Consider the following 70,376-nt stretch of genomic DNA (forward strand, 5'->3'; position numbering starts at 1 on the left):
TGTTGCAGTTTTAAGTTTATCTGGTTTTTGGTATTATTCTTGTTGGTTTCTTTATTTTCTTTTTTTTTGTTGTTGTTGTTGTTGTCTTTTAATTTTTTTGAGTATTGTTTATCAGGGTTTATTTTGGGAACATGGGTATTTATATGGTGGTTTTTAAAACTATTTATTTATTTGGGTAGTTAATTTCTTAGTTTTTAGTGGTTAAGATGTTTTTCCATTTTGTTAATTAGTTCAGGTTTTAAAGTTACTTTTACAGAGGATTGTTTATTCGTTAAGTTAGCGTAGAGGTAGAATTTTGTTGGTTTTTTCTTTTTTAGTAATGTCGTTCAGGGTGAGCGGCACTGGCTTGAGTTGAGTAGATTGGTTTGACTTTTTTTTAGTACTTTTTGTAATTTGCTGTGTGTGTTTCTATAGGATTTTCTTTTATTTTGGTTCCATTTTTCTGTCGTGATGAGAATTGTTATTGAAAAGAGTGTTCTTGGTTTTTTCGCTGACACTTGTTTGGCTGTTGGAGGTATCTTGATGTTTTTGGAAGATATTGGTGAGAATTTGATGCTGTTTGTTTTGTCATTTCATTTAGGAATTGGATTTTAAATATGCAATTATGACTCTAACTATAGTGAAACAAAAGAAATAGATGTGTAGCAATGGGAATGAGCAAATTTTATTTTTATATATTCGGTCAATTTTTAAAATTTAACATGTAACATAAGTCATTATATGTTACAATAAGTTACTCTAATTTTAATAGAGTATTGTGTATGTTTTTAGATATATGAATAGAGAATATAAATGTAAATACAAGCCAAGCAAAAATACAAATATATAAATGTATTGCAACTATATGCAGATCTATAAAAACTTATTAATAAATTGTAAATGTAAAATAACATAAATTGATACAATATATAATACACGTAATACTGCATATATTTTATGAAAAATATTATAGGAAATGGATATAAAATAGATATAAATGCGGGTGTGATATATCTATCTACTTATATCTATCATTTGTTGTATATTATGATAAATATAAATATAAAAAAAATTTAGGTAGTTTAAAATAATGGATGGTTTTGTTTTTTCTTTGCCAAAGCAGGGGTTTTAGTGTAAAAATTACAAATACAAATAATATAAAGGTAGAAATATAAGTATAGAAATATATCATAAACACATTAAAGATTTATATAAAAATTAGAAATATAAGGAAAAATAAGTTGTAGCAGTAGATATGGTAAATAATTTAAAAAATAATTCCCGTATATTTTTTGAATAAGGTGCCTATTCTTTGTAGTTATTAATATAATGCATCAACATAAACTATAAATATATATAAAATATCAACTATCTATAAGAAGGAATAAAAGCTCTGTGTCACATGCAGCAGTAGAAAATTTCAGGCTCCCAGGGAATAAATCGTTTTCTTTAAAGCATTTTCGTTTTGGAGTTTTATTTTTACTCCCGGGTAGCCTGAAAGTTTCTACTGCTGCTTTTTTATTCTGAAGGTGGAAAGGTAAACCAAGATCAGAAATAGAAGAAAGGCAAAGGGAAGGGAAGGAAAGGAAAGGAAATGAAAGGAAGCAGGAGAGCAAGGGGGAAGGGAAGTGGTGAAAAAAAAAACAGAGTGAAAAAAGTAAAAAGAGTTGGAGGAAAAAAGAGAGGGCATCCGGGAGGAGCGGTGCTGCCTCAGGTCCTTCCCCGCCCTGGGGCGAAGGACCCGTTTGATGCCCAGGAGGGACTGCAGCTCCCGGTGGCGGGGGACGGAGCCGTGGCTGTCAGCCCGAGACTACAACTCCCGGCAGGCCCTGTTGCCGGCGCGGCGTGTGACGCAGCGGCTGACGCGGCACGTGAGTGGCTGCCAGCCCGAGACTCCAACTCCCGGCAGGCCCTGCTGCCGGCGCGGCGTGTGACGCAACGGCCGACGCGGCCCGGCATTTTTCTCTAAATCGGCAGTAAATACAGCTGAGTAAAATTAGCTTGGTTTTCTTCCTTCTTTTGTAACTGAACTGTTTTTATTAAAAATTCTATTTGAATATGTAGAAAAAGTGGGGATGTCCTGTAATATATCATAGCTTTTCTTGTTTACAGGGTGCTCAGAAAGCATGCGTCCCTTAGAGTCCCACAGAAAGGTTCTCAGTGCGCTCTCTATCAAGGTATGTATTTACAAATAAGTGATCCCTTTAGATATTTGCCTGTGTACCTTTTCCTGTAATTCAGAGCTTGCGTTCTGTGGGTTGTATGATAAAGCTGTAAAACATGTAAGAATGGTTTTGCAAGTCTGAATCGTTGAAGGCAGCAATAAGTGGATTTAGAGCCTGTTCTTGAGCAGACAAAGGGAAAAAGTGTGACTCTGATGCTGAACTTGTCATTTTTCATTTGACTTGTCTTGAATGATTTAGGAATAGAGAGAACTAGAAAAAGAGAGAAATAGAATCGATTATTGAGCAGTCCTCAAATGCTCACCATAATTCAGTGTAGAGCCAAAGGGAAGGGTGATGGAACAGAGCTCTGTGCTTTGGAAGGAAATAAATTTAAACCTGATCTCCGCACAGAGTCTCACTAACTTCTGTGGTTTTAAAATACAAAATACGTTTAGGAAGTGTTGGAAGTTAGTATTTTGGGAAAGAAACGGCAGTTCCACAGAACATTCCATTTCACAGAGGCTCTAGGAAGGATTCATGTTGTAACTGCTGTCACTGCAATCAGTTGGTGGTTCAGCCTTGAAACGTGCACTTGGCCTTCTATAAAGCGCTGTTTTGTTTGCCTTTCATTGCTATGAGTCTTGATAAATTGGAGAAGAGCCCAAGAGAAATTTTTCATCCCTTGATATAAAAGGTAGGAAGTGACTTTTTTTGGTTTGGTTCTTTTTCTTTATTATTTCCTGGAAATAAAAGTAATTAAGTATAGGTACTACTGGTTTGTTTCTTCCAGTAGCAGATGATAACAATAGCAGTAGTAATAGTAAAAATAATAATAGAAATAATAATAATAGCAATGTAATACTACCTAAACTGTCTTTATCCATTGGACTGGCCATTTCAAATCAAAACTTCTAAACACAAATCAAACCATCATCCTTGTAGAATCTTTCACAGCAGCGGGCTAAAGATCCTGGTTTTGTTGACAGGATTTATTGGTTCTGGAAGAGCAAGAGGGAAGTACAAGCCTAACTACTTCTAGCTCACAGACCCGTCCAGTGAACCCAGCTTTGTGTTTTGGTGGGCTTTTGATGACTTTGAAATCAATTGCTCATTCCAGTAAAAAAAATTCATGTTTTTTTGAACGTGACAGCAGAAATAACTTTAAGCACCAACTTAATAATAATAGATCACCAGTTTAAGTTAAAAATTCATGCTATACTAACAAAGTTCAAAGGTAAATTATTACCTATTAGGAGATGGTATAAAGTGTATGTTCTAATGTGTAATGCAAAGATACATACATACCAGATAGTCCTTAGAGGAAACAAATTTTTATGACTGCTGTTTGATTGTTTACCATACGATATTTGGTTTTATTTCCCAGGGATCGGTGAATTTTAACTTTGGAGTCCTCTATGCTAAGGATGCTCAGCTTACAGATGATGAAATGTTCAGTAATGGTGAGTTTTTCACGTTCTCTTTAATTGCTGTGCTGATCTGAATAAGAAAAAAACAAAAGCAAGAGGGAAAAAAAAGGATGGTTTATTATTTTTTACGCTGTTATGTTTGTTTCCTCAGTATTTGCTGCAGCTCTGCTTACCCAAGCTTTGTGTTCCTTCTGTCCCACTGGGAGTTGCCCAGTTTGGTTGCATCTGGTGAAATTCACCCTGAGACCTTACACAACTAGCTCAAACTACGTGAGAGCCATTTGCAGTTCTCTCCAGACACCTGGAGAATGGGTGACGTTTCTGAGGGTCTGGCAAGTGTACTTCTATCAAAACTCAGTCTGTGAAGTTTCTGGGGAAAACCCTTCTGTGTCCTGAAGGGTTCAAACTCCTGTGAGGATCCATTTATCAGGTGCTCACCTGGATGGTTCCAGCTCTTAAAGTGAACACTTGTACTCTTACCCTGTAGTTTACATCTATTGTATTTTTGTTTTTTTCAAGATTTTTTGTCTTTGCAAAATATTGTGCATTTCACTCTTTGGAACCTCTCAGATGGTTCTTTGGTGCAGCACCACCCCATGGGACACTTGGCTGCTGTCCTGAAGGGGATGGTCACTAGAATTGTAAATTCTGGAGAGTTTATAAGTCTTCTGTCCCCAGGGAGGTACCATGCTTTGTTTACTTTTGTTCTGTTTGTTAGGCGCTGCTTCTCGTTGCAAGTATGAATTTCAAACTGCCCTGTTCTTATTTTAACTGTTTTCCTGGTTCTCTCCGTCCGACAGGGAAAGACTCTCATATCCTCGTCGTCGGGCTCGGTGCTGTCCAAGAAGATACAGAGACTAAAAAAATCATAAGCAGCAAAATATGACTGCAGGGAAAAGAAGCTGGAGAGAACAGAATGTGATATTGTTATCCTTACCCTGTATTAGAAACATCCGCTGTGCCTTGATGCTGGCAGCTGCCAGGGGCTTGTTAGCTCTTTGTAGGCAGGTGTAGGTGTTCACTTGTAGGTTTTTTCTCTGGACAAGTCAATTCAAACTTTGCTAAGCTTATATATGCAAATTACTCTCTAGCACAGTCCAGCATGACATTTTTGAATGTTGTAAAAATACCATGTTACTTGGAAATTGCTAATGATGAGAAGCTTTAGGGGAAAATAAGATGTCAGTGTTGGGAGATGTGAGAAGAATTTTGAGGGGATGTTAGACTGAAATAAAGCACACTTGAAGCTGGACTGGCATGCTGGCAGATCCCCTATTAAACAGTAGTGCTGAGATTAGCCTGGGGGTTGCCCATTGTTTCTGTAGAAATAAATGTTTTCTGGTCTTCAGAAGTAAGCTGCTTTGAAAAGCTGGAAGGCGCAGCATAGTGACAATCCGTGTGCTTCGCATTAAAAATAGATTTCAGAAGGGTCCTAGGCTTTTGTCTTTTCCTAGAAGTCGATGTAATCCTGTCGAGGAGTTTTTAATTCTGTGCTGCCATGTCATCAATCAGGGCCCTGTCGTACTAATCATCATACAGATGCAAAACAAAAAATCAGACCCCGTCCCAAGCACTTAGAGCCCAGAATACGATTTCCTCAGGCTGCCATTTGTGTGCCATCGGTACTCACCATGGAAGCGAGCTGGGGATTGTTGCACCCGTTGGGAACAAACCGCTTCTTGTCACACAGAAATGGAATTGGGACGACGCCTCGGCCAGCCCCTCTGTGCCATCGTCTCCTGAATCTGCAGCAGAGCAGTTCCAGTCCATCCGGGCACGTGCAATCCAGTTCCTGATGATCTGAGCACACGGAGCAGTGCTCAGCTGCTGTGGGGGGCTCAGGGAAGGCAGAGTGTGCATTGTCATCTTCCTGAACCTACAGACAAATCAAAGTGAGAAGCCACAGGGTGGAAATCAGTTGCATATATGCTAAACAAAACTTGCAGGTTGTTTTTAAGAATTGTTTTTGCTTGTTCTTTGTTGTGCTTCTGTGCTTAGAAAACCTCCCTTTAAAATCAGTTCAGTTCATCAGTTGAACCTTTGTTTGCAGACCCTCAGTGAGCAGAATTTGTTGCAGACTCAGTGCACGCTGTGCCGGCCTCCCGGGAGTGTGAGGAGCTCATGTGTGCTACTTTTTGCTTTAGGACACTCTGAGGTATTTATTCCTTTTGGGATACGTGATGAGAATTCCCAAGAGAGGTAGTTATAAGGTATGACATTGGGAAAAAGCCTGTGTGGTTGGAATGTTGTTGCTGTCAAAAGTTAATTTTTCCTTCATTCTTAGCCAGTAGTTAGCTTTTTGCTTTATTTTTGTGGTATCAGTATTTTATTGTTTAAAAAATTCCTTCAAAATAACTTCAGTGGTCGCCCACCAGTACCTTGTTCAGATTTGCCTATTTGCTTGTAGCTGAAATGTTCACATCTTGATTATCATTCTATTTAAGAAACTGCTGCCCAGCCAACTAATAACTGAATATCCATCTGTCTAGGACACGGGGAGAGGATTTAGGTAATGTCTTTGTTTCCAGAAAAAAGTTCCAGTGTACTTTCTAAACAGAGGAGAAGGGGGTGAAGACTCTGGGCTCTGATGCCGTTGGGGCACCCCAAGGTCCCCAGGAGAGGGAGCCCCACTGCGGTGCAGGAGCAGGTGTGTTCTCATCTAATATTGAACAAATTATAAATATGAAAATTATAAACATGAAAATATTTTTAAAATACTTAAATAAAGCAGGTTTTCTTTATTGGTCAATAGGCAGGGTTTTGATTGTAAAAATTATAAATACAAATAATATAAAGGTAGAAATCTAAGTTTAGAAATATATAATAAATACATACAGATAAATATAAAAATTAAAAATATAAGAAAAAATTAGTTGTAGCAGTAGATATTATACATAATTTAAATACTAATTTAAATCTATTTTAAAATTGTATATATATATCATAATTAATGTAATACATCCAAAGAAACGATAAATTAAAATATGAATGTATAATTATACAAAGTATAAATAAAAAATATTTCAATATCCTTTAAAAGAAGGGGTTTTTTTATATATTTGGTTAGAGACGGGGTTTTTATTTGGAATAATGGAAGTATTATAGAAGTATAAAACTAAATATAGAATTATACAGTCAATATAGAAAGATATTTATAAAAACACGAGCGAACGACACCTCCTTCGGCCGAATGGAATGAGCTCAGCCGAACCAAGGCGAGACCGGCCGAACCTGACGGCCTCGAGCGAACCGAGGCCAGGCTTGCGAGGCTGCCTGAACCGAGCCGAGCTCAGCCGAACCGAGCCCGCTGCTCTCGTGCGCGCTAATTAGCGCGAGTGCGGTCACAGCCTAATAAGCTCCTGTGCCACGCCGCGCTCCAGATCGTGTCCGTGGGATGGCCGGGCCGCCCGCGGGACGCGGCAGCAGGAGAGCCCCGAGCCGGGCGAGTTTAACGCGAGGCGCCGCCGCTTGCCCGCCCTCAGGGAGCCGAGCTCAGCCGAACGCGCAGAGAGCGGCTCCGAGTTGGGCCGAAGCGAGCCGGGCCGCGCCGAGCGCAGAGAGCGGCTCCGAGTTCGGCCGAAGCGAGCCGAGCCGCGCCGAGCGCAGAGAGCGGCTCCGAGTTCGGCCGAAGCGAGCCGAGCCGCACCGAGCGCACTGAGCGGCTCCGAGTTCGGCCGAAGCGAGCCGAGCTGTGCCGAAGGGTCGAGTCTGGCCGAATGCAGATGACAGTGGCCGAGTTTAGCCGATTACAGCCGAATTTAGCCGAGCAGCTGTGAGCCTTGAGGTGAGCGTGCATCGTTGCCGGCCTGGGATTGAGTGAAATGCACTAAGGAAACCAGCTTTGGGGAGGGAGGCAGGGAAATCCTCTCCTAACGTTTACCAATTCTTCCGTCAAACTCATCACGGCAGCACAGCGTGAAGACTGAAAGTGTAAGAAGATGTGGAGAGAAACAGAGAATCTGACAGGAGCATCGAACGCACAAGTGCACGAATTTTGCTTTTTTGCTTGGATGGAAACTCAGAAGTTGTAAGGAATTTGGGAAGCTTTTGTTCTAGCTAATAAAAGAAGTTAGTTTAAATTAAAAAAAAAAAAAAGTGGTTTCTTTTTTCTTCACTATTATATTCTTTGCTGGTATATGGTGTGTTGTTTTATTTCTTGGTGTTATTAGCTCTGTGTAAATTGTTTTTTGAGTGAAGCTAACTTTGCATCGGTTGTTTTGTATTTGAGGTAGGATCAATTTCAATAGATTTCTTTCACAGACTTCTGATAGGTATTACTGGGATTTTGGTTTTGTTTACTGTATGCATAAACATAGAGATTTGGTAGGGCCAGCTGGGCTGCTGGAGTTTTGGGTGTGAATTTATTAGATGGCTTTTGTTAAACACAGAATAATTATAGAAGGTAACAGCAAATTACTCAATTACCCAATTTATCCAGCTATGTAACCTTACCACAAAGTTTTATATCTTGCCAGTTTTCTGTTCTTCTGCTCCAGGTAGTTGTTGCAAAAAAGAAAGTACTGCTATTCTTCTGAAGAACTTTCTTCTATGACAAGCCCTTTACTGCCCTTGAATGTGAGTCAGAGGAGCCAAACAGCTGCAGCTGCTCTGAGGGCTTGGTGGGATTGCCCCCTCCCTTTTCCTGGGTGCCATGGGAACGAGAGGCGGGGCACAATCAGGGGTTATTAACCCCAGCCGTGGCTGAGGGGCTTCATACCCTCTCTGGGATGTGCTGGGGCAAGAGCTCTCCTCATTTCAGGGAAGAGGCTCTTTCAGCTCATCTCAGCTTGTTTTCAGCAAGTGTTTCTGGGCATCTGAAGCACAGAGGCTTGGAAGATTCTGTGAAGAAAACAGCATAGAACACAGGGAATGTTTAGGTTTGTGATTTTGGGTTTTGTGTTTAGGGGTGGTAAAGTGCCTTTGTAATTTTTGGTTTTGCTCTGTTTTTTTTTTTTTTTTTTGTTGGATTTTTTTTTTGGTGGAAATTTTGGTTTCTTAGGTTTTCTTTTTGGGGTTTTTGGTTGGTTTTCGTTGCTTTCTTTGATTTTTTGGTGGTTTCTGTATTTTTTTTTTATTTTTTTGTGGGGATTTAGGTGTTTTGGGTTTTTTATTTTTGTTTTCTGATTTAGTTTTTTTTTTTTTGTTTTGTTTTGTTTTGTTTTTTGGTTTTTTTGTTTTTTTTTTTTTTTTTTTTTTGTTAAATTGAGGAGTGAGACTCCCTGAAATTCCAAGCTGTGTCAAGCACAACAAATTCTCAGCAGATTCATCATGTCTTCAGAGGGATCTGCCCAGTGTCCAAGATGATGTTTGAGACTCAGGCTTCTGATGAGTTGAGGATTGTGACTGGGAGAGGGAGGGTGATCAGGTATCCAGTTAGGAGTTATTGTGGAAGGGGGGAGGTTTGCAGGCAGCAGGGTGAGAAAGGGTGTTTATTTGTTTATTTGAGGGCCCTCCCACACAAGGCTGTTCAGAAGCCTAGCAGAGGCATTCCCATACAGCACACAAGGTCAGCCACTGCACTCACAGCAATGCCATTTAACTTTGCCTTTCTCTTACCCAGGTGCCACCCCTAATGAAGGCCACAGCCTTGGAATCAGGATGAAGCTGGAGCCTGAGGCAGCCAGGCATACTCAGGAAAAAGCAAGTAGCTGCCTTGGTGGGATTTGGCCCACATAACTCTGGACTCACACTTTGGTTTTGGTTTTCTTTATTGTAGCTGACACCTGAGAGACACCAGCCCAGTGCCAGCAGGACCTTCCCAGGTGACGAGGTGGCCTTTCTATGCACCTGACACAGACTGACATCCCCTGATGTCTGAGAGATAAGTAGAGGGCTGTGACCCACAGAGGGGATGAAGGCATGGTGCTGGTTTGGGAACTACTGGGAGGGGTTTTTGAGTCCAATTTGGAGGTAGGGGGTGTTCATGAAGTGGCCCCTTAGGCCCCATAATAGCCACGTCTCACTTTTGATCACAGTGCTGAGGTGTGCAGGGCAGAGCAGTCCCGGTGTGTCTCGTGTCCTTTGTCTGTTGTGCATTATGTGTTGTTTGTGTATCCCATGTCTTTTACCTTAGGGGGGCCTGTCAGAAACCTTGGCATCATTGTTAGCATCTGTGATCTCTGCATTCCTTGGCCTGGCACCCAGGCCATAGAACTTTTGACTGGGGAGCTCAGACAGGCATCAGACTCTCTTCTCTCTTTGGAAGCATCCAGTCAGGTGTCTTGTCAGGTCTTGTTCTGAGCTGTCTGGACAGCTATGCCCCACCTGGATCCATTATGGTGGATTAGGACTTGTAAGAATGTGAGGGCAGGCAGAGGATTCTGACCATAGGATTCCTAGGCATCGATCTTTGCTGTTCTTGGAATAAATCCTTCAGTTAGCATCTTCTTCCTCCAGGGTTCTCTGAGCCTCATCAGCTGACCGTCAGTTTGAACTCAGTCATCTCTCTTAGCATTCTCTCAGTCCTTGCAGCCATTTTCCTTGCCAAGAGATTTCTGTTCCTGTTGTGTCCCCGTTGTCTGTCCTGTCCTGTCCTGTCTGTCCTGTGTCACGGGTGTCAGCACACGTATGTGCCGGAGCTGCTCTGCCCTGCCGCACAGCCTGGTGCGATAGGAGAGGGCCTGGGGACTTGGAATGTGTAATGTGGGGTGTAGTTGGACTCTAGGTGGGATTTGTAGATGGACACAGGATATCTGGAGCTCCTCAGTTATCCTGCAACTGTTTGACTCTTGTCCTAATTTTTTCCTCAGGTTGAGATGGATTAAATCTGTGCCAGAGGGCCCCGTCCCGGGTGAGGGGATTGCCCCGAGCAGGTGAGGCCCCGTGTGTCTCTGCAGCAGAAGTGTGTATGGTGACTGTGTTACAGCACTGTTCTTTGTCTTTCTTTTTAGGAAATCAATCTGGATACCAGCAGCCAAGGTGAGCAGCGGAGAGAAGTGGTTGTTATTGCTCAGCTCTCAAGCACAACAATTTTTCAGAAGATTCATCGTGTCGCAAGAGAGATCTGCCCAGTGTCAAGGATGATGTTTGAGATTGAGGCTTCAGGTGATTCAGGATTGTGACTGGGAGAGGGAGGGTGATCAGGTATCCAGTTAGGAGTTCTTGGGAGGGGGTTTGCAGGCAGCAGGGTGAGAAAGGGTGTTTATTTGTTTATTTGAGGGCCCTCCCACACAAGGCTGTTCAGAAGCCTAGCAGAGGCATTCCCATGTCTTGCAGCACACAAGGTCATCCACTGCACTCACAGCAATGCCATTTAACTTTGCCTTTCTCTTACCCAGGTACCAACCCTAATGAAGGCCACAGCCTTGAAATCAGGATGAAGGTGGAGCCTGAGGGAGCCAGGCACGCTCAGGAAAGGGCAAGTAGCTGACTTGCAGGGATTTGGCCCACATAACTCTGGACTCACACTTTGGTTTTGGTTTTCTTTATTGTAGCTGACCAAGAGGCTCATAGGTGCTCACGAGGCCCTCCGAGGCAGACGCATTTCAGGTGCAAGGTGGATCCACATCGCCGATCATCCAAAAGATAAGTTGAGGGCCACGGCCTGGAGATGAGAGAATAGTGGGTTGGGAGTTCTTGGGGCAGATTTAGAAATTAGCAAAGGGAAAAGCATTCTTCTCCAAGTGCCTCTTAGGACAGCTAAAGGGAGAGGCTCTACTTTGGATGGCAGCTTTCAGGTGGGCAGTGCAGAACAGCTCCGGTGTGTGCCGTCTTCCCTAGTGTGTCTTTGGGGTCCCTTTTGCCCTCTTCCCTCGAGACCCTCACCACAAGCATGATGTGTCGTGTTTCATGTCCCCCTGTTTGTCACGTTCTGTGTCACGGGTGTCTGCAGGTATTTTTGCCGGAGCTGTTCTGCCCTGCTGCATGGCGTGCTTCAGTAGGACAAACCATGGGGAGTTGGAATTTGTGGCGTGGGCTGTACTTGGGCTCTAGCTGCTCTTCCTAGATTGACATAAGGTGTTCGCAGCTTTTGAGTTATCCTGGTGTTGTTTGACATATGTTCTAACTTTCTTTCAGGTGCAGATGCATTCCATGTGTGGCAGAGGGTCAGGGTTAGGAGGTGCCGGGCCTTCTTAGGAGCACTGTGAGTAGCAGAATGGTGGGGTTTTGACCGATGCGGTGCCAAGGTCAGGCACTGATGTTTGGTTCTCTTTAATCCAGCTGTCTGAGAGACCCCAGCCCGGTGCCAGCAGGACCTTCCCAGGTGACGAGGTGGCCTTTCTTTGCACCTGACAGGGACCAGCATCCCCAGATGTCTGAGAGATAAGTAGAGGGCTGTGACCCACAGAGGAGATGAACGTGGGGTGCTGGGTCAGGACTCCCTGAGGTGGGGGTCTGAGTTGGCTCTGGCAATGAGGGTAGCCAAGATGTGGCCCTTAGGCCCCATAAAAGCAACGTCTCCCTTTTGATCACAGTGCTGAGGTGCGCAGCAGGGCAGAGCAGTCCCGGTGTGTCTCGTGTCACTTGTCTTTTGTGTATTGTGTGTTGTCTGGATATCTCATGTCTCTTATCTTAGCCCTGTGAGGAGCCTCTCAGAAACCTTTCCTAGCATCCGTGATCTCAGTGTTCCTCGCCCTGGCACCCATGCCATGGAACTTTTGACTGGGGAGCTCACACAGGCATCAGAAATGCATCTCTCTTTAGAAGCGTCCAGTCAGATGTCTTGTCATGTCTTGTTCTGAGCTGTATGGACAGCCATGCTGCGCAATGATCCATTATAGCAGACTAGGACTTGCAAGGATGTGAGGTTAGGGAGAGGATTCTGACTGTAGGATTCCCGAGCATCCATCTTTGCAGTTTTTGGAATAAATCATTCCGTTTGCATCTTCTTCCTCCAGGGTTCTCTGAGCCTCATCAGCTGACCGTCAGCTTCAACTCTTCTTCTTTTGCGTTCTCTCAGTCCTTGCAGCCATTTTCCTTGCTAAGAGATTTCTGTTCCTGTTGTGTCCCCAGTGTTTGTCCTGTCCTGTCCTGTCTGTCCGGTGTCACGGGTGTCAGCACACGTATGTGCCGGAGCTGCTCTGCCCTGCCGCACAGCCTGGTGCGATAGGAGAAGTCCCAGGGACTTGGAATGTGTAATGTGGGGTGTAGTTGGACTCTAGGTGGGATTTGTAGATGGACACAGGATATCTGGAGCTCCTCAGCTATCCTGCAACTGTTTGACTCTTGTCCTAACTTTCTTTTCAGATTGAGATGGATTAAATCTGTGCCAGAGGGCCCCATCCCAGGTGAGGGGATTGCCCCAAGCAGGTGAGGCCCCATTTGTCTCTGCAGCAGAAGTGTGTATGGTGACTGTGTTACAGCACTGTTCTTTGTCTTTCTTTTAGGAAGTCAATCTGGATACCAGCAGCCAAGGTGAGCAGCGGAGAGAAGTGGTTGTTATTGCTCAGCTCTCAAGCACAACAATTTTTCAGCAGATTCATTGTGTCCCAAGAGGGATCTTCCCAGTGTCAAGGATGATGTTTGAGATTGAGGCTTCAGGTGAGTTGGGGATTGTGACTGGGAGAGGGAGGGTGAGCAGGTATCCAGTTAGGAGTTATTGGGGGGGTTTTGCAGGCAGCAGGGTGAGTAAGGGTGTTTATTTGAGGCCCCCCCCCCACAAGGCTGTTCAGAAGCCTAGCAGAGGCATTGCCATGTCTTAGAGCACACAAGGTCATCCAGTGCACTCACAGGAATGCCATTTAACTTTGCCTTTCTCTAACCCAGGTGCCACCCCTAATGAAGGCCACAGCCTTGGAATCAGGATGAAGCTGGAGCCTGAGGGAGCCAGGCACGCTCAGGAAAGGGCAAGTAGCTGACTTGCAGGGATTTGGCCCACATAACTCTGGACTCATACTTTGGGTTTGGTTTTCTTTATTGCAGCTGACCGAGAGGCTCACAGGCCATCACGAGGCCCTCCAAGGCAGACTCATTTCAGGTGCAGCGTGGATTCTCATGACTGATCATCCAAAAGATAAGTCGGGGGCCACGGCCTGGAGATGGCGGAGTAGCAGGTTGGGAATCGCTGGGACAGATTTACAAATGAGCAGAGGGGAAAGCAATCTCTTCTGCAAGGGCCTCTTAGGACAGCTGAAGGGAGAGGCTCTGCTTTTGATGGCAGCTTTCAGGCGGGCAGTGCAGAACAGCTCTGGTGTGTGTCGTGTTCCCTGGTGTGTCTTTGGGATCCCTTTTGCCTTTTCCCCTCGAGGCCCTCACCACAAGCATGATGTGTCGTGTTTCATGTCCCCCTGTTTGTCACGTTCTGTGTCACGGGTGTCTGCAGGTATTTTTGCCGGAGCTGTTCTGCCCTGCCGCATGGCGTGCTTCAGTAGGACAAACCACGGGGAGTTGGAATTTGTGGCGTGGGCTGTACTTGGGCTCTAGATGCTGTTCCTAGATTGACATAGGGCGTTTGAAGCTTGTGAGTTATTGTGGAGGTGTTTGACATATGTTCTAACTTTCTTTCAGGTGTGCATGCAGAGGGTCAGGGTTAGGAGGTGCCGGGCCTTCTTAGGAGCACTGTGAGTAGCAGAGTGGTGGGGTTTTGACCGATGCGGTGCCAAGGTCAGGCACTGATGTTTGGTTCTCTTTAATCCAGCTGTCTGAGAGACCCCAGCCCGGTGCCAGCAGGACCTTCCCAGCTGACGAGGTGGCCTTCCTTCACACCTGACAGGGACCAGCATCCCCAGATGTCTGAGAGATAAGTAGAGGGCTGTGACCCACAGAGGAGATGAACGTGGGGTGCTTGGTCAGGACTCCCTGAGTTGGGGGTCTGAGTTGGCTCTGGCAATGAGGGTAGCCAAGATGTTGCCCCTTAGGCCCCATAGAAGCCACGTCTCACTTTTGATCACAGTGCTGAGGTGCGCAGCAGGGCAGAGCAGTCCCGGTGTGTCTCGTGTCACTTGTCTTTTGTGTATTGTGTGTTGTCTGGATATCTCATGTCTCTTATCTTAGCCCTGTGAGGAGCCTCTCAGAAACCTTTCCTAGTATCCGTGATCTCAGTGTTCCTCGCCCTGGCACCCATGCCATAGAACTTTTGACTGGGGAGCTCACACAGGCATCAGAAATGCATCTCTCTTTAGAAGCGTCCAGTCAGATGTCTTGTCAGTTCTTGTTCTGAGCTGTACGGACAGCCATGCTGTGCAATGATCCATTATAGCAGACTGGGACTTGTAAGGATGTGAGGTTAGGGAGAGGATTCTGACTGTAGGATTCTCGAGCATCCATCTTTGCAGTTTTTGGAATAAATCATTCCGTTTGCATCTTCTTCCTCCAGGGTTCTCTGAGCCTCATCAGCTCGCCATCATCTTCAACTCTTCTTCTTTTGCGTTCTCTCAGTCCTTGCAGCCATTTTCCTTGCTAAGAGATTTCTGTTCCTGTTGTGTCCCCGGTGTTTGTCATGTCTTGTGTGTCCTGTGTCACGGGTGTCTGCATGCATTTGGGACGGGGCTGCTCTGCCCTGCCGCATAGCCAGCTGCAATAGGAGAGGGCCCGGGGACCTGGAATTTGTCATGTGGGGTGTAGTTGGACTCCAGATGGGATTTGTAGATGGACACAGGATATCTGGAGCTCTTAAATTATCCTGCCACATTTTGACTCTTGTCCTAACTTTCTTTTCAGATTGAGATGGATTAAATCTGTGCCAGAGGGCCCCATTCCGGGTGAGGGGATTGCCCCAAGCAGGTGAGGCCCCATTTGTCTCTGCAGCAGAAGTGTGTATGGTGACTGTGTTACAGCACTGTTCTTTGTCTTTCTTTTAGGAAGTCAATCTGGATACCAGCAGCCAAGGTGAGCAGCGGAGAGAAGTGGTTGTTATTGCTCAGCTCTCAAGCACAACAATTTTTCAGCAGATTCTTTGTGTCCCAAGAGGGATCTTCCCAGTGTCAAGGATGATGTTTGAGATTGAGGCTTCAGGTGAATTGGGGATTGTGACTGGGAGAGGGAGGGTGATCAGGTATCCAGTTTAGGAGTTCTTGGGAGGGGTTTTGAAGGCAGCAGGGTGAGAAAGGATGTTTATTTGTTTGAGGGCCCCCCCCCCACAAGGCTGTTCAGAAGCCTAGCAGAGGCATTGCCATGTCTTAGAGCACACAAGGTCATCCACTGTACTCACAGGAATGCCATTTAAGTTTGCCTTTCTCTTACCCAGGTACCACTCCTAATGAAGGCCACAGCCTTGGAATCAGGATGAAGCTGGAGCCTGAGGGAGCCAGGCACGCTCAGGAAAGGGCAAGTAGCTGACTTGCAGGGATTTGGCCCACATAACTCTCGACTCATACTTTGGATTTGGTTTTCTTTATTGCAGCTGACCGAGAGGCTCACAGGCCATCACGAGGCCCTCCAAGGCAGACTCATTTCAGGTGCAGCGTGGATTCTCATGACTGATCATCCAAAAGATAAGTCGGGGGCCACGGCCTGGAGATGGCGGAGTAGCAGGTTGGGAATCCCTGGGACAGATTTACAAATGAGCAGAGGGGAAAGCAATCTCTTCTGCAAGGGCCTCTTAGGACAGCTGAAGGGAGAGGCTCTGCTTTTGATGGCAGCTTTCAGGCGGGCAGTGCAGAACAGCTCTGGTGTGTGTCGTGTTCCCTGGTGTGTCTTTGGGATCCCTTTTGCCTTTTCCCCTCGAGGCCCTCACCACAAGCATGATGTGTCGTGTTTCATGTCCCCCTGTTTGTCACGTTCTGTGTCACGGGTGTCTGCAGGTATTTTTGCCGGAGCTGTTCTGCCCTGCCGCATGGCGTGCTTCAGTAGGACAAACCATGGGGAGTTGGAATTTGTGGCGTGGGCTGTACTTGGGCTCTAGATGCTGTTCCTAGATTGACATAGGGCGTTTGAAGCTTGTGAGTTATTGTGGAGGTGTTTGACATATGTTCTAACTTTCTTTCAGGTGTGCATGCAGAGGGTCAGGGTTAGGAGGTGCCGGGCCTTCTTAGGAGCACTGTGAGTAGCAGAGTGGTGGGGTTTTGACCGATGCGGTGCCAAGGTCAGGCACTGATGTTTGGTTCTCTTTAATCCAGCTGTCTGAGAGACCCCAGCCCGGTGCCAGCAGGACCTTCCCAGGTGACGAGGTGGCCTTCCTTCACACCTGACAGGGACCAGCATCCCCAGATGTCTGAGAGATAAGTAGAGGGCTGTGACCCACAGAGGAGATGAACGTGGGGTGCTTGGTCAGGACTCCCTGAGTTGGGGGTCTGAGTTGGCTCTGGCAATGAGGGTAGCCAAGATGTTGCCCCTTAGGCCCTATAAAAGCAAAGTCTCCCTTTTGATCACAGTGCTGAGGTGCGCAGCAGGGCAGAGCAGTCCCGGTGTGTCTCGTGTCACTTGTCTTTTGTGTATTGTGTGTTGTCTGGATATCTCATGTCTCTTATCTTAGCCCTGTGAGGGGCCTCTCAGAAACCTTTCCTAGTATCCGTGATCTCAGTGTTCCTCGCCCTGGCACCCGTGCCATAGAACTTTTGACTGGGGAGCTCACACAGGCATCAGAAATGCATCTCTCTTTAGAAGCATCCAGTCAGATGTCTTGTCAGGTCTTGTTCTGAGCTGTACGGACAGCCATGCTGTGCAATGATCCATTATAGCAGACTGGGACTTGTAAGGATGTGATGTTAGGGAGAGGATTCTGACTGTAGGATTCTCGAGCATCCATCTTTGCAGTTTTTGGAATAAATCATTCCGTTTGCATCTTCTTCCTCCAGGGTTCTCTGAGCCTCATCAGCTCGCCATCATCTTCAACTCTTCTTCATTTGCCTTCTCTCAGTCCTTGCAGCCATTTTCCTTGCTAAGAGATTTCTGTTCCTGTTGTGTCCCCGGTGTTTGTCATGTCTTGTGTGTCCTGTGTCACGGGTGTCTGCACGCATTTGGGACGGGGCTGCTCTGCCCTGCCGCATAGCCAGCTGCAATAGGAGAGGGCCCGGGGACCTGGAATGTGTAATGTGGGGTGTAGTTGGACTCTAGATGGGATTTGTAGATGGACTCATCATATCTGGAGCTCATCAGTTATCCTGCAACAGTTTGACTCTTGTCCTAACTTTCTTTTCAGATTGAGATGGATTAAATCTGTGCCAGAGGGCCCCATCCCAGGTGAGGGGATTGCCCCAAGCAGGTGAGGCCCCATTTGTCTCTGCAGCAGAAGTGTGTATGGTGACTGTGTTACAGCACTGTTCTTTGTCTTTCTTTTAGGAAGTCAATCTGGATACCAGCAGCCAAGGTGAGCAGCGGAGAGAAGTGGTTGTTATTGCTCAGCTCTCAAGCACAACAATTTTTCAGCAGATTCATTGTGTCCCAAGAGGGATCTTCCCAGTGTCAAGGATGATGTTTGAGATTGAGGCTTCAGGTGAGTTGGGGATTGTGACTGGGAGAGGGAGGGTGAGCAGGTATCCAGTTAGGAGTTACTGGGGGGGGGTTTGCAGGCAGCAGGGTGAGTAAGGGTGTTTATTTGAGGGCCCCCCCACACAAGGCTGTTCAGAAGCCTAGCAGAGGCATTGCCATGTCTTAGAGCACACAAGGTCATCCAGTGCACTCACAGGAATGCCATTTAACTTTGCCTTTCTCTAACCCAGGTGCCACCCCTAATGAAGGCCACAGCCTTGGAATCAGGATGAAGCTGGAGCCTGAGGGAGCCAGGCACACTCAGGAAAGGGGAAGTAGCTGACTGCCTGGGATTTGGCCCACATAACTCTTGACTCACACTTTGGTTTTGGTTTTCTTTATTGTAGCTGACCAGAGACTAACAGGTGATCACGGGGCCCTCCGAGGCAGACTCATTTCAGGTGCAACGTGGATGCACATCCCCGATCATCCAAAAGATAAGTCGGGGGCCACGGCCTGGAGATGGGCGAGTAGCAGGTTGGGAATCCCTGGGGCAGATTTAAAAATTGGCAGTGGGAAAAGCAATCTTCTGCAAGGGCCTCTTAGGACGGCTAAAGGGAGAGGCTCTGCTTTTGATGGCAGCTTTCAGGCGGGCAGTGCAGAACAGCTCTGGTCTGTGTCGTGTTGTCCGGTGTGCCATGTTCCCTAGTGTGTCTTTTGGGTCCCTTTTGCCTTCCCACCTCAATCCCCTCAGCACAAGCATGATGTGTCGTGTTTCATGTCCCCCTGTTTGTCACGTTCTGTGTCACGGGTGTGTGCACAGATTTGTGCTGGAGCTGTTCTGCCCTGCCGCATGGCCTGCTGCCGTAGTAAAAATTCCAGAAGTAGAAATTTTGACGCAGAAATATTTAATCAAATATAAAAAAATATGAATAAAAAGATATAAAAATTATGAAAAACTACTCGCATCAGATCTAATATAGAATATAAATTTAGTTTTAAATTGACATTGGTAAAGATAAATGTGTAAGTAAGCAATATACATTAAATATACATTATAAATACAAATATGAATATAAAAATTGAACATTAGGATAAAACCTATTTAAATTTTGTTTAAAATAAAGGGTTGGGGTCTTTTTTAGTCGTATTGTGTTAGAGGCAGGGTTTTTATTTTAAATAATATGAGTGTAGATATTATTGTCATATATTTCTAAATATTGAGATGTACAAACAAGATATAAATATATATAAACACAAAATACAAAGAAACACAAATAACAGGAAGAGATGTAATGAAGAATACAAATAACAGTATACATAAGTATACATTTTAAATGTACATGTGAATATGGACCTGAAAAATAGAATTTTAAAAAATATTTAAATACACTTTAGAAAAAAGGGGTTCTTTTTGGCTTTAATTTGGATGGAGGTAAAGGTTTTATTTTAAATCATCCAAGTGTTACAGAAGTAAAAATCGTAACAGAAATATATACTTACTATGTAAAAATATGTATAAAAATACAAAAATACGTTTAAGTTTTAGGGATATATGCAATATGGAATAGAAATGTATTTATAAAAAGAAATGTATAAATGGACAGTGTACATCAATATACATTGTAAATAGAAATGTGAATGTTAATATGAAAAAATATTTAAAAAAAACTTAAATATTTTTAAAATAAATTGATGTCTTTTTGTGTTTTTTTTTTTTTTTTTTTTTTTCTTGTGTAGTGTTTTTGTTTTGTCTTTTATCCTATTAGATTAGAGGCAGATGGTTTTTTTTCCCTCTTCCCGGTTGTTTTGGGGCATTTATTTCAGAGCAGTTTTCGGCAGGGGTCGCCCCTGTTCTTTATTGCCGCCTTCGCTTCTGCAGCCCCGAGGCGCGCTGCGCCCCCGGCTGGGGCGGGCGGCAGTGCTGCCGCCTTGTGGGCAGAGCGTGGTACTGCAGCCGTGCACCGAGAGGCCGCCAGCTTGGGAGTGGCGCGTGGCTGATGTCACGGAGTTTTGGTTGACCTTCTCAAGATGGCGGCGAAAAGGGCGGGGAAGTGGAGGACTGGGTGGGTGTAGCTGGACTGCCTGCACGGAATACCGACGTCATTGCGGCCCCGACGGATTTTTTTGTGGCGTTTCATGTGTACTCAAGACATGCTGTGGGCTCAGGGGCGCCGCGGGCAAGCGTATTTTGGCGGGTTTGTTACAGGCATCTGGGTAAACGCCTCGCTGTGCTGGGGTCCTCTCGCGTCCACTTTCCTGCCCTGAGGCAGCCGAGCCGGGCTGAATTGTTCCGAAGAGCCGAGTGTGGCCAGAAACAGCCTACTTGAACCGAAGAGCCGAGCGTGGCCGGAAACAGCCAACTTGAACCGAAGAGCCGAGCGTGGCCGGAAACAGCCAACTTGAACCGAAGAGCCCAGTGCAGCCGGAAATAGCCGAGTTTACACGAAGAGCCGATGATAGACGACTGGAACCGATAGCAGACTGTAGCCGACTTGAGCCGCATTTAGACAACGTGCCGAATACGACCGAATTTAGCCGAAGAGCTGAACTGAAACGAGTTTAGACCAAGAGCCGAACCAAGCCGCATTCAGCCGAGTTTAAACAGAACTGAATGACGGCGAAGTGCTGTGCCTGCAGTGCGCCGGTGCAGACGGCAGGGGGCGCTGTATAAAGTATAAAATATCAACTATCGATAAGAAGGGATAAAAGCTCTCTGTCAAGTGCAGCAGTAGAAAATTTCAGGCTCCCAGGGAATGAATAGTTTTCTTTAGATCATTTTCGTTTAAGAGTTTTTTTTACTCCCAGGTAGCCTGAAAGTTACTACTGCTGCTTTTTTATTCTAAAGCTAGAAAGGAAAACCAAGATTAGAAATGCAGAGAGAGAAAGAGAGAGAGAAAGAAAGAAAGAAAGAAAGAAAGAAAGAAAGACAGACAAAAAAACCCAAAAACTAGAAGGGCAAGGAGAAACCTAGGAAAAAGAAAAACAAAAGAAAAAAAACCAAAAAAAAAACCCACAGAAAAAAACCTCGGGATGGGCGAGGAAACCCCCCCCCCCCCCCCCCCCGAAAAATCCAAGATGGGCAAGAAAAATCCCAGAAATACCACAGAAAAAAAAACAGGAAAAAAACAAAATAAAGACAAAACCAAAAATACCCATAAAACAACATCAAGGGCAAGAAAAAAACGCAGAAGAAAACCTCAAGATGGGCATGAAAAAGCCCAGAAAAAAAAAACAAAAAAACAAAAAAACAGAAAAATACGTAAGAAAGGCAGAGGAAAAAAAAAACACAGAAAAAAACCAAGAGGGGCAAGAAAAATCCCTGAAAACAGACCAGAGAAAAATCCCAAGATGGGTAAGAAAAAAAATCACAACAAAAAACCAAGATGGGGAAGAAAAAATCCAGAAAAGAAAAACCCAGGAAAAAAAAAAAAAAAAACCTGAAAAAAAAAACCCAAGGGGGCAAGGAAAAACCAGAAAAAACACCAAGATCGGCAAGAAGAATCCCAGAAAAAAAATGCTAAATGGACCAGAAAAAACCCCGGGAAAACCAGGAAAAAAAAAAACAGGGAAAAAAACAAGAAAAAAAACCCCAAGATGGGCAAGAAAAAACCCAGAAAACACCCACAGAAAACCAAGGAAAAAACCCCAAGATGGGCGAGAAAACTCCCAGGAAAAAAAAACAAGATAGCCCAGAGAAAAACCTTAAAAAACCAAGAAAAAAAAAAAAACCAGAAAAAAAAACTGGAAAAAAACCCAAGGATGGGCAAGAGCAATCCAGGAAAAAACTCAGAAAAAATCTCCCAAGATGGGCAAGAAGCAATCTGGAAATAACCCCCCAAGACTGGCAAGAAAAAAAAAACAGAAAAAACGCCAAGATGGGCAAGAAAAAACTGTCGTAAAAGGTGCCGTAAAGCGCGACTGTCGTAAAAGGTGCCGTAAAGCGCGACTGTCGTAAAGAGTGCCGTAAAGCGCGACTGTCGTAAAAGGTGCCGTAAAGCGCGACTGTCGTAAAGACTACCGTAAAGCGCGACTGTCGTAAAAGGTACCGTAAAGCGCGACTGTCGTAAAGACTGCCGTAAAGCGCGACTGTCGTAAAGGGTGCCGTAAAGCAAAGCTGTCGCAAAGACTGCTGTGAAGCGCGACTGTCGCAAAAGGTGCCGTAAAGCGCGACTGTCGCAAAAGGTGCCGTAAAGCGCGACTGTCGCAAAAGGTGCCGTAAAGCGCGACTGCCGTAAAGACTGCCGTAAAGCGCGACTGTCGTAAAGACTGCCGTAAAGCGCGACTGTCGTAAAAGGCGACGCCGCAGCGCTGTGCCTGCAGTGCGCCTGTGCAGACGGCAGGGAGCGCTGTGCCTGCAGTGCGCCCATGCACACGGCAGGGGGCGCTGTATAAAGTGTAAAATATCAACTATCTATAAGAAGGAATAAAAGCTCTATATCAGGGTCAGCAGTAGAAAATTTCAGGCTCCCAGGGAATAACTCGTTTTCTTTAAATCATTTTCGTTTTGGAGTTTTTTTAATCCCAGGTAGCTTGAAAGTTACTACTGCTGCTCTTTTATTCTAAAGCTAGAAAGGAAAACCAAGATTAGAAATGCAGGGAAAGAAAGAAAGAAAAAGAATAAAAGAAAATAAGGAAAGGAAATGAAATGAAAGGAAGAAAGAAGGAAGGACAGGAAGGGAGGAAGGAAGACAGACAAAAAACCCAAAAACGAGGAGGGCAAGGAGAAACCTAGGGGAAAAAAAAACAAAACAAAAAAGAAAACGAAAAAGAAAAAAAAAAAAAAAAAACAACAAAAAACAAACCAACATAAAAAAAAAACTCGAGATGGGTGAGAAACCTCCCCTCCCCGAAAAATCCAAGATGGGCAAGAAAAATCCCAGAAATACCACAGAAAAAAAAAAACAGGAAAAAAACAAAATAAAGAAAAAAAAAAACAAAACAAAAAAAAAAAAAAAACCAAAAACAAGAACAAGATGGGCAAGAAAAAAACGCAGAAGAAAACCCCAAGATGGGCATGAAAAAGTCCAGAATAAACCCCCAAGATGGGGGAGAAAAATCCCAGGAAAAAAAAAAATAAAAAGAAACAGAAAAAACCGTAAGAAAGGCAGAGAAAAAAAAAAAAAAAACCCACAAAAGAACCCAAGATGGGCAAGAAAAATCCCTGAAAACAGACCAGAGAAAAACCCCAAAGTGGGCAAGAAATAAAATCAGAACAAAAAACCAAGATGGGGAAGAAAAAATCCAGAAAAGAAAAAAAAAAAGCCCAAGAAAAACCCAGGGGAAAAAAAAAAAAAGCAACAAAAAACAAAAAACACCTGAAAAAAAAAACCCAAAGGGGGGCAAGGAAAAACCAAAAAAAATCCCCAACAAGATGGGCAAGAAGAAATGAAGAAAAAACCCCAAGAAATGCCAGAAAAAAATCAAGGAAAAAGGGAGTAAAAGCCCCAAGAAACAAGGCAAGAAAGAGTGGCAATGAAGGCCACAAAAACTCAAGACAAAAAAAAACAAAAACAAGATATGCCAGAAAAAGGTACGAAAATGGTTCTGCCAGGTGCGATCAAGGTGAGCGGGTTCAGTTTCAGGTCCAGGAGATGAGCAAGTGTCAGATTAGTTTGGGGCACTGCTGTGCAATGCGGCCGTGACAGGATTTATGTTTAAATATAGTTTAAATAAATTGGGGATTGTTTGGCTTTTGTTGGGGTATGGGCTGGAGATTTCATAAAAAATATAAAACTAGAAATCCAAATATACCATATATATATGTCGATATCAATAAATATTTAATACATATAAATATAAGTAAAAGAAATCTATTGTGTCAAAAGAAAATATCTATTATTATATAAAAAGGTATTCTCTCCAATATATATAATATCTATAAATATAACAAATGAAAATTACAAATATAGATGTGAATAGAATTATGACAAACAAAATTATTTTTAAACTTTTAAATGTGTTTTAAATAAAGGGGTGTCTTTGCTTTTTATTTCGTTAGAGGCAGGGTTTTATTTTAAATAATATAAGTACTATAGAAATGTAAATTGACACACAGAAATATATAATAAATATATAGAGATACAAAAATATAATACCAAACTATGAATAGAAATAGAAATCTATGTAACTAACATGAAGAGATGCAATATATAATATAATTTTTATTATACAGTAATATAAATTCTAAATATACATGCGACTATAAATATGAAAAATATATGATGGGGCCTCAGATCAGCACCAGGTGTGTGTGAGGATGATGGGGGCTCGGAGCAGCCCAGGTGTGAGCTGTTAGGATGATGGGGGCTCGGAGCAGCCCAGGTGTGAGTGTGAGGATGATGGGGGCTCAGATCAGCACCAGGTGTGAGTGTGAGGATGATGAGGGGCCAGGACGAGGCTGTTTTAGGGGGAGGCTTTGCCTCAGCTCCCTTTTGCATGGAACTGCTGAGTGGAGGGGTTTATGGGCCGCTCCCGGCGCTGTCTCATGGAAGGACTGCGAGAGCTTCCCACAGGGTCGGGGGGACACCTGGATCCGCGCTTGGGTACGTGGAGCATCGCTTAAAGGAGGCGCCGAGGGACGAATCTTTGTGCCGGGGAGCAGCAGCCGAACAGGTGAGCCCGTGTGGGTTTGGAGCGGGGAATTTTCTCCTTCCCCTTTGCAATTTCATCTTGCTAGTCCCTCCCCGGTTCCCCAGGAACAAAAATGGAGCTTATGAAGACAAAAGGAATTAAGGAGAAGGAAGCAGCTCCTCTTCTTTTATTGTCTGCGTTTGACCTGAGGGGATCCCTCTTGACTTGTGGATTTAAGGGTGTTGATTGCAGGAAAAGCTGCCTTTTCCAGGCTGTTAGGGGTATCCCGGGGGTGACAGGGAATCCTTGCATTCTATTCTAAGGGGAATGGGAAAAGTATTCTTGTGGCATTATGGGTTTGATTTGAAGGCAGCCCACCCCATTTTCATCACCCTCGGGTTTAAATGGAGGGGGCAGCCCTTGTGTGCCTCCTTTTGAAGGGTTTGAATGGAGGTTGAAATCGCCCTTTCCCATCAGTCGAAGGCTTTCATTTGGGGAGCGCCCCTTCTTTTCTGCTCTCCTAGGGGGTGAAATTTTAGGGGAGAATTTCTTTGCCCTTGTTGAAGTGAGGTGCGCCCCGTCTGCGGTTTCGGGGTTGGCTTGCGGGAAGCCGCAGCTCCGGCAGCGTTTGCAGGGCTGCAATGGGGCTGTGCCGCTGCATTGGAGGGCGCTTCTCGTGCCCGCGGCCCGGCCCGGAACGTTCCCGGCCCGGAACGTTCCCGCTCGGGAGCGCTGCTGGCACGGCCCGGGCAGCTGCCGGGGCGCACGGGGAATTCGGCGCGGCCGGGCCGGCCAAGGGCGGCAGTGGCGGAGCCGCGCCGGTGCGAGCCGCGCGGAGCCGAGGGGAGCCGGGCCGGGCCGGCCAAGGGCGGCAGAGGCGGCGCGGGCGCTGCTGCGCCGGCCCGGGCGGTGCCGGCCGCTCCGTCCGCTCCAGGCGCGGGGCTCGGGCGCCGCCGGTAGCCCCGGGCCCGGTGCCGGCCCCGCCGGGCAGGGGCAGCGGGCGGGGCTCCCCGGGGCGGCGCCGGCCCCGCGTGCCGGAGCAGCCGCCGCAGGAGCCGCTTTCCTGCCGGGAGCCGCGCTCCGTCCGGGGCCGGCAGTGAGCGCGGGGTTCGGCCGCACCAGGTTCGGCGGTGCCGTGGCTCGGAGGCGCTTTGGAGGCTGGGTGGCATCGCTGGGTTTGGTTTGCAGCGGGTGTCCGCTAAGGGATACGGTGTTCTTCCTGAGGGGCACGGTTCTCGGTGCCGGTAGGGATGATAATGGTTTGTTTTGGATTGGGTTTTGTAGTCGGATTTTTTTTTTTTTTTTTCCCGGGTATTATGTTTAGAAGGGCGCGCAGTGGTTTTTACGGGTCGTAGCGTGAAGCAGCGGTTCGCATTTTAATTCTGTTGCGGTGGCTTTTATTAGCGTGAGTGTGTAGTGTTTGTTTTGGGGGGCTTGAGGTAGCGTCCTGTCGTTCATAGCAGCGGGTTTTTAATCTTTATAATTGCATGTGTGTTTATCGTCTTCCAGGGCTTTTATTTGTTTGGTTTATTTGATTGTAGTGTATGTTTTATGGTTACGGGTAATTTGGGGGACATTGTTTATGGTTACGTTTGTCTTTAGTCTTTGTGTTTGTTTCTAGGTGGTATTTTTATTTTGATAGCTTGAGGCACTATGGGTTTATTCAGTTGGGAATAATTTTTTTGTTGCAGTTTTAAGTTTATCTGGTTTTTGGTATTATTCTTGTTGTTGGTTTCTTTATTTTCTTGTTGTTGTTGTTGTTGTCTTTTAATGTATTTGAGTATTGTTTATCAGCGTTTTCTTTGGGAACATGGGTATTTATATGGTGGGTTTTTAAAGTATTTATTTATTTGGGTAGTTAATTTCTTAGTTTTTAGTGGTTGAGATGTTTTTCCATTTTGTTAATTAGTTCAGGTTTTAAAGTTACTTTTACAGAGGATTGTTTATTCCTTGAGTTAGTGTAGAGGTAGAATTTTGTTGGGTTTTTTTTTTTAGTAACGTCATTCAGGGTGAGTGGCACTGGCTTGAGTTGAGTAGATTGGTTTGACTTTTTTTTAGTACTTTTTGTAATTTGCTGTGTGTGTTTCTATAGGATTTTCTTTTATTTTGGTTCCATTTTTCTGTCCTGATGAGAATTGTTATTGAAAAGAGTGTTCTTTGTTTTTTTGCTGACACTTGTTTGGCTGTTGGAGGTATCTTGATGTTTTTGGAAGACATTGGTGGGAATTTGACGCTGTTTGTTTCGTCGTTTCATTTAGGAATTGGATTTTAAATATGCAATTATGACTCTAACTATATTGAAACAAAAGAAATAGATGTGTAGCAATGGGAATGAGCCAATTTTATTTTTATATATTCGGTCAATTTTTAAAATTTAACATGTAACATAAGTCATTATATGTTACAATAAGTTATTCTGATTTTAATAGAGTATTGTGTATGTTTTTAGATATATGAATAGAGAATATAAATGTAAATACAACCCAAACAAAAATACAAATATATAAATGTATTGCAACTATATGCAGATCTATAAAAAATTAATATTAAATTGTAAATGTAAAATAACATAAATTGATACAATATATAATACAAGTAATACTGCATATTATATTTTATGAAAATATATTTTATTTTATGAAAAATATTATCGGAAATGGATATAAAATAGATATAAATACGGATGTGATCTATCTATCTATCTATATCTATCATTTGTTGTATATTATGATAAATATTAATATAAAGAAACATTTAGGTAGTTTAAAATAATGGATGGTTTTGTTTTTTCTTTGCCAAAGCAGGGGTTTTTGTGTAAAAATTACAAATACAAATAATATAAAGGTAGAAATATAAGTATAGAAATATATCATAAACACATTAAAGATTCATATAAAAATTAGAAATATAAGGAAAAATAAGTTGTAGCAGTAGATATGGTAAATAATTTAAAAAATATTTCCCGTATATTTTTTGAATAAGGTGCATATTATATATAGTTATTAATATAATGCATCAATATAAACGATAAATATATATAAAATATCAACTATCTGTAAGAAGGAATAAAAGCTCTATGTCACGTGCAGCAGTAGAAAATTTCAGGCTCCCAGGGAATAAATAGTTTTCTTTAAATCATTTTCGTTTTGGATTTTTTTTTTTTTTACTCTCGGGTAGCCTGAAAGTTTCTACTGCTGCTTTTTTATTCTAAAGGTGGAAAGGTAAACCAAGATTAGAAATACAAGAAAGGGGAAGGGAAAGGGAAGGGGAAGGAAAGGGGAAGGAAAGGGAAAGGAAAGGAAAGGAAAGGAAAGGAAAGGAAAGGAAAGGAAAGGAAAGGAAAGGAAAGGAAAGGAAAGGAAAGGAAAGGAAAGGAAAGGGGAAGGAAAGGAAAGGGGAAGGAAAGGAAAGGGGAAGGAAAGGAAAGGGGAAGGAAAGGAAAGGGGAAGGAAAGGGGAAGGGAAGGGGAAGGGAAGTGGTGAAAAACAGAGTGAAAAAAGTAAAAAGAGTTGGAGGGAAAAAGAGAGGGCATTGGAGAGGAGCGGTGCTGCCTCAGGTCCTTCCCAGCCCTGGGGCGAAGGACCTGTTTGATGCCCAGGAGGGACTGCAGCTCCCGGTGGCGGGGGACGGAGCCGTGGCTGTCAGCCCGAGACTACAACTCCCGGCAGGCCGTGCTGCTGGCGCGGCGTGTGACGCAACGGCTGACGCGGCACATGAGTGGCTGGCGTGCCAGGCGGCCGCGCGGGGCTGTGCGCGCGCAGCTGCCGGCGCCTCTCCCGCGCGGGACAGCGACGCTGGAGGGGCGCAGCCTCCGTCTGGCCGCCCGCCCGGAGCTGAGCAGCGCGGAAGGAGCGTCCGCCCGGTTCCTCGGCCGCACTCAGCGGTGCCGGGGGCGGGGGCGCTGCCGCCCGCCGATGGCGGAGGGCGAGGCAGTGCTTTGCTGCCGCGGGCCGGGAGCTGCAGGAGCCGCCCCGGGCGAGCGGCGCCGGGCGCTGCCGCGGTCCCGGTGGGGCGGCCGCCCTCGGGCTGGCGGAGGCGCCGGAGGAGCCCCCGAGCTGCAGCCGTCTCCCTCGGGCTGCTGCCGGTGCTGCGGGCGGAGGCGGCTCCGCCGCGTGTTGGGCGCTGCGAGCAGGGAGCGCTGCGGTATCGCCGGCATGACGGGGTTGCTGCCTGCGTTAGTGCTCGTGGCTCTTTGTGCCGTGACAGCGGATGGAGCGGCGCTGAGCGGTAAAGCCAGAGATGGCCGGGAGAATGCCCAGCGCAGGGAGCGGGCGGGCTGTATGCTTCGGATGGCACAGGTGCGAGCTGCAAAGTCACCCCCCCTTCCGCCCCTGCCCTCCCGAGCCCCAGGGAAAATGCTTTCCAGCATTGTCGAGCTTCTGAAAGACAAAACTTGTGATCTGACACTTGCATCCAGAAAAGGTTTCTGTCTAGATTAGCAAATGCCTCAATTGTTCTTGGTTACATCCCATGACCGGTTTTAGGCAGCGACTTTATAATGCTTTTAGGATTTTCTTGTACAATGGTGAGAAAATAGGCAGGTCTGATAGTGGTTTCACTTTTTGTTCTACTTCACGTTCCGTAAGATTCTTTTATGCAAGCACTTGTTTTAAAATTCTACTGTAAGCGTTTATGGTTCACTTTTTTTTTCTTTGCAGCACCCGTGACTTTTTTTTCCCTCTAAATCAGGAGTAAATATAGCTGAGTAAAATTACCTTGATTTTCTTCCTTCTTTTTTAACTGAATTGTTTTTATTAAAAATCCTATTTGAATATGTAGAAAAAGTGGGGATGTCTTGTAATATATCGTAGCTTTTCTTGTTTACAGGATACTCAGAAAATATGTCTCCCTTAGAGTCCCACAGAAACGTTCTCAGTGCGATCTCTATCAAGGTATGTATTTACAAGTAAGTGGTCTCTTTAGATATTGGCCTGTGAATTACCTTTTCCTGTAATACAGAGCTTGCGTTCTGTGGGTTTTATGATAAAGCTGTAAAACATGTCAAAATGGTTTTGCAAGTCTGAATCGTTGAAGGCAGCAAGAAGTGGATTTAGAGCCTGTTCTTGAGCAGACAAAGGGAAAAAGTGTGGCTTTGATGCTGAACTTGTCATTTTTCATTTGACTTGTCTTGCATTATTTAAGAGTAGAGAGAACTAGAAAAAGAGAGAAATCGAATTGGTTCTTGAGCACTCCTCAAATGCTCACCATGATCCAGTGTAGAGCCGAAGGGAAGGGTGATGGAACAGAGCTCTGTGCTTTAGAAGGAAATAAATTTAAAGCTGACCTCCGCACAGAGTCTCACTAACTTCTGTGGTTTTAAAATACAAGATAAGTTTAGGAAGTGTTGGAAGTTAGTGTTTTGGGAAAGAAATGGCAGTTCCACAGAACATTCCATTGAACAGAGGCTCTGGGAACGATTCATGTTGTAAGTGCTGTCACTGCAGTCAGTTGGTGGTTCAGCCTTGAAACGTGCACTTGGCCTTCTATAAAGCACTGTTTTGTTTGCCTTTCAGTGCTATGAGTCTTGATCAATTGGAGAAGAGCCCAAGAGAAATTTTTCATCCCTTGATATAAAAGGTAGGAAGTGACTTTTTTGGTTTGGTTCTTTTTCTTTATTATTTTCTGGAAATAAAAGTAATTAAGTATAGGTACTACTGGTTTGTTTCTTCCAGTAGCAGGTGATAATAATAGTAGTAGTACTAGTAAAAATCATAATAGAAATAATAACAATAGTAATGTAATACTACTTAAACTGTCTTTATCCATTGGACTGGCCATTTCAAATCAAAACTTCTAAACACAAATCAAACCATCATCCTTGTAGAATCTTTCACAGCAGTGGGCTAAAGATCCTGGTTTTGTTGACAGCATTTATTGGTTCTGGAAGAACAAGAGGGAAGTACAAGCCTAACTACTTCTAGCTCACAGACCCGTCCAGTGAACCCAGCTTTGTGTTTTGGTGGGCTTTTGATGACTTTGAAATCAATTGCTCATTCCAGTAAAAAAAATTCATGTTTTTTTGAACGTGACAGCAGAAATAACTTTAAGCACCAACTTAATAATAATAGATCACCAGTTTAAGTTAAAAATTCATGCTATACTATCAAAATTTAAAGGTAAATTATTATGTATTAGGTGATGGTATAAAGTGTATGTTCTAATGTGTAATGCAAAGATACATACGTACCTGAAAGTCCTTAGAGGAAACAAATTTTTATGTCTGCTGTTTGATTGTTTACCATACGATATTTGGTTTCATTTCCCAGGGATCGGTGAATTTTAACTTTGGAGTCCCCTATGCTAAGGATGCTCAGCTTACAGGTGATGAAATGTTCAGTAATGGTGAGTTTTTCACCTTCTCTTTAATTGCTATGCTGATCTGAATAAGAAAAAAAAAAAACAAAAGCAAGGGAAAAAAAAGGATGGTTTATTATCTTTTACGCTGTTATGTTTGTTTCCTCAGTATTTGCTGCAGCTCTGCTTACCCAAGCTTTGGGTTCCTTCTGTCCCACTGGGAGTTGCCCAATTTGGTTGCATCTGGTGAAATTCACCCTGAGACCTTACAGAAGCAGCTCCAACTACGTGAGAGCCATTTGCAGTTCTCTCCAGACGCCTGGAGAATGGGCGACGTTTCTGAGGATCCGGCGAGCGTGCCTCTATCAAAACTCAGTCTGTGAAGTTTCTGGGGAAAACTCTTCTGTGTCCTGAAGGGTTCAAACTCTGGTGAGGATCCAGTTATCAGGTGCTCACCTGGATGGTTCCAGCTCTTAAAGTGAACACTTGTACTCTTACCCTGTAGTTTACATCTATTGTATTTTTGTTATTTTGCAAGATTTTTTGTCTTTGCAAAATACTGTGCATTTCACTCTTTGGAACCTCTCAGATGGTTCTTTGGTGCAGCACCACCCCAGGGGACACTTGGCTGCTGTCCTGAAGGGGTTGGTGGCTAGAATTGTAAATCCTGGAGAGTTTGTGAGTCTTCTGTCCCCAGGGAGGTGTCATGCTTTGTTTACTTTTGTTCTGTTGGTTAGGCGCTGCTTCTCGTTGCAAGTATGAATTTCAAACTGCCCTGTTCTTATTTTAACTGTTTTCCTGGTTCTCTCCGCCCGGCAGGGAAAGACTCTCGTGTCCTTGTCGTCGGGCTCGGTGCTGTCCAAGAAGATACGGGGACTAAAAAAATCATAAGAAGCAAAATACGACTGCAGGGAAAAGAAGCTGGAGAGAACAGAAGGTGATATTGTTATCCTTACCCTGTATTAGAGACATCCGCTGCGCTTTGATGCTGGCAGCTGCCAGGGGCTTGTTAGCTCTTTGTAGGCAGGTGTAGGTGTTCACTTGTAGTTTTTTTCTCTGGACAAGTCAATTCAAACTTTGCTAAGCTTATATTTGCAGATTACTCTCTAGCACAGTCCAGCATGACATTTTTGAATGTTGTAAAAATACCATGTTACTTGGAAATTGCTAATGAAGAGAAGCTTTAGGGGAAGATAAGATTTCAGGGTTGGAAGTTGTGAGAAGAATTTTGTGGGGATGTTAGACTGAAGTAAAGCACACTTGAAGCTGGACTGGCACGCTGGCAGGTCCCCTATTAAACAGTAGTGCTGAGATTAGCCTGGGGGTTGCCCGTTGTTTCTGTAGAAATCAATGTTTCCTGGTCTTCAGAGGGAAGCTGCTTTGAAAAGCTGGAAGGTGCAGCATGCTGACAATCCCCGTGCTTTGGATTAAAAGTAGATTTCAGAAGGGTCCTAAGCTTTTGTCTTTTCCTAGAAGTCGATGTAATCCTATCGAGGAGTTTTTAATTCTGTGTTGCCATGTCATCAATCAGAGCCCTGTTGTACTAATCTTCATACAAGTACAAAACAACAAATCAGACCCTGTCCCAACCACTTAGAGCCCAGAACACGATTTCCTCGGGCTGCCATTTGTGTGCCATCGGTACTCACCATGGAAGGGAGCTGGGGATTGTTGCAGCTGTTGGGAACGAACTGCTTCTCGTCACACAGAAATGGAATTGGGACGACGCCTCGGCCAGCCCCTCTGTGCCATCGTCTCCTGAATCTGCAGCAGAGCAGTTCCAGTCCATCCGGGCACGTGTAATCCAGTTCCTGATGATCTGAGCACACAGAGCAGCGCTCAGCTGCTGTGGGGGGCTCAGGGAGGGCAGAGTGTGCATTGTCATCTTCCTGAACCTACAGACAAATCAAAGTGAGAAGCCACAGCGTGGAAATCAGTCACATATATGCTAAATAAAACTTGCAGATTTTTTTAAGAATTGTTGTTGCTTGTTCTTTGTTGTGCTTCAGTGCTTAGAAAACCTCCCTTTAAAATCAGTTAAATTCATCAGTTGAACCTTTGTTTGCAGACCTTCACTGAGCAGAATTCATTGCTGACTCAGTGCACGCTGTGCTGGCCTCCCGGGAGTGTGAGGAGCTCATGTGTGCTACTTTTTGCTTTAGGACGCTCTAAGGTATTTATTCCTTTTGGGATACATGATGAGAATTCCCAAGAGAGGTAGTTATAAAGTATGACATCGGGAAAAAACCTGTGTGGTTGGAATGTTGTTGCTGTCAAAAGTTAATTTTTTTTTAGCCAGTAGTTAGCTTTTTGCTTTATTTTTGTGGTATCAGTATTTTATTGTTTAAAAAATTGCTTCAAAATAACTTCTGTGGCTGGCCATCAGTACCTTGTTCAGATTTGCCTATTTGCTTGTAGCTAAAATGTTCACGTCTTGTTTATCATTCTATTTAAGAAACTGCTGCCCAGCCAACTAATAACTGAATATCTATCTGTCTGGGACATGGGGAGAGGATTTAGGTAATATCTTTGTTTCCAGAAAAGAGTTGTAGTGTAGTTTCTAAATAGAGGAGAAGAGGGTGAAGACTCTGGGCTCTGATGCCGTTGGGGCACCCCAAGGTCCCCAGGAGAGGGAGCCCCACTGGGGTGCAGGAGCAGATGTGTTCTCATGTAATATAGAATAAATTATAAATATAAATATGAAAATTATAAATATGAAAGTATTTTTTAAAATCGTTACATAAAGCAGGCTTTTTTTATTTGTCAATAGGCAGGGTTTTGATTATAAAAATTATAAATACAAATAATATGAAGGTAGAAATGTAAGTATAGGAATATATCATAAATAAATACAGATATATATATATATAAAAAGTTTAAAAACAAGAAAAAATTAGTTGTAGCAGTAGATATGATACATAAATAATAATTTAAATCCATTTCTAGAATTTTATGTATATTATATGTAATTAATAATACACTGCATCAAAAGAAACTAACTATAAATGTGCGTATAATTATACTAAGTATAAAAATATTTCAATATCGTTTGAAAGAAGGTGGTTTTTTGTATTTATTTGGCTAGAGATGGGGGTTTTATTTTGAATAAAAGAAATATTATAGAAATATAAATCTAAATATAGAAATATACAGTCAATATAGAAAGATATTTATAAAAACACGAACGAACGACGCCGCCTTCGGCCGAATGGAACGAGCTCAGCCGAACCAAGGCGAGACCGGCCGAACCTGACGGCCTCGAGCGAACCGAGGCCAGGCTTGCGAGGCTGCCTGAACCGAGCCGAGCTCAGCCGAACCGAGCCCGCTGCTCTCGTGCGCGCTAATTAGCGCGAGCGCGGTCACAGCCTAATGAGCTCCTGCGGCACGCCGCGCTCCCGATCGTGTCGGTGCGATGGCCGGGCCGCCCGCGGGACGCGGCAGCAGGAGAGCCCCGAGCCGGGCGAGTTTAACGTGAGGCGCCGCCGCTTGCCCGCTCTCAGGGAGCCGAGCGGAGTCGCGTCGAGCGCACTGAGCGGCTCCGAGTTCGGCCGAAGCGAGGCGAGCCGAGCCGCGCCGAACGTACAGAGCGGCTCCGAGTTCCGCCGAAGCGAGGCGAGCCGAGCCGCGCCGAGTGCGCTGAGCGGCTCCAAGTTCTGCCGAAGCGAGTCGAGCCGCGCCGAGCGCAGAGAGCGGCTCCGAGTTCGGCCGAAGCGCAGAGAGCAGAGCCGCGCTGAAGAGGCGAGTACAGCCGAATGCAGCCGACAATAGCCGAGTTTAGCCGAGCAGCTGTGAGCCTTGAGGTGAGCGTGCATCATTGCCGGTTTGGGATTGAGTGAAATGCACTAAGGAAACCAGCTTTGGGGAGGGAGGCAGGGAAATCCTCTCTTAACGTTTACCAATTCTTCCGTCAAACTCATCACGGCAGCACAGCGTGAAGACTGAAAGTGTAAGAAGATGTGGAGGGAAACAGAGAATCTGACAGGAGCATCGAATGCACAAGTGCACGAATTTTGCTTTTTGCTTGGATGGAAACTCAGAAGTTTTAAGGAATTTGGGAAGAAGAAGGGACATTTCAGAAGAAGAAGTTGTTGTTGTTACAGTCCTGGCAAAATCTTTTGTTCTAGCTAATAAAAGAAGTTAGTTTAAAAAACAAAAAAAAAAAAAAAAGTGGTTTTTTTTTCTTCACTGTTATATTCATTGGTGGTATATGGTGTGTTGTTTTATTTCTTGGTGTTATTAACTCTGTGTAAATTGTTTTTTGAGTGAAGCTAACTTTGGATGGGTTGTTTTGTATTTGAGGTAGGATTAATTTCAATAGGTTTCTTTCATAGACTTCTGATATGTATTACTGGGATTTTGGTTTTGTTTACTGTATGCATAAACATAGAGATTTGGTAGGGCCAGCTGGGCTGCTGGAGTTTTGGGTGTGAATTTATTAGATGGCTTTTGTTAAACACAGAATAATTATAGAAGGTAACAGCAAATTACTCAATTACCCAATTTATCCAGCTATGTAACCTTACCACAAAGTTTTATATCTTGCCAGTTTTCTGTTCTTCTGCTCCAAGTAGTTGTTGCAAAAAAGAAAGTACTGCTATTTTTCTGAAGAACTTGCTTCTCTAACAAGCCCTTTACTCCCCTTGAATCTGAGTCAGAGCTAAACAGCTGCAGCTGCTCTGAGGGCTTGGTGGGATTAGCTCCCTCCCTTTTCCTGGGTGGCATGGGAACGAGAGGCGGGCACCACCAGGGGTTATTAACCCCAGCCGTGGCTGAGGGGCTTCATACCCTGTCTGGGATGTGTTGGGGTAAGAGCTCTCCTCCCATTTCAGCGAAGAGGCTCTTTCATCTCGTCTCAGCTTGTTTTCAGCAGGTGTTGCTGGCCATCTAAAGCACAGAGGCTTGGAAGATTCTGTGAAGAAAACAGCATAGAACACAGGGAATGTTTAGGTTTGTGATTTTGGGTTTTGTGTTTAGGGGTGGTAAGGTGCCTTTGTAATTTTTGGTTTTGCTCTGGTTTTTTTTTTGGTTTTTTTTTTTTTTTTTTTTTTTTTTTTTTTTTTTTTTTAATTGAGGAGTGAGACTCCCTGAAATACCAAGCTGTGTCAAGCACAACAAATTTTCAGCAGATTCATGATGTCTTAAGAGGGATCTGCCCAGTGTCCAAGATGATGTTTGAGACTGAGGCTTCTGATGAGTTGAGGATTGTGATGGGGAGAGGGAGGGTGAGCACGTGTCCAGTTAGGAGTTATTGTGGATGGAGGGAGGTTTGCAGGCAGCAGGGTGAGAAAGGGTGTTTATTTGTTTATTTGAGGGCCCCCCCACACAAGGCTGTTCAGAAGCCTAGCAGAGGCATTCCCGTGTCTTACAGCACACAAGGTCATCCACTGCACTCACAGCAATGCCATTTAACTTTGCCTTTCTCTTACCCAGGTACCAACCCTAATGAAGGCCACAGCCTTGGAATCAGGATGAAGCTGGAGCCTGAGGGAGCCAGGCACACTCAGGAAAGGGCAAGTAGCTGCCTTGCAGGGATTTGGCCCGCATAACTCTGGACTCACACTTTGGTTTCGGTTTACTTTATTGTAGCTGACCAAGAGGCTCATAGGCGCTCACGAGGCCCTCGGAGGCAGACTCATTTCAGGTGCAACGTGGATCCACGTCACCGATCATCCAAAAGATAAGTCGGGGGCCATGGCCTGGAGATGAGTGAATAGTGGGTTGGGAGTTCTTGGGGCAGATTTAAAAATGAGCAGAGGGAAAGGCAATCTTGTCCAAGGGCCTCTTAGGACAGCTAAAGGGAGAGGCTCTACTTTTGATGGCAGCTTTCAGGTGGGCAGTGCAGAACAGCTCCGGTGTGCGTCGTGTTGTCCGGTGTGCCGTGTTCCCTAGTGTGTCTTTGGGGTCCCTTTTGCCCTCTTCCCTCGAGGCCCCCACCACAAGCATGATGTGTCGTGTTTCATGTCCCCCTGTTTGTCACGTTCTGTGTCACGGGTGTCTGCAGGTATTTGTGCCGGAGCTGTTCTGCCCTGCCGCATGGTGTGCTTCAGTAGGACAAACCATGGGGAGTTGGAATTTGTGACATGGGCTGTACTTGGGCTCTAGCTGCTCTTCCTAGATTGACATAAGGTGTTTGCAGCTTGTGAGTTACCCTGGTGGTGTTTGACATATGTTCTAGCTTTCTTTCAGGTGCAGCTGCATTCCAGGTGTGGCAGAGGGTCAGGGTTAGGAGGTGCCGGGCCTTCTTAGGAGCGCGGTGAGTAGCAGAGTGGTGGGGTTTTGGCCGATGCGGTGCCAAGGTCAGGCACTGATGTTTGGTTCTCTTTAATCTGGCTATCTGAGAGACACCAGCCCGGTGCCAGCAGGACCTTCCCAGCTGACGAGGTGGCCTTTCTATGCACCTGAGACTGACTGGCATCCCCAGATGTCTGAGAGATAAGTAGAGGGCTGTGACCCACAGAGGGGATGAAGGCATGGTGCTGGTTTGGGAATTACTGGGAGGGGTTTTTGGGTCCGATTTGGAGGTGGGGGGTGTTCATGAAGTGGCCCCTTAGGCCCCATAAAAGCCACGTCTCACTTTTGATCCCAGTGCTGAGGAGCGCAGGGCAGAGCAGTCCCGGTGTGTCTCGTGTCATGTGTCTGTTGTGCATTATGTGTTGTTTGTGTATGCAATGTCTTTTACCTTAGGGGGGCCTGTCATAAACCTTGGCATCCTTGTTAGCATCTGTGATCACTGCATTCCCTGGCCTGGCATCCAGGCCACAGAACTTTTGACTGGGGAGCTCAGACAGGCATCAGACTCTCTTCTCTCTTTGGAAGCATCCAGTCAGGTGTCTTGTCAGGTCTTGTTCTGAGCTGTACAGACAGCTGTGCCCCACCTGGATCCATTGTGGTGGATTAGGACTTGTAAGAATGTGAGGGCAGGCAGAGGATTCTGAGCATAGGATTCCTAGGCATCGATCTTTGCTGTTCTTGGAATAAATCCTTCAGTTAGCATCTTCTTCCTCCAGGGTTCTCTGAGCCTCATCAGCTGACCGTCAGTTTGAACTCAGTCATCTCCTTTTGCATTCTCTCAGTCCTTGCAGCCATTTTCCTTGCCAAGAGATTTCTGTTCCTGTTGTGTCCCTGTTGTCTGTCCTGTCCTGCCTGTCCTGTGTCACGGGTGTCAGCACACGTATGTGCCGGAGCTGCTCTGCCCTGCCGCATAGCCTGGTGCGATAGGAGAGGGCCCGGGGACTTGGAATGTGTAATGTGGGGTGTAGTTGGACTCTAGGTGGGATTTGTAGATGGACACAGGATATCTGGAGCTCCTCAGTTATCCTGCAACAGTTTGACTCTTGTCCTACCTTTTTTTTCAGATTGAGATGGATTGAATCGGTGCCAGAGGGCCCCATCCCGTTGAGGGGATTGCCCCGAGCAGGTGAGGCCCCATTTGTCTCTGCAGCAGAAGTGTGTATGGTGACTGTGTTACAGCACTGTTCTTTGTCTTTCTTTTTAGGAAGTCAATCTGGATACCAGCAGCCAAGGTGAGCAGTGGAGAGAAATGGTTCTTATTGCTCAGCTCTCAAGAACAACAATTTTTCAGCAGATGGATCATGTCGCAAGAGAGGTCTGCCCAGTGTCAAGGATGATGTTTGAGATTGAAGCTTCAGGTGAGTTGAGGGTTGTGCATGGGAGAGAGAGGGTGATCAGGTATCCATTTAGGAGTTCTTGGGAGGGGGTTTGCAGGCAGCAGGGTGAGAAAGGGTGTTTATTTGTTTATTTGAGGGCCCCCCCACACAAGGCTGTTCAGAAGCCTAGCAGAGGCATTCCCATGTCTTACAGCACACAAGGTCATCCACTGCACTCACAGCAATGCCATTTAACTTTGCCTTTCTCTTACCCAGGTGCCACCCCTAATGAAGGCCACAGCCTTGGAATCAGGATGAAGCTGGAGCCTGAGGGAGCCAGGCACACTCAGGAAAGGGCAAGTAGCTGACTTGCAGGGATTTGGCCCGCGTAACTCTGGATCACACTTTGGTTTCGGTTTACTTTATTGTAGCTGACCAAGAGGCTCCTCGGCACTCATGAGGCCCTCGGAGGCAGACTCATTTCAGGTGCAACGTGGATCCACGTCACCGATCATCCAAAAGATAAGTCGGGGGCCATGGCCTGGAGATGAGTGAATAGTGGGTTGGGAGTTCTTGGGGCAGATTTAAAAATGAGCAGAGGGAAAGGCAATCTTGTCCAAGGGCCTCTTAGGACAGCTAAAGGGAGAGGCTCTACTTTTGATGGCAGCTTTCAGGTGGGCAGTGCAGAACAGCTCCGGTGTGCGTCGTGTTGTCCGGTGTGCCGTGTTCCCTAGTGTGTCTTTGGGGTCCCTTTTGCCCTCTTCCCTCGAGGCCCTCACCACAAGCATGATGTGTCGTGTTTCACGTCCCCCTGTTTGTCACGTTCTGTGTCACGGGTGTCTGCAGGTGTTTGTGCCGGAGCTGTTCTGCCCTGCTGCATGGCGTGCTTCAGTAGGACAAACCATGGGGAGTTGGAATTTGTAATGTGGGGTGTACTTGGGCTCTAGATGGGATTTGTCGATGGACACATGATTTCTGGAGCTCTTAAGTTATCCTTCAACTGTCTGCCTCCTTTCCTAACTTTTTTTTCAGATGTACCTCCTGAGATGGCTACAGTAGTTCTGGAGGTTCCATCTTCTCAAAGGGTATAGGGTTCAAGAATTCATCTTGCAGAGAGTTATATCAAGTCCTGGCTTGTATTGTATGTACCTATCTTGACTTGTACACGTGTGTACTTACACAGCATGTAAGTGTGTCGCCTTATATGGTGTATGCTTACACCCTGTGTACACTTGCACTGTTTTCCTCAGCTTATATATTGTGTGTACTTACATTGTGCCATTTATGATCGGAGCTGCCCTGCCCTGGCACGTAGTCACAGTTAGGTAGAACATTTATCAAAATTTTACTGGTCATCTGTGTTCTATGGGATTTTGGGTACAAAATTTATCGGTCCCGAGCGGGGACAAGTCCTGGCTGTCAGATAGCCACTCATTGACCCTTCCTGTCATCTCACAGGTCCCCGAGCCTGCTGATTTCCCCAGAATCTACCATTTGACGTCAGGGAGCAGCAGCCAGAAGATGTGTTACAGCACTTTCTTCTGCGTCTCGAGTAAGGGATGCAGTGAGCGTGTAAATGGAAAGAGTGTGTGAGCGTGTGTGAGAGCATGTGACTGTGTCTGTGTCTGCTCGTCTCTGCATGTGTGAGCACATGCTGACTGGATTTAAGCTTGTGTGTGTGACTTGTGCTTTCCAGGTTTTGCAACTCATTGTTAAATTTAGAATAAAAAATCCCCAGCTGGGTTACATTGTATGTTCTGACATGGTATGTACCTATGTTGGCTTAAAACCCAGAAAAACAGACGAAGATAGGCAAGAAAAAACCCAGGAAAAAACCCCAAGATGGGTGAGAAAAAACCCAGAAAAATACCCCGATGCTGGGCAAGAAGAAACCTAGAGAAAAACCTGAAAATGGGCAAGAAAAAAAACCAGAAAAAAACAGGAAAAAACCCTGAAGGTGGGCAAGAAAAAACCCAGAAAAAAACCCAGAAGAAAATTCCAACAAGGGCAAGAAAAGACCCAGGAAACACCCAGAAAAAATCGCAACCAAAGTATAAATATAGAAATGTGTTTCAAATATATGCAGATAAATAATTTAACAATTCTTTATATAAAATATAAAATAACATAAATCAACACAATCCGTAATACTGCATATATCTTATTATAGTGTATTATAGGATATTGATATAAAATAGATTATTTATGTGTATCGTATCTTATTTATATAGTTTGTTATATATTACACCATATTGATATACTGTATGTTTTTTTAAGTAGTTTAAAATAAAGGGGGATTTTGTTTTTTATTTGGCAAAAGCAAGTGTTTTAGTATAAAAATTATGAATACAAATAATATAAAGCTAGAAATCTAAGTATAGAAATAGACAATAAATAGCTAAAAGTTAATATAAAAATTAAAAATATGTACCATATCTACTGCTACAACTTACAGATTAATTCTTTTTTAACTTATTTTTTCTTATATTATGTGAATAGGATACATATTATATATTATTATATTCACATTTATGTTTATATTTAAGCATTATATTAGTCATGCAAGCTATAAATATAAAAACAGGTCAATATAGTTTAAAAGAATAGAGCTTTTTATTTCTTTAGTTAGGATGGGATTTTTATTTTAAACAATAAAAGCATGATAGAAATGTAATTTCAAACATAGAAATATACAATCGATATAGAAAGATATTTATCAAACCAGAAAATATAAGTAAATATAAATAATAGGAACAGACAGAATATGTTATATAAATTACATGCTACATCAATGTCCACTGTAAAGATGCATGTGAAATTTTATATTTCTATTTTTCTTATTTATATTATGTAAACATGGCTTTAAATCAAGGGGGCTTGTTTGGTTCTGGTCGGGTAAGAGGCAGGTTTTTGGCATTTATTTCAGAGCAGTTTTTGGTGGGGGTCGCCCCTGTTATTTTTTGCCGCCTTCTCTGCCCGCAGCCCTGAGGCGCGCTGCGCCCCTGGCTGGGGCGGGCGGCAGTGCTGCCGCTTTGTGGGCAGAGCGCGGTACTGCAGCTCTCAGCCGCCAGGCAGCCGAGAGGCCGCCATGTTGGGAGTGGCGAGTTGCGGATGTCACGGAGTTTTTCTTGACCTTCTCAAGATGGCGGCGACAAGGGCTGGGAAGTCGAGGACCCGGCTCGGTCTAATCGGCTGCCTGCATGGAATACCGACGCCAGGGCGGCCCCAACGGCTTTTCATGTGGCATTTTTAGTGTCTAAGACACGGACTATGTGGTCAGCAGCGCTGCGGGCGTCCGTATTTAGGCGGGTTGCTGACAGGCATCTGCCTAATCGCCTATCTCTTCCGAGGGTCCTCTTTCACTCGCCAGCTTGGGAAGGGCACGTCGTGAATGTCGCGGACTTTCTTTGACCTTCTCAAGATGGCGGCGAAATGGGCGGGGAAATCGCACACCCCTGTAAATCTGCCCCCCTGTGGCCACAGAGCGGGATCGCATCCCCCGAGCCAGTGCCCTGCCCCTCGCCGCTGAGTGCCGGGGGCGGGGCAAGGACGCCGCTGCCGAGCGAGGGAAGGGCGAGGGGCGGGAGCTTGCGGTGGTCGGGCCAGGGTCTGTAAATGGCGGGGACGGGGGAAGGACATTCGGGAGTGCAAAGGGACGCGATGGCCGAGAAGAATGGCCGCGGCGGGGGGGGCCCGGCGGGACCGGTTTCGGCGGGCGGCGGAGGTGCGGTCGTAGCGCTCCGGGGCAGCGGACGGGGGCAGGCGAGCGGCATCGGAACAGGGCGGCAGCCCCCGAGCCCGCGCCCGCCCCGCTCCAGGCTCTGGGAGCGACCGCGGGCCGGACAATCCCGGCGGGGCGGCCCCGGGCAGGCGGCGGAGCGGGGCCGTGGCGCTCCCCGCCCTCGCTGCCGACAGCTTTGGAAGGTCGGGCCGGGCGCCCGTCCCGTCCCGTCCCGCCGCGTCCCGGTCTCTGTAAACTCCTCTCTGCCTTTGCAGGTCTGTGCTGGACAGTGGGAGAAAGGTCCGTGCTGGTTGCTGTGTCCTCGGTGAGCAGAGAGCTCTGACCTTGGCCGCATGGGCTGCTGAGTGCTGGAACAATGGGGATGCGCTTTTATTTATTTAGTGACCTTTACAGATTTATTCCCCTGTTTCAGGTGAGCGTGCATCATTGCCGGTTTGGGATTGAGTGAAATGCGCTGAGGAACCCAGTTCTGGGGAGGGAGGGAAATCCTCTCTTAACATTTACCAAAATCTTTTGTCAACTCATCACGGCAGGACAGCGTGAAGACTGAAAATGTAAGAAGATGTGGAGGGAAACAGAGAATCTGACAGTAGCATCGAACGTACAAGTGCACGAATTTTGCTTTTTTGCTTGGATTTAAACTCCGAAGTTGTAAGGAATTTGGGAATGAGAAGGGACCTTTCAGAAGAAGAAGGAGTTGTTGTTACAGTCCTGGCAAAAGCCTTTGTTCTAGCTAATAAAAGAAGTTAGTGAAGAAAAAAAACCACTTTTTTTTCTTTTTGTTTTTTAAACTATTATATTAATTGGTCGTATATGGTGTGTTGTTCTATTTCTTGCTGTTATTAACTCTGTGTAGATTGTTTTTTGAGTGAAGCTGACTTTGGATGGGTTGGTTTGTATTTGAGGTAGGAGTAATTTCAATAGGTTTCTTTCATAGACTTCTGATAGGTATTACTGCGATTTTGGTTTTGTTTACTGTATGTATAAACCTAGAGCTTTGGTAGGGCCAGCTGGGCTGCTGGAGTTTTGGGTGTGAATTTATTAGAGGGCTTTTGTTAAATGCAGTTTTTAATTTTTGAAATGTTTTTCAATGTAGTGGTTTTAAGGTGGTTTTTAAGAACTCGTTGTATTGTTTTATGTTGTTTGTAGTTGGTGTATGATAAGGGATGTGGTGTGACTTTTTGGACGCTATGGTTTTGGTGTTCCTAAGTTCTGATTTCTTTCTGGTTTGATAGTTTTTTTTGTTTATATTTTGTATGGTGGGGTGTTATAGGCAATATTTTTTTAATTTAGTTCGTGGTATTTTTTAGTATTTTAATAATTTAGATTTTTTATTTTCATGGTTTTAATATTTTTTTAATTTTGTCAAATAGCTTTTATAGATTATATGTTATTATTTGTGCATAAAGGTAGAGGTTTTTTTTTAGTAATGTTTAGGGTCAGTTGTACAGTTTTGAGTCTAGTGAGTTGCTTTGCTTGAATTTTTACTGGGCGTTTTTATTAGCAGCTGTGTCATTTTCAAGGTGTATTTGGGTGTTTGAGATATTGGTTTAGGAGGCAGTTTATGATGAGAATGTGCGGAGGTTTAGGGCTACTTTCAAATCCCACTATCAGTTATTTACAGTTTGGTTTATTTCAGTTTTTATTGGGGTTCAATGTTGTGGGATGTTTGTTCTGTTAGTAATAGAAATAGGTTTTATTTTGCTGTGCTGCGATGGGATGAGCTTGTGCTGCGTACTGCTGCTGACAAAGGTACAGTATTTTTATGGCTCTGATGTGACAGGTTAATGAATTTATATGGTCTAATATATAGATGAAAATAGAAATAAATATAAATTTAAAAATAAATATAACATTACAGTGGTAAAGAAATCTAGCAATCAAATAGATAAATACGTAAAACTAATTGATATATACTATGTTACAATTATATACCATATATTATATAATCTATTATATATATAAACAAAGATATATATATATAGAATGTAAATATAAAAATGTTAAAATAAATTGGAGATTTTTTGGGGTTTTTTTAGGTTATAGGCTGTTTTTTTTTTATAAATAATATAAATAGAAATAATATAAAAGTAGAAATCCAGATATCGGTATATAAATTACATATTTATATATCTATAAACATTTAATATGAATAAATATAAGTAAAAGAAATACATATTATAAAAATAATAGATCTATTATTTTTTTATTAAAAGGTATTCTCTCTAATCTATCACATCTATAAGTATAATAAATTAAATTTGTAGATGTGAATAGAATTTTAACTATTGTTTAAATAAAGGGGTGTCCTTGGTTTTTATTTGGTTATAGGCAGGAGTTTCATTTTAAATAATATAAGTATTATAAAAATGTGAATCTTTATATTCATAGTTCAGCAATTTGAAATATATAATAATTATATAAAGAGAATCTTAACTAAAATATAAATATAAGTAAGTAAAATGCAGATTTGTAATATAGAATATAAATAACATTATATGGCAATATAAATTATCAATGGGAATAAAAATATAAAAATATGTAAATATATTTTAAAGGAAAGGGAATTTTTTGGCTTTCATTTCAGTAGAGGCAGGGGTTTTATTTTAAATAACATAAGTGTTACAGAAGTAAAAATCTTGACACAGGAATATATAATCAATATATCAAAATATGTATAAAATATATAAATAAGTGCTTGGAGTAGATGTAATATAGAATATAAATTTATTTATAAATTGACATTGATAAAGATAAATGTATAAGTAAGCAATATACATTAGTATACATTGTAAATACAAATGTGAATATAAATATGAAAACATAAGGATATAGATTTAAATATCTTTTAAAAGAAAGGGTTGGGGTTTTTTTTGGTTCTTACTGGGTTAGAGGCAGGGTTTTTATTATAAATAATATGAATATGGATATTACTGTTATAAATATACAAAGAAATATCAAATATATCAATATTGAGAAATATATATCTTGATTATTTAAGTAAATATAAATATCAGGAAGAGATGTAATGGAGAATACAAATAAGAGTATACATTAGTATACATGTTAAATGTACAAGTGAATATGAACCTGAAAAAAAGATTATTAAAAAAAAATCCTGTCTCAAATTAAAGCCAAAAAGAACCCCTTTTTTTAAACTGAATTTCAATATTTTTCAAAATTCAAAGTGTTACAGAAGTAAAAATCCTAACACAAATAAATAATAAATATATGAAGATATTAATAAAAATATATAAATAAATATAAGGAATACTAACAGATGTAAAATAGAAAATAAATTTATAAAGTAATCGGACATTAAAAATGAAAAGTTAAACATTATACACACCAATATACATTGTGAATATAAATTTGGATATAAATATAATAAACATAATTTTTAAAAAAATTAAATACACATAAATTTAAGGGGTTCTTTTTGGCTTTTATATGGGTAGAGGCAGAGTAATTTTTTTAAAGAAAGTAAGTATATATTTTTGTTAGCATTTTTACTTTTGTAACACAACGTAAAAATATGTATAAAAATAAATCAATACATTTAGGTATTAGGGATAGATGTAATATAGAATATAAATTTATTTATAAATAAAATGTATAAATAGACAGTATACATCAATATACATTGTAAATAAAAAGGTGAGTATTATTATGAAAAATATTCGTAAAAATATTTAAATATTTCTTAAAAGAACTTACACGGTTTTGGTTTTTGTTTTCTTTTTTATCCTATGAGGTTAGAGGCAGGAGGGTTTTTTTTCTTCTTCCTGGTTGTTTTGCGGCATTTATTTCAGAGGAGTTTTTGGCGTGGGTCGGCCCTGTTCTTTTTTGCCGCGTTCCCTGCCTTCACCTTGTTTGAGAGTCCCAAGCACCTCCAGCAATATGCCACCAGGAACTTGGGCTGCTGACTTTTGCTTACCTGGGGAAAGGGTCAGCAGTTGTGTTCAGGAGCCTGGGGAAAGGTGTGGCCAGCTGTCTGCTGAAATTTCACCTTGCACAGGATGCCTCCCAAACCTAAGCTGCCGCCACCGCAAAGTCCGGCTGGTTTGAGGGTCCCAAATGGCTCCAGCAATCTTCCATCAGGAATCTGGGCTGCTGAGTTTTCTTCTACTGGGGAAGGGCTGGCAGTGGTGCTAAGGAGGCCATGAAGCGGCTGGCTGCCTGCTCAAATTCTGTATTGCGAAATGTGCCTCCCACACCCCAGCTGGCACAAGCGGCAACTCCAGGTGCTTTTGCCTCGGCACCTCTCTCCAGCCATCTGCCATCAGGAATCTGACAAGCTGAGTTACGCTTTGCTGTGTAATGGGCAGCATTGGTGTCCAGGGCCCATACTGACCTGCTTTGTGCTGAATTTCTGCATTGCACAGGACGCCTCCGAGACCCAAACTGCCACCTCAGCTGAGTCGAGCTTCTTTGAGAGTCCCAAGCGCCACCAGCAATGTGCAACAAGGAACCCGGGGGGCTGAGTTTTGCTTACCTGTGGAAAGTGTCAGCATTAGTGTTCAGAAGCCTGGGGACTGGAGGGGCCGGCTTTCTGCTGGAATTTAACATTGCGCAGGATGCCTCCCAGACCCAAGCTGCCACCTCACCTGACTCAAGCTCATTTGAGAGTTCCAAGCGCCTTGAGCAATCTGCCACCAGGAACTTGGGCTGCTGACTTTTGCTTACGTGGGGAAAGGGTACGCCCTAATGATCAGGGGCCTGTGGTCTGGAGTGGACGGCCGTCTGCATGCTGAAGTCCACCATTGCGCAGGATGCCTCTCAGACCCAAGCTGCCACCTCAGCCGAGTCGAGTTTGTTTTAGAGTCCCAAACGCCTCCACCAATCTGCAACAAGGAACCTGGGGGCCTGAGTTTTGCTTAGCTGGGGTAAGGGTCATCATTACTTTTAAAGAGCCTGTGGGCTGAAGTGGCTGTCTGTGTGCCTTCTAAAATACCGCATTGCACAGGATGCCTCCCAGACATAAGCTGCCACCTCAGCCAAGTCGAGCTCATTTGAGAGTCCCTAGCACCACCAGCAATCTGCAACAAGGAACCTGGGCGTCTGAGTTTTGCTTACCTGGGGGAAAGGGTCAGCATTAGTGTTCAGGAGCCTGGGGATGGGAGTGGGCGGTTGCCTGGGGAAATTTAACATGGTGCAGGATGCCTCCCAGACCCAAGCTGCCACCACCGCAAAGTCAGGCTGGTTTAAGGATCCCCAATGGCCCCAGCAATCTGCCATCAGGAACCTGAGCTGGTGAGTTACACTTCCCTGTGTAAAGGGCGGCATTGGTTTTTAGGGCCCAGGGGCCCTTAGTGACGGGCTGTCTGCTGAAATTCTGCATTGTCCAGGAAGCCTCCCAGTCCCAAGCTGCCACCTCACCTGAGTTGAGCTTGTTTGAGAGTCCCAAGCTCCTTCACCAATCTGCAACAAGGAACCTGGGGGTTGAGTTTTGCTCACCTGGGTAAAGGGTCAGCAGTAGTGTTAAGGAGCCTGTGGACCGGTGTGGCCAGCTGTCTGCTGAAATTTCACATTGTGCAGGATTCCTCCCGGGCCCAAGCTGCCATCACCGCAAGGTCAGGCTGGTTTGAGGGTCCCAAATGGCTCCAGCAATCTGACATCAGGAACCTGAGCTGGAGAGTTACACTTCCCTGTCTAAAGAGCGGCTTTGGTTTTCAGGGCCCAGGGGCCTTAGTGGCTGACTGCCTTGTGAAATTGCACCTTGCGCAGGATGCCTCCAAGACCCAAGCTGCTACCTCAGCCGAGTCGAACTCGTTTGAGAGTCAAAAGCGGCTCCAGCAATCTGCAACCAGGAACCTGGGGGGTGAGTTTTGCTCACCTGGGTAAAGGGTCAGCAGTAGTGTTAAGGAGCCTGTGGACCGGTGTGGCCAGCTGTCTGCTGAAATTTCACATTGCGCAGGATGCCTCCCAGACCCAAGCTGCCACCACCGCAAAGTCAGGCTGGTTTGAGGGTCTCAAATGGCTCCAGCAATCTGACATCAGGAACCTGAGCTGGTGAGTTACACTTCCCTGTCTAAAGGGCGGCTTTGGTTTTCAGGGCCCAGGGGTCCTTAGTGGCCGACTGCTTTCTGAAATTCCGCATTGCGCAGGATGCCTCCCAGACCCAAGCTGCCACCTCAGCCGAGTCGAGCTGGTTTGAGAGTCCCAAGCGCCTCCACCAATCTGCCACCAGGAACTTGGGGGTTGAGTTTTGCTCACCTGGGTAAAGGGTCAGCAGTAGTGTTAAGGAGCCTGTGGACCGGTGTGGCCAGCTGTCTGCTGAAATTTCACATTGTGCAGGATTCCTCCCGGGCCCAAGCTGCCATCACCGCAAGGTCAGGCTGGTTTGAGGGTCCCAAATGGCTCCAGCAATCTGACATCAGGAACCTGAGCTGGTGAGTTACACTTCCCTGTCTAAAGGGCGGCTTTGGTTTTCAGGGCCCAGGGGTCCTTAGTGGCCGACTGCTTTCTGAAATTCCGCATTGCGCAGGATGCCTCCCAGACCCAAGCTGCCACCTCAGCCGAGTCGAGCTGGTTTGAGAGTCCCAAGCGCCTCCACCAATCTGCCACCAGGAACTTGGGGGTTGAGTTTTGCTCACCTGGGTAAAGGGTCAGCAGTAGTGTTAAGGAGCCTGTGGACCGGTGTGGCCAGCTGTCTGCTGAAATTTCACATTGTGCAGGATTCCTCCCGGGCCCAAGCTGCCATCACCGCAAGGTCAGGCTGGTTTGAGGGTCCCAAATGGCTCCAGCAATCTGACATCAGGAACCTGAGCTGGTGAGTTACACTTCCCTGTCTAAAGGGCGGCTTTGGTTTTCAGGGCCCAGGGGTCCTTAGTGGCCGACTGCTTTCTGAAATTCCGCATTGCGCAGGATGCCTCCCAGACCCAAGCTGCCACCTCAGCCGAGTCGAGCTGGTTTGAGAGTCCCAAGCGCCTCCACCAATCTGCCACCAGGAACTTGGGGGTTGAGTTTTGCTCACCTGGGTAAAGGGTCAGCATGTGTCTTCAGGAGGCTGGGGACAGGAGTGGCCGGATGTCTGCTGAAATTTCACATTGCACAGGATGCCTCCCAGACCCAAGCTGCCACCACCTAAAAGTCAGGCTGGTTTGAGGGTCCCAAATGGCTCCACCAATCTGACATCTGGAACCGGAGCTGGTGAGTCCCTGTGTAAAGGGCATTATTGGTATACAGGGCCCAGGGGCCTTTAGTGGCCGGTTGCATTCTGAAATTCTGCAATGCGCAGGATCCCTCCCAGACCCAGGCTGCCACCTCACCTGAGTCGAACTTGTTTGAGACTCCCAAGCTCCTACAGCAATATGCCATCAAGAACCTGGGCTGCTGAGTTTTCTTCTTCTGGGAAAGGGCTGGCAGTGGTGTTCCGGAGGTCTTGCCTGGAGTGGCTGTCTGCCTGCTGAAATTCCGCATTGCGCAGGATGCCTGCCGGACCAAGGTGCCTCCACCGCAGAGTCAGGCTGGTTTGAGGGTCCCAAATGGCCCCAGAAATCTGCCATCAAGAACCTGAGCTGGTGAGTTACACTTCCCTGTGTAAAGGGCAGCATCTTTTTTCAGGGCCCAGGGGCCATTAGTGACCTGCTGTGTGCTGAATTTCTGCATTACGCAGGATACCACCCTGACCCAAGCTGCCACCGCTGCAGAGTGAGGAGGCTTTGAGGCTCCCAAATGGCTTCAGCAATCTCCCATCAGGAACTTGGGGTGCTGAGTTTTCTTCTTCTGGGACAGGGCTGGCATTTGTGTTCAGGAGGCCCTGACTGGATTGGCTGGCTGCCTGCTGATATTTCTGCTTTGCCAAACGTGCCTCCCAGACCGAAGCCGGCACCAGTTCCAGCTCCAGCTGCTTTGTCCTCGGCACGTGTCTCCTGCCATCTGCCATCAGGAACCCGGGTGGTTGGGTTACATTTCCCTGCGTAATGGGCGGCATTTTTGTCCAGTGCCCAGGGGCCCTTAGCGGCCGGCCGCCTGGTGAAATTCCGCATTGGGCAGGATGCCTCCCGCACCCCAGCTGCCACCACCGCAAAGTCAAGCTGGTTTGGGAGTCTCAAGTGGCTCCAGCAATCTTCCTTCAGGAACCTGAGCTGCTGAGTTACACTTCCCTGTGTAATGGGCAGCATTGGTGTCCCGGGCCCTTAGTGGCCTGCTGTGTCCTGAAATTCTGCATTGGTCTGGATGCGTCCCAGCCCCAAGCTGCCACCTGTGCCTAGTTGATCTTTTTGAGAGTCCCAAGCGCCTCGAACAATATGCCACCAGGAACTTGGGTGGCTGAGTTTTCCTTATCTGGGAAAAGGGACAGGACTAATTTTAAGGATCCCGTGGCCCGGAGCGGCCGGCTGTCTGCCTGCTGAAGTTCTGCATTGCTCAGGATGCCTCCCCGACCAAAGCTGCCACCTCACTCGCGTCGAGCTCATTTGAGAGTCCCAAGTGCCTCCACTAATCTGCAACAAGGAACCTGGGGGGCTGAGTTTTGCTTACCTGGGAAAAGGGACAGGACTAGTGTTTAGGAGCCTCTGGTCCAGAGGGGCTGGCTGTCTGCCATCTGAAATTCTGCATCGCACAGTATGCCTCCCAGACCCTAGCTGCCTGCACCGCAAAGTCAGGCTGGTTTGAAGGTTCAGAATGTCCCCAGCAATCTTCCATGAAGAACCCGAGCTGGTGAGTTACACTTACCTGGGGTAACGGGTGGCATTTGTGTCCAGGGCGCAGGGGCCCTTTGTGGACGGCTGTCTGGTGAAATTCTGTATTGCACAGGATCCCTCCCGGACCCAAGCTGCCACCGCCGCCTAGTCAGGCTGGTTTGAGGGTCCCAAATAGCTCCAGCAATATTCCATCAGGAACCTGGGCTGCTGAGTTTTCTTCTTCTGGGACAGGGCTGGCGTTGTTCAGGAGGCCTTGCCTCGAGCGGCTGACTGCCTGCTGAAATTCTGCATTGCCAAATGTGCCTCCCAGACCCAAGCCGGCACCAGTTCCAAGTCCAGCTCCTTTTCCCTCGGCACGTGTCTCCTGCCATCTGCCATCAGGAACCCGGGTGGCTGAGTCACGCTTCCCTGAGAAATGGGCTGGCGTTCCTGTTCAGGGGCCGGGGGCCCTTAGTGGACGGCTAGCTCCTGAAATTCCGCATTGCGCAGGATGCCTCCCAGATACAAGTTGCCATAGGTGCCGAGTCGAGACGGTTTGAGACTCCCAAGCGCCTCCAGCAATTTGAAATCAGGAACCCGGGTTGCTCGGTTTTCTTTACCTGGGAAAAGGGTATGTATTAGTGTTCAGGGGCGTTTGGCCCGGAGTGGCCGGCTGTTTGCCTTCTGAACTTCTGCATTTCCCAATCTGCCTCCCAGACCCAGTTGGCCCCTGTCCCAATACTAGCTGCTTTGGCCTCGGCACGTGTCTCCTATCTCCCATCAGGAACCTGGCAGCTGAGTCACGCTTACCTGAGAAAAGGGCTGGTGTTCACATTCAGGGCCCAGGGGCCCTTCGTGACCATCAGCCGGCTAAAATTCTGCATTGCGCAGGATGGCTCCCAGACCCAAGCTGCCACCACCGTACAGTCAGTCTCGTTTGAGGGTCCCAAATGGCTCCAGCAATATTCCATCAGGAACCTGGGATGCTGAGTTGTCTTCTTCTGGGAAAGGGCCGGCATTGGTGTTCAGGAGGCCTTGCCCGGAGTTGCTGGCTGCCTGCTGAAATTTCTGTATTGCCAAATATGCCTCTTCGAGCCAAGGTGGCACGAGTTCCAACTCCAGCTGCTTTTTCTTCAGCACGCGTCTCCTGCCGTCTGCCATCAGGAACCTCGGCCGGTGAGTTACACTTCCCTGTGTAAAGGGCTGCCTATTGTGTTCAGGTCCTAGGGGCCGTCCGCCTACTGACCTTTTGCCTTGCGCAGGTGCCCCCTAGACCTCAGGTGGAATCAGTTCCAACTCTAGCTGGTTTCACAGCGCTAAGTGGCTTCTGTAATCTGCCATCTGGAACGTGATCCGGTGAGTGTGGATTGATAGGGGAAAAGGCCGGTCTCCGTGTTGAGGGGCCTGTTGTCCGGAGAGGCCCATCGCCTGCTGAACTTCTGCATTGCAGAGGTTGCCTCCCGGACTCTAGCTGCCACCACTGCAAAGTCAGGCTACTTTGACAGCGCCCAGCGTCTCCCGGAGTCTGCCATCAGGACCCTGCGCCGTTGAGCGTTGTTTCCCAGGGCAACGGGTCAGCATTTTTTTTCAGGCGCCTCAGGCCCAGCGTGTTCCGCTGCCTGTTGAAATTCCCTATTGCACAGGATGCTTCCAGGTCGTAAGCTGGCACAACTTGCAGGTCAGGCTGGTTTGAGCGTCTAAAGGCGCTCCTGCAATCTGCCATCAGGAACGTAGTCTGTTGCATTTTCTTTCCAGGGAAAAGACCTTGCTTTGGTGTTTGGGTGCCCGCGGCCTGGAGCGGCTGTTTGGCTCCTAAAATTCTGCATTGCACCAGATGCCTTGCAGACCCAAGCCGGCAGCAGTGAACACTCAGGCTGCATTAACAATAACTGGTGCCTCCTGCAAAGGGACACCAGGAACCCGGAACGGTTAGTTTTGTTTACCTAGGAAACGGGGTGGCATTTTTGGTAAGGACTCAGCCGCCACGAGTGCCCAGCCGGCTCCTCATATTTCGCATGGCACAGGATGCCTCTCAAGCCCACCCCGGCACCTCTGCAAAATCAGGCCGCGTAGTCAGTCCCAAGCGCCTCCTCTGAACCAACCCGGGCAGGTGAGTTTCGTTTGCCAGGGGAAAGGGCCGGTGTTTGCGTTCACGGGCCTGTAGCCCGGAGCGGTGCGGTGTCTGCTGAAATTCTATTTTGTGAAGCATGCCTTCCAGATTCCAGCTGGCACCAGGGACACCTCAAGGTACTTTGGTAGTGCCAAGTGCCTCATGCAAATTGCCATCTCGAACCTGAGTGAGTTAGCTGTCATTGCTAGGGAAAAGGGCCAGCACCCGTGTTCAGAGGTCTACGGACCAGAGCGGCCGGCCGCTTGCTGGAAAACGTGCCTCGCGCCAGACGTCTCACAGACACAAGCCGTCACCACCCCAAAGTCAGGTGGCTTTGTGAGTCTTAAATGCCTCCTGCAAACCTTCCCCAGCTGTCCCTCGTTGTTAAGGGTTTTGATTGACAGAAAAAAATCTGTTTTTTCATTGCTTGAGGGATTTAAATTGAGGAGAACCCTTCGTTTCACAATATTTTTGGAGAACGAATTATAGGGTAGAATCAGTTTATTTGTCATGTTATCAGTTTCAGTGGACCTAACTGCCCCGCTGTCTAATTTTTATGGGTTCACTTGAAGAAAGCTGTGTCTTTTTCAGCATTTTTAGGATTTAAGTATTCATTTCTGGCCACTTTTTTTCCGTGCCTTTGGAGCAGGTATCTTAGAGAAGAGCAAGCCCGGCGTGTACTTAACACATAAGCCACCCAGGAGGTTTTTTTTCCTCATTTTTATTTCTAATGAGTTAGGCCTAATTAGGAGTCCCAATGAGACTTAGACTATTTACGTCATTATCATTCTTCTCCACCCTACTTTGTCCTACATGATGTTCTACTTAGCAATTACCAAAGACTAATTATGTAAGGCAGCAGCATATCACCCAATGTATCTATCTATGTAACCTTAAGAAAAAGTTTAATGTCTTACCAGTTTTCTGTTCTTCTGCTGCCAGTAGTCACTGTGAAAATGGAAAGCACTATTTTTTCTATGAAGAGCTTTCTTCTTTAACAAGCCTTTTGCTCCTCTTGAATCTGAGTCAGAGGAGCCAAACTGCTGCAGCTCTTCTGAGGGCTTTTATACCCGGTGGGATTAGTCCCCTCCCTTTTCCAGGGCATCATGGGAACGAGAGGCGGGCACTATCAGGGGTATATTAACCCCAGCCTTGGCTGGGGGCCTTCATTCCCTCCCTGGGAACTGCTGGGGTAAGAGCTCTCCTCTCATTTCAGTGAAGAGTCTCTTTTAGCTTATCTCAGCTCATTTTCAGCAGGTGTTTCTGGGCATCTAAAGTAACAGAGGCTTGGGAAATACAGTGAAGAAAACGCCATGGAATACAGGGAGTATTTAGGTTTGTGGTTTTGAGTTTCGTGTTTTGGGGGGGTAAAGTACGTTTGTAGTTTCTGGTTTTGTTCTTGTGTTTGGTTTTTTTTTTTTTTTTTTCTTCCATTGTTTTTAGTAGGAGGGTAGCTTTCACAGATTCCAGGGTGTGTCAACTCCAGTACATTTTTCAGCAGATTAATCATGTCATAAGAGGGATCGTCCCTGTGTCCAAGAAGATGCGTGCGATTGGGGCTTCAGGGGATTTGAGAATTGAGAGTAGGTGAAGTGAGGGTGAGTAAGTATCCAGTTGGGAGTTCTTGGGGGGGGGTGTTTGTAGGCAGCAGGGTGTGAAAGGGTGTTTATTTCAGGGCTCCCCCACCCAAGGTTTTCAGAAGCATAGCAGCGGCATTTTCCTGTCTTTCTCACACAAGGTCATCCACTGCAGTCACAGGAATGCCATTCAACATTCCCTTTGTTTAACCCAGTTGCCATTCTCAATAAAGGCCGCAGCCTTGGAGTCAGGATGAAGCTGGAGCCTGAGGGAGCCAGGCCCACTCAGGAGAGGGCAAGTAGCTGCCTTGCTGGGATTTGGCCCACATAACTCTGGACTCGCACTTTGCTTTTGGTTTTCTTTATTGTAGCTGACCAAGAGGCACGCAGGCCCTTACGAGGCCCTCGGAGGCAGACTTATTTCAGGTGCAACATGGATTCCCATCACCCATGATTGAAAAGATAAGTCGGGGGCCACTGCCTGGAGATGGGAGAGTAGCAGATTTGGAGTTCTTGGGCCAAATTTAAAAATGAGCAGAGGGGAATGCAATCTTGTCCAAGGGCCTCTTAGGACAGCTAAAGGGAGAGGCTCTACTTTTGATGGCAGCTTTCAGGCGGGCAGCGCAGAACAGCTCCGGTCTGCATCATGTTGTCCACTGTGCCGTGTTTACTAGTGTGTCTTTGGCATGCCTTTTGCCTTCTCTAGAGGCCCTCAAAACAAGCATGATGTCTCGTGGTTCTCGTTCCCCTGTTTGTCACGTTCCGTGTCACGGGTGTCTGCACATATTTGTGCCGGAGCTGTTCTGCCCTGCCGTGTAGCCTGCTGCAATAGGACAAGCCCTGGGGAGTTGGAATTAGTAATGTGGGATGTACTTGAGCTCTAGATGCTCTTCCTAGACTGACATAAGGTGTTTGCAGCTTTTGAGTTATCCTGGTGGTGTTTGACATATGTTCTAACTTTCTTTCAGGTGCAGATGCATTCCAGGTGTGGCAGAGGGTCAGGGTTAGGAGGTGCCGGGCCTTCTTAGGAGCGCGGTGAGTAGCAGAGTGGTGGGGTTTTGGCCGATGCGGTGCCAAGGTCAGGCACTGATGTTTGGTTCTCTTTAATCTAGCTATCTGAGAGACACCAGCCCGGTGCCAGCAGGAACTTCCCAGCTGACGAGGTGGCCTTTCTCTGCACCTGAGACGGACTGGCATCCCCAGAGGTCTGTGAGATAAGTAGAGGGCTGTGACCCACAGAGGGGATGAAGGCATGGTGCTGGTTTGGGAATTACTGGGAGGGGTTTTTGAGTCCGATTTGGAGGTGGGGGGTGTTCATGAAGTGGCCCCCTAGGCCCCATAGAAGCCACGTCTCACTTTTGATCCCAGTGCTGCGGTGTGCAGGGCAGAGCAGTCCCGGTGTGTCTCGTGTCACTTGTCTGTTGTGCATTATGTGTTGTTTGTGTATGCCATGTCTTTTACCTTAGGGGGGCCTGTCAGAAACCCTAGCATCCTTGTTAGCATCTGTGATCTCTGCATTTCCTGGCCTGGCAGCCCGGCCACAGAACTTTTGACTGGGGAGCTCAGACAGGCATCAGACTCTCTTCTCTCTTTGGAAGCATCCAGTCAGGTGTCTTGTCAGGTCTTGTTCTGAGCTGTCCGGACAGCTATGCCCCACCTGGATCCATTATGGTGGATTAGGACTTGTAAGAATGTGAGGGCAGGCAGAGGATTTTGACCATAGGATTCCTAGGCATCGATCTTTGCTGTTCTTGGAATAAATCCTTCAGTTACCTTCTTCCTCCAGGGTTCTCTGAGCTTCATCAGCTCACCATCAGTTTCAACTCGGTCATGTTCTTTTGCATTCTATCAGTCCTTGCGACCATTTTCGTTGCCGGTAGATTTCTGTCTGTGTGTTGTGTGCTTTGTTTGTCCTGTCCTGCCTGTCCTGTGTCACGGGTGTCAGCACACGTATGAGCCGGAGGTGCTCTGCCCTGCCGCATAGCCTGGTGCAATAGTAGAAATCCCGGGGACTTGGAATGTGTAATGTGGGGTGTAGTTGGACTCTAGGTGGGATTTGTAGATGGACACAGGATATATGGTGCTCCTCAGTTATCCTGCAACAGTTTGACTCTTGTCCTATTTTTTTTTTCAGATTGAGATGGATTAAATCTGTGCCAGAGGGCCCCATCCCGTTGAGGGGGTTGCCCCGAGCAGGTGAGGCCCCATTTGTCTGTGCAGCAGAAGTGTGTGTGGTGACTGTGTTACCGCACTGTTCTTTGTCTTTCTTTTTAGGAAGTCACTCTGGATACCAGCAGCCAAGGTGAGCAGCGGAGAGAAGTGGTTCTTATTGCTCAGCTCTCAAGAACAACAATTTTTCAGCAGATGGATCATGTCGCAAGAGAGATCTGCCCAGTGTCAAGGATGATGTTTGAGATTGAAGCTTCAGATGAGTTGAGGGTTGTGACTGGGAGAGAGAGGGTGATCAGGTATCCAGGTAGGAGGTCTTGGGAGGGGTTTTGAAGGCAGCAGGGTGAGAAAGGGTGTTTATTTGAGGGCCCCCTCACACAAGGCTGTTCAGAAGCCTAGCAGAGGCATTCCCATGTCTCGCAGCACACAAGGTCATCCACTGTACTCACAGCAATGCCATTTAACTTTGCCTTTCTCTTACCCAGGTGCCACCCCTAATGCAGGCCACAGCCTTGGAATCAGGATGAAGCTGGAGCCTCAGGGAGCCAGGCACACTCAGGAGAGGGCAAGTAGCTGACTGGCTGGGATATGTCCCCCATAATTCTGGACTCATACTTTTGTTTTGGTTTTCTTTATTGTAGCTGACCAAGAGGCTAACAGGCTATCAGGGGCCCTCCGAGGCAGACTCATTTCAGGACCAATGTGGATTGCCATCACTCATCATCCAAAAGATAAGTCAGGGGCCTTGGCCTGGAGATGGGAGTGTAGCAGATTGGGAGTTTTTGGGCCAGATTTAACAAATAGTGGAGGCAGAAGCAATCTTGTCCAAGGGCATGTTAGGACAAATGAAGGGAGAGACTCTACTTTTGATGGCAGCTTTTAGGCGGGCAGTGCAGAACAGCTCCGGTCTGTTTGGTGTTGTCCCGTGTGCCTGTTACCTGCTGTGTCTTTGGGGTCCCTTTTGCCCTCTCCGCTCGAGGCCTTCACCGCAAGCATGATGTGTTGTGTTTCATGTCCCCCTGTTGGTCACGTTCTGTGTCACGGGTGTCTGCCCCTTTTTGTGCTGGAGCTCTTTTGCCCTGCCGCCAGGCCTGCTGCAATAGGACAAACCATGGGGAGTTGAAATTTGTAATGTGGGATGTACTTGGGGTCTAGATGGTCTTCCTAGATTGACATAAGGTGTTTGCAGCTTTTGAGTTATCCTGGTGGTGTTTGACATATGTTCTAACTTTCTTTCAGGTGCAGATGCATTCCAGGTGTGGCAGAGGGTCAGGGTTAGGAGGTGCCGGGCCTTCTTAGGAGCGCGGTGAGTAGCAGAGTGGTGGGGTTTTGGCCAATGCGGTGCCAAGGTCAGGCACTGATGTTTGGTTCTCTTTAATCTAGCTGTCTGAGAGACACCAGCCCGGTGCCAGCAGGACCTTCCCAGCTGACGAGGTGGCCTTTCTCTGCACCTGAGACGGACTGGCATCCCCAGATGTCTGTGAGATAAGTAGAGGGCTGTGACCCACAGAGGGGATGAAGGCATGGTGCTGGTTTGGGAATTACTGGGAGGGGTTTTTGAGTCCGATTTGGAGGTGGGCGGTGTTCATGAAGTGGCCCCTTAGGCCCCATAAAAGCCATGTCTCACTGTTGATCACAGTGCTGCGGTGCGCAGGGCAGAGCAGTCCCGGTGTGTCTCATGTCCTTTGTCTGTTGTGTGTTATGTGTTGTTTGTGTATGCCATGTCTTTTACCTTAGGGGGGCCTGTCATAAACCTTGGCATCCTTGTTAGCATCTGTGATCTCTGCATTCCCTGGCCTGGCAGCCCGGCCACAGAACTTTTGACTGGGGAGCTCAGACAGGCATCAGACTCTCTTCTCTCTTTGGAAGCATCCAGTCAGGTGTCTTGCCAGGTCTTGTTTGGAGCTGTAGGGACAGCTGTGCCCCACCTGGATCCATTTTGGTGGATTAGGACTTGTAAGAATGTGAGGGCAGGCAGAGGATTCTGAGCATAGGATTCCTAGGCATCGATCTTTGCTGTTCTTGGAATAAATCCTTCAGTTAGCATCTTCTTCCTCCAGGGTTCTCTGAGCCTCATCAGCTGACTGTCAGTTTGAACTCAGTCATCTCCTTTTGCATTCTCTCAGTCCTTGCAGCCATTTTCCTTGCCAAGAGATTTCTGTTCCTGTTGTGCCCCCGTTGTCTGTCCTGTCCTGTCTGTCCTGTGTCACGGGTGTCAGCACACGTATGAGCCGGAGGTGCTCTGCCCTGCCGCATAGCCTGGTGCAATAGTAGAAATCCCGGGGACTTGGAATGTGTAATGTGGGGTGTAGTTGGACTCTAGGTGGGATTTGTAGATGGACACAGGATATCTGGAGCTCCTCAGTTATCCTGCAACAGTTTGACTCTTGTCCTACCTTTTTTTTCAGATTGAGATGGATTGAATCGGTGCCAGAGGGCCCCATCCCGTTGAGGGGATTGCCCCGAGCAGGTGAGGCCCCATTTGTCTCTGCAGCAGAAGTGTGTATGGTGACTGTGTTACCGCACTGTTCTTTGTCTTTCTTTTTAGGAAGTCAATCTGGATACCAGCAGCCAAGGTCAGCAGCGGAGAGAAGTGGTTCTTATTGCTCAGCTCTCAAGTACAACAATATTTCAGCGGATTGATCATGTTGCAAGAGAGGTCTGCCCAGTGTCAAGGATGATGTTTGAGATTGAAGCTTCAGGTGAGTTGAGGATTGTGACTAGCAGAGGGCGGGTGATCAGGTATCGAGTTAGGAGGTCTTGGGAGGGGGTTTGCAGGCAGCAGGGTGAGAAAGGGTGTTTATTTGAGGGCCCTCCCACACAAGGCTGTTCAGAAGCTTAGCAGAGGCATTCCCATGTCTCGCAGCACACAAGGTCATCCACTGCACTCACAGCAATGCCATTTAACTTTGCCTTTCTCTTACCCAGGTGCCACCCCTAATGAAGGCCACAGCCTTGGAATCAGGATGAAGCTGGAGCCTCAGGGAGCCAGGCACACTCAGGAGAGGGCAAGTAGCTGACTGGCTGGGATATGTCCCCCATAATTCTGGACTCATACTTTTGTTTTGGTTTTCTTTATTGTAGCTGACCAAGAGGCTAACAGGCTATCAGGGGCCCTCCGAGGCAGACTCATTTCAGGACCAATGTGGATTGCCATCACTCATCATCCAAAAGATAAGTCAGGGGCCTTGGCCTGGAGATGGGAGTGTAGCAGATTGGGAGTTTTTGGGCCAGATTTAACAAATAGTGGAGGCAGAAGCAATCTTGTCCAAGGGCATGTTAGGACAAATGAAGGGAGAGACTCTACTTTTGATGGCAGCTTTTAGGCGGGCAGTGCAGAACAGCTCCGGTCTGTTTGGTGTTGTCCCGTGTGCCTGTTACCTGTTGTGTCTTTGGGGTCCCTTTTGCCCTCTTCCCTCGAGGCCCTCACCGCAAGCATGATGTGTTGTGTTTCACGTCCCCCTGTTGGTCACGTTCCGTGTCACGGGTGTCTGCACATATTTGTCCCGGGGCTCTTTTGCCCTGCCGCCTGGTCTGCTGCAATAGGACAAACCATGGGGAGTTGAAATTTGTAATGTGGGATGTACTTGGGGTCTAGATGGTCTTCCTAGATTGACATAAGGTGTTTGCAGCTTTTGAGTTATCCTGGTGGTGTTTGACATATGTTCTAACTTTCTTTCAGGTGTAGATGCATTCCAGGTGTGGCAGAGGGTCAGGGTTAGGAGATGCCGGGCCTTCTTAGGAGCGCGGTGAGTAGCAGAGTGGTGGGGTTTTGGCCGATGCGGTGCCAAGGTCAGGCACTGATGTTTGGTTCTCTTTAATCTAGCTGTCTGAGAGACACCAGCCCGGTGCCAGCAGGACCTTCCCAGCTGACGAGGTGGCCTTTCTCTGCACCTGAGACGGACTGGCATCCCCAGATGTCTGTGAGATAAGTAGAGGGCTGTGACCCACAGAGGGGATGAAGGCATGGTGCTGGTTTGGGAATTACTGGGAGGGGTTTTTGAGTCCGATTTGGAGCTGGGCGGTGTTCATGAAGTGGCCCCTTAGGCCCCATAGAAGCCACATCTCACTTTTGATCCCAGTGCTGCGGTGTGCAGGGCAGAGCAGTCCCGGTGTGTCTCGTGTCCTTTGTCTGTTGTGCATTATGTGTTGTTTGTGCATGCAATGTCTTTTACCTTAGGGGGGCCTGTCAGAAACCCTGGCATCCTTGTTAGCATCTGTGATCTCTGCATTCCCTGTCCTGGCACCCAGGCCACACATGCGGTTCTTATATCTGTCTCAGCTCCCCTGTCAAAAGTTCTCTCTTTGGAAGCATCCAGTCAGGTGTTTTGTCAGGTCTTGTTCTGAGCTGTCCGGACAGCTATGCCCCACCTGGATCCATTGTGGTGGATTAGGACTTGTAAGAATGTGAGGGCAGGCAGAGGATTTTGACCATAGGATTCCTAGGCATTGATCTTTGCTGTTCTTGGAATAAATCCTTCAGTTAGCATCTTCTTCCTCCACGGTTCTCTGAGCCGCATCAGCTGACCGTCAGTTTGAACTCAGTCATCTCCCTTTGCGTTCTCTCAGTCCTTGCAGCCATTTTCCTTGCCGAGAGATTTTTGTCTGTGTGTTGTGCCCTTTGTTTGTCCTGTCCTGCCTGTCCTGTGTCACGGGTGTCTGCACACATTTGTGCCGGAGCTGCTCTGCCCTGTTGCCTAGCCTGGTGTAATTGGAGTAATCCTGCGGACTTGGAATTTATAATGTTAGGTGTACTTGAACTCTAGATAATATTCTTAGGTCGATAGAAGGTTTTTGCAGATTTTGGGTTATCCTCCTGGTATTTGACCTATGTTCTTACTTTCTTTCAGGTGCAGCCGCATTGCATTCATGGCTGCGCACCCCATCCTGGGTGAGAGGGTTCCTGAAATCAGGTCAGTCAACAGTTGTCTGTGCAGGGTGTGTGGTAAGTGTGACCCTGTTACAGGTCTGTTCTTTGTCTTTATTTTTAGGATGCAAAGCTGGATCTCAGCAGTCAAGTTCAAGAAGGCAAGGTGAGCAGTGAACAGTAGCCTTCATTGTTGCTGAGGTCTCAATTCCCGGGGCAAGTCTAAGTCTCCATTCTTGTTTTTGTGCCTTAGTCAAGCCGCTCTGAGCACGTCAAGCCGCCATCCCCCACCAGATGACGGACCGGGTTCGCTGATCTTGTCAGCCCTGTCTTCTGGGTAGGGTCCGGATCCACTGAGGAATTCCGGTAAGTCAGGCAAGTAGGGATGAGGAGCGTCGGTCCATGCAGTTTTCAGCAATCCTACATCATCTCCTGTCCTCTTCATGCAGGTGTACTCTGTGATGGTGGCATCGGTGTCTCAGCATGGCTGACGTGTGTGACTCCAGGCGATCGGCCATTGGTAGGATAACAGTGAGTAGCAGACTTGTGGCTTTTGGCCGATGCGGTGCCAAGATCAGGCACTGATGTTTGGTTTTCTTTAATCTAGCTGCCTGAGAGACACCAGCCCGGTGGCAGCAGGAACTCCGCAGCTGCTGAGGCGGCCTTGCTTTGCACCCGATACAGAGCAGTATCGCCAGATGTCTGTGAGATAAGTAGAGGGCTATGAACCACAGAGGGGATGAAAGTGGGGTGCTAGGTCAGACTCCCAGGGTGGGAGGTTTGAATTGGCTCTGGAGATGAGGGTAGCCAACATGTGGCCCCTTAGGCCTCATAAAAGCAAAGCCTCAGTTTTGGTTATGGTGCTGAGGTGGGCAGCAGGGCAGAGCAGTCCCGGTGTGTCTTATGTCCCTTGTCTTTTGTGTATTGTCTGTCTGGATATGTCATGTCTCTTTATCTTAGCACTATGAGGGGCCTCTCAGAAACGTTTCCTAGCATCCGTGATCTCAGCGTTCTTTGCCCTGGCAGCCGTGCCACGGAACTCTTCACCCGGGAGCCCAGACAGGCATCAGAATTGCATCTCTTTTTAGAAGCAGCCTGTCAGAGGTCTTTTCAGGTCTTGTTCTCAGCTGTATGGACACTTGCACCCTGCAAGGTTCCGTTATGGCTGATTAGCACTTGTGAGCATGTGAGCTGAGTTACAGCATTGTGACTCTAGGGCTCCTGGGCATTCATCTTTGCAGTTCTTGGACTGAATCATTAAGTTTAGCATTTTCTTTTGCCAGGCATCTCTGAGCCTCATCAGCTCACCATCAGTCTAACCTTGGTCATCTCATTTTTCGTCTTATCAGTCCTTGCAGTCATTTTCCTTGCCTACAGGTTTCTGTGTGTGTTTTGTCCTCGTTGTTTGTCTCGTCCTGTCCCGTGTCACGGGTGTCTGCACACATTTGTGCCGGAGCTGCTCCGCCCTGCCCCGTAGCCGGGTGCAATCGGAGGCGTCTCGGGGGCTTGTATTTTGTGATGTGGGGTGTAGTTGGCCTCTAGATGGGATTTGTAAATGGACATGACATGTCTGGAGCCTCTAAGTTATCCTGCAGCCCTTTGACTTTTCTCTGAACTGTCTTTCAGATGCAGAAGGATCAAATCCAGGGCAGAGCCCCCATCTAGGGTGAGGGGATTCCCCCAAGCAGGTCAGTCACTGTTTTCCTCTGTAGAGGAAGCATAAATTATGGCTGTCACAGCTCTTTTGCCTTTCCTTTTAGGAAGTCAAGGCAGAGAGCTGCAGTCCAGGCCAGTGGGCAAGGTGAGCATTGCGTAGCGTACACACGCAGTTTTATTCCTGAGGTCTCAGTTTCTGGCGCAGCTCTGACTATCTCCTCTTGTTTTTTTTCTTTTTTTAATTCTTTTAGGTGGTTCACTTGTGATCTATCCCGGCCGAGGATGCTCATGCCAGGTGGGTGCAAACCTAAGGTATTGGTGTGGTATACTTGTCACGGTAGGGAGGTTGTGTTTTCCCAGTGTCTCAGCATGCTTTTTTGCTTTGTTTCCTTGCAGGTGCTGTACCTCCCCTAAGCATGACCAAGGAACAGAGGAGGGCAGGTGAGTCGGTGTTTAGGCAGGCTGAGTCATAGGGGAGCGTTATGCAGCAGCATGCTAAGCGTGTATATTTTCTTTTTGCAGGTGTCTTCTGGGCACCCTCCTGAGTCAAATCAAGTTTTGAGGTGAGCCGGGGCAGCGGTGCGGAGGAGTCCCGGGGATTACTGTTTTTGAGGGCAATAGTCACCTTTTCTGTTGTATCTTAGGTACCCTGAGCAGGCTCGTAGCCACAGCTGGGAAGCGGCAGCACCGAATCACACACATCGAGAACATCTCAACGCGCACGTCCGATCGAGGATGGATTTTGTCCGCTCGTGTTCCAAAAGCTAAGTGTTGGGGCAGCGGTCAGGAGAAGGGGAAAAGCCTTTACTATCACAGGGGGCAGTTTCACATCAGCTTAGCTGAGAGGTCTGTAGTGGGATGGGCTCTTTGGAATTAAAGAGAGAGGGTTTGTCCTCAGCCTCACGAGAGCCTTTGCCAGGCAGGGCAGTTCCGACCCATCTCCACGTTCTCGTGGACTTTGCGTCGTCAGTTTTCCTCGACTCGGCATCGTCACGGCCGTTTCCCCCGAGGGGCTCGCCTTCGGGTCCGGAGCTATCGCCACGGTCATCCGGCACACCGCTTCCTTCCGTCGGCCGGCCGAGCGTCTCGAGGGTCTTCCTAACTGCTTTGACACTAACTTCTTTTTGCGAGCTACATTTCATCATCACGTGCCATCATCATAGGTCTTCCTTTCCTGTGGCTCATCTTGTGTTTGCAATATCAGATCCCTAAGGGGAAAGTTCCCGCTTGCCTTTGCATTAGGTCATCTGCGTCTGTGTTATGTTGTGTGTGTCCATTGTCTCACGCCCAAGGCCTTTCTTACATCTTGACGCTTTGTCGGCACTAATCCGTGCCATATTGCCTATGTTCTCCTCATGTGCCTTTCTGGATATTCCTTATTCTGCCCTCTTTATATTTTTACTCTCTGAGCCAGGTAGGATTAGAGAAGATGTTCTCATCTGTCTTCCTTCTCACTACCAGCTTTGGTAGTGCCTTTTTTCCCAATGACATTTTTTTGGACTTCTAGAGCGGTGTCTTATACCCTCCTGACGTGACTGCAGTAGTTCTATAGGTTCCATCTTCTGAAAGGGTATAGGTCTCAGGACTTCATCTTCCAGAGTGATCTTAAGTCCTGTTTTATATTGTATCTATCTACCTATATTGTGTGTACCTGTGTTGGCATATATTGTATGTACTTATATTGTATGTACCTGTGTTGGCATATATTGTATGTACTTATATTGTATGTACCTGTGTTGGCTTATACTGTATGTACTTATGTTGCATGTACCTGTGTTGGCTTATCTAGCATGTACCTGTGTTGGCTTATAGTGTATGTACTTATCTTGCATGTACCTGTGTTGGCTTATACTGTATGTACTTATATTGTATGTACTTGTGTCGGCTTATATTGCATGTACTTGTGTCAGCTTTTACTGTATGCACTTAGGTTGCATGTACCTGTGTTGGCTTATACTGTATGTACTTATATTGTATGTACTTGTGTTGGCTTATATTGCATGTACTTGTGTCAGCTTTTACTGTATGCACTTAGGTTGCATGTACCTGTGTTGGCTTATACTGTATGTACTCTATGTTGCATGTATGTCTGTTGGTTTATCTTGCATGTGTTAGCTTATAGTCTATGTACTTATCTTGCATGTACCTGTGTTGACTTATCCTGTATGTACTTATGTTGCATGTATGTCTGTTGGTTTATCTTGCATGTACCTGTGTTGGCTTATAGTCTACGTATTTATCTTGCATGTGCCTGTGTTGGCTTATACTGTATGTACTTATATTGTATGTACTTGTGTCGGCTTATATTGCATGTACTTGTGTCAGCTTTTACTGTATGCACTTAGGTTGCATGTACCTGTGTTGGCTTATACTGTATGTACTTATATTGTATGTACTTGTGTTGGCTTATATTGCATGTACTTGTGTCAGCTTTTACTGTATGCACTTAGGTTGCATGTACCTGTGTTGGCTTATACTGTATGTACTCTATGTTGCATGTATGTCTGTTGGTTTATCTTGCATGTGTTAGCTTATAGTCTATGTACTTATCTTGCATGTACCTGTGTTGACTTATCCTGTATGTACTTATGTTGCATGTATGTCTGTTGGTTTATCTTGCATGTACCTGTGTTGGCTTATAGTCTACGTATTTATCTTGCATGTGCCTGTGTTGGCTTATACTGTATGTACTTATATTGTATGTACTTCTGTTGGCTGATCTAGCATGTACCTGTGTTGGCTTATACTGTATGTACTTATCTTGCTTGTACCTGTCTTGGATTATATTGTGTGTACCTGTGTTGGCTTCTACTGTATGTACTCATAATGTATGTAAGTGCATTGCCTTTTATTGTCTGCAATCGCACTTTGTGCATTGGCTTATATTGTGCGTACCTATGTTGTACCACTTATGGTCGGAGGTGCCCTGCCCTGGCAGCTAGTCATAGTTAGGTGGAACAGGTATAGAAATTTTCCTGTTGCTTTGTGTTTTGTGGGATTTTGGGTAGAAAACTTATCGGTTCAGAGCGGGGACAATTCCTGGCTGTCAGATTGGCACTTGCTGACCACTTTCTGTTGTCTCACAGGTCCCTGAGCCTACCAATTTCCTTAATCTACCATTTGATGTCCGGGAGGGCCAGCCAGAAGATGCGTCGAAGCACGCTCTTCAGCGTCTCAGGTAAGGGCCGCAGCGAGCGTGTGAGCGGGCAGAGCGTGTGAGCATGTGTGAGAGCCTGTGGCTGTGTTTGTCTGTGTGTGCTAGTCTCTCTGTGTGTGAGCACAGGGTGAGTGGATTTAACCTTGTGTGTGTGACGTTTGCTTTTCAGGTTTTTCAACTCATTTTTAAATTTAGAATAAAAAATCCCCAGCCGGGGGGGTTTTTTTTTTTTCCCCCCGGCTGGGTTTTTTTTTCCTCGGTCCCGGTCGGTCCGCGAGGCGACGTTCATCGCCAAAGTTCGGGCACGGAACGGCCAGGGACCGGGGTTTTTGTCAGGCAGGAGGATTTTTTGGGGGCTCCCGGGAGCCACGTTCCCGAGGAGCGGTGTGAATGTGTGGTGAGGGTTAGCGGAGCGGGTGATGTGGGAGGTAGTGTGGGTTTGTGTGTAAGCTGAAGTGTGTGTATGTGTGTGTGTGTGCCTGTTGAAGGTCTGTTGGGTTGTAACCTTGTATGCTGTTTGCTTTTCAGGTTTTTCAACTCATTTTTAAAATTAGAATAAAAAATCCCCAGCCGGGGGGGTTTTTTTTTTTTCCCCCCCGGCTGGGTTTTTTTTTCCTCGGTCCCGGTCGGTCCGCGAGGCGACGTTCATCGCCAAAGTTCGGGCACGGAACGGCCAGGGACCGGGGTTTTCGTCAGGCAGGAGGATTTTTTGGGGGCTCCCGGGAGCCACGTTCCCGAGGAGCGGTGTGAATGTGTGGTGAGGGTTAGCGGAGCGGGTGATGTGGGAGGTAGTGTGGGTTTTTGTGTGTAAGCTGAAGTGTGTGTATGTGTGTGTGTGTGCCTGTTGAAGGTCTGTAGGGTTGTAACCTTGTATGCTGTTTGCTTTTCAGGTTTTTCAACTCATTTTTAAAATTAGAATAAAAAATCCCCAGCCGGGGGGTTTTTTTTTTTTTCCCCCCGGCTGGGTTTTTTTTTCCTCGGTCCCGGTCGGTCCGTGAGGCGATGTTCATCGCCAAAGTTTGGGCACGGAACGGCCAGGGACCGGGGTTTTTGTCAGGCAGGACGATTTTTTTGGAGGCTCCCGGGAACCACGTTCCCGTGGACCAATGATTGCTGGGGTTTAATTTAGTAGTTTTGGTGAGAGGGCTGGTGGGTTTGTGTGGTATTTGAAGCGAGTGTCTGTGGTGGGTGAGTGTTGTTTTCTCTGTGGTTTTGTTGTTTTGGGTTTCCTGTAATCATAGATTAACATGTAATGGAAATAGGAAAAGGTTATCAGTTTGTGGTAAGCTTTGTACTGCTTTGTACAGCTTTGTACAGCTTTGTACAGCTTTGTACAGCTTTGTACAGCTTTGTACAGCTTTGTACAGCTTTGTACAGCTTTGTACTGCTTTGTACTGCTTTGTACAGCTTTGTACAGCTTTGTACAGCTTTGTACAGCTTTGTACAGCTTTGTACAGCTTTGTACAGCTTTGTACAGCTTTGTACAGCTTTGTACAGCTTTGTACTGCTTTGTACAGCTTTGTACAGCTTTGTACTGCTTTGTACTGCTTTGTACTGCTTTGTACTGCTTTGTACTGCTTTGTACTGCTTTGTACTGCTTTGTACTGCTTTGTACTGCTTTGTACTGCTTTGTACTGCTTTGTACTGCTTTGTACTGCTTTGTACTGCTTTGTACTGCTTTGTACTGCTTTGTACTGCTTTGTACTGCTTTGTACTGCTTTGTACTGCTTTGTACTGCTTTGTACTGCTTTGTACTGCTTTGTACTGCTTTGTACTGCTTTGTACGTGAATTAGATTTTATTGTTGTGTCTATGGATTGTATCTGCGCTTGCATTTGTATGCACTATGTCTTGTATGTCTATGTCTTTTGCTGATTTCCTGTAATAAAGTTGAATCACCCCTAATAAAGATACCCCCTGCCCTTCCCTAAACCCCCCCTTTACCCCCACGGCTCCTGTCTTTTTTTCGTGTGGTTTTGTCATTTTTTTCCTCTGTGTTTCTTCCTTTTGCTCCTTACTTTCCTTTTCTGTTTTTCACTTAACTTCTATCTGTCTCCAACCCTGTGTTTCTGTGTCTCACTCTTTCTGATGCTGTCTTGCTTCTGTAACTCTGTTCTCTTTCTCTCTTTACTTTGCACCTTATTTCTTTTCCTTTTTAACTTTCACCTGTGCTCTTCTTCCTTGTTTTTCTGTCTGCGTTCTCCTTTTCCTTCGTTTGTCTTTTTTTGCTCTTAGTCTTTTCCTTCTTCACTCTACCCTGAGTTTTTCCTGTATCCTAATCCTAACCACTTTTTTTCCCTTTTAACTCCCGTTCTTCACTTTTTCCCTTCTCCTTTTCTTTATTGCCTCTGTCTTGGTTTCTCTCTGTGTTTTCTTCTCCTCTGTCTCTCTGTCTTCTTTTTTTTCTCTGTCTTCTTTTTTCTTTGTCTTTTCTTCTGTCTGTTTTTCTTTCTCTGTCTTTTGTGCCTCTCTCTTCTCTATTTTCTTTATTCTCTCCTTTTTCTCCATCTCCTTTCTTTTCTCTCTCTTTCTCTTTTCTCTCTTTTGTCTGCTTTTCTCTTTTCTCTCTATTTTTCTCTCTTTCGTTTCTGTCTTCTCTCTGACTTTTTTCTTGTCTCTCTTAATCTCTTTTTTCTGTCTCTTCTCTTTTCTCTCTCTCTCTGTCTTTTCTCTCTCTCTCTTTTCTCTCTCTATTTCTAACTTTGTTTTCCTTTCTAGCTTTAGTTTTAAAAAAGCAGCAGTAGAAAATTTCAGGCTCCCTGGGAGTAAAGCAAAAAAAAAAAATAATTATAAAACAAAGCATTTACTCCCCGGGAGCCTGAAATTTTCTACTGCTGCACCAGACATATAGTTTTTCTTCTTTTTATATATAGTATATAGGAACCCCACCCACTCCTAATCAGTACCCCCAGCTGCTGCCAATCAAGCCTGATGAGTCACACCTGTCACTAGACACCATACCCAAGCACCCACCCGGTAATTAGTCCCCCGCCCCAGGTGCCACTCCCCAGAGGCCGCCCCCACCCCCTGTTGTCCCCGCCCACCCGTAGCTGCCACCCCCCAGACCCAGCCCCCACCCCAACCGTCGATCCACCAGCCCCCATCACGAAGCACCCAACCCCTGCACACCGCCCCCCGTTGCTCGCCACAGCACCGAAACAGCGCCCCCTGCCGTCCCACTCCTCGTAGTGCAATTACAGCGCCCCGTTACAGCGCCCCCTGCCGTCCACAGCGCCGCACTGCACGCACAGCGCCACCGCGTGACGTCACGAGAGCGACACACCCCCACAAGGACCCCCCAGGTATAGCCGTCTCTCCCAGTGCCCGATCGAAAACCCGGCAACCACCCCGCGCCCCGGAAGCCGCTCCCCGCCACGCCGCCGGCTGCACGCGAGCCGGAATAGCCTTCCGCGGCCGCCGGGACCCTCGGAAACCCCCAAAAACCGTCCCGAAACCCAAAAAACCAGACCGGCCCCGGCCGGCCGCCATTTTACCGGAAGTGACGTCATTCCGCCGGGCGCCGCCATTTTGTCCCCGTACCACGTGCTCGCCTGGGCGCCGCCATATTGTTTTTCCCGGAAGTCAACCCTGGGCGCGGCCATGTTGTTGCCGGAAGTCACCTCCGGGCGCGGCCATCTTGTTGCCGGAAGTGAGCGCCGGGCGCGGCCATTTTGCTCCACATCACGTGACCACCGCCATGTCGAAAATAAATCACGTGACCGCATGGGGGCCGCCATCTTGGATTAGGGTTACTTTTAACGATTAATTTCAACAATTAGGGCTGCTTTTACCAGGGTTTGGACACCAACCCCATCCCCATTTCCCTGACCTAACCCTAATTAGTCCACCCCCCACTGCTGCTACCCCCATACCCCCAATTCCCTGCCCTAACCCTAATTAGCCCTCCCCCAGCTGTTGCCACCCCCACCCCCAATTCCCTGCCCTAACCCTAATCAGTGCTCCTCCAGCTGCTGGTATCCCCATCCCCAAATCCCTACCCTAACCCTAATCAGAACCCCAACATTACATTCCCATTCCCTAACCCTAACCCCAATCCCCTACTCTAACCCTAACCCCAGCACCGAACCCTAACCCTAATCCCTAACCCTAAGTACCTTTATTTCACAAGTACCTTTTTCCC

The 70,376-nt window shown here is 46.3% G+C and overlaps 4 long non-coding RNA genes across 4 annotated transcripts; all 4 read left to right on the forward strand.

The window, feature by feature from the left end:
* The first annotated feature begins 2,091 nt into the window (after positions 1 to 2,091).
* LOC134433306 (uncharacterized) lies at positions 2,092 to 4,047 on the forward strand. The gene is made up of 3 exons (XR_010031544.1): positions 2,092 to 2,156; positions 2,664 to 2,838; positions 3,529 to 4,047. It is a non-coding gene; the product is annotated as an uncharacterized LOC134433306 (long non-coding RNA).
* Positions 4,048 to 28,448: 24,401 nt separating this feature from the next.
* LOC134433303 (uncharacterized) lies at positions 28,449 to 31,137 on the forward strand. Its single transcript, XR_010031541.1, has 5 exons — positions 28,449 to 28,728; positions 29,258 to 29,322; positions 29,944 to 30,007; positions 30,697 to 30,772; positions 30,894 to 31,137. It is a non-coding gene; the product is annotated as an uncharacterized LOC134433303 (long non-coding RNA).
* Positions 31,138 to 31,399: 262 nt separating this feature from the next.
* Positions 31,400 to 32,702, forward strand: LOC134433304 (uncharacterized). The gene is made up of 2 exons (XR_010031542.1): positions 31,400 to 31,661; positions 32,256 to 32,702. It is a non-coding gene; the product is annotated as an uncharacterized LOC134433304 (long non-coding RNA).
* Positions 32,703 to 41,851: 9,149 nt separating this feature from the next.
* On the forward strand, positions 41,852 to 42,836 carry LOC134433305 (uncharacterized). The gene is made up of 3 exons (XR_010031543.1): positions 41,852 to 41,938; positions 42,328 to 42,485; positions 42,607 to 42,836. It is a non-coding gene; the product is annotated as an uncharacterized LOC134433305 (long non-coding RNA).
* The last annotated feature ends 27,540 nt before the right edge of the window (positions 42,837 to 70,376 follow it).

Source organism: Melospiza melodia, unplaced genomic scaffold (assembly GCF_035770615.1).
Source record: "Melospiza melodia melodia isolate bMelMel2 unplaced genomic scaffold, bMelMel2.pri scaffold_179, whole genome shotgun sequence".
NCBI lineage: Eukaryota > Metazoa > Chordata > Aves > Passeriformes > Passerellidae > Melospiza > Melospiza melodia.